Source organism: Myotis nattereri, assembly GCF_964212035.1.
Source record: "Myotis nattereri genome assembly, chromosome: 15".
Lineage (NCBI taxonomy): Eukaryota > Metazoa > Chordata > Mammalia > Chiroptera > Vespertilionidae > Myotis > Myotis nattereri.
Genome location: NC_138090.1, coordinates 18,342,987 through 18,410,440, shown reverse-complemented (window position 1 = coordinate 18,410,440; position 67,454 = coordinate 18,342,987). Strand labels below are relative to the sequence as shown.

The 67,454-nt window shown below is 42.6% G+C and overlaps 2 protein-coding genes across 4 annotated transcripts; both read left to right on the top strand.

Annotated features, from left to right (window-relative positions):
* The first annotated feature begins 9,945 nt into the window (after positions 1–9,945).
* MLKL (mixed lineage kinase domain like pseudokinase) lies at positions 9,946–31,373 on the top strand. Of its 3 annotated transcripts, none has more exons than XM_081108096.1 (11): positions 9,946–10,349; positions 14,713–15,175; positions 20,233–20,301; positions 21,477–21,654; positions 23,701–23,798; positions 24,969–25,104; positions 25,498–25,579; positions 28,376–28,527; positions 28,736–28,785; positions 29,044–29,184; positions 29,986–31,373. In XM_081108096.1, the coding sequence occupies exons 2-11, from the start codon at positions 14,725–14,727 to the stop codon at positions 30,027–30,029; spliced, it is 1,401 nt and encodes a 466-aa protein (XP_080964222.1). In that variant the 5' UTR covers positions 9,946–10,349; positions 14,713–14,724; the 3' UTR covers positions 30,030–31,373. The 3 variants fall into 3 exon arrangements, with proteins under 3 accessions (XP_080964222.1, XP_080964223.1, XP_080964224.1); XM_081108097.1 differs by having other exon boundaries at positions 9,993–10,349; positions 14,723–15,175; XM_081108098.1 differs by lacking the exon at positions 9,946–10,349 and having other exon boundaries at positions 14,507–15,175; positions 20,236–20,301.
* A 4,368-nt stretch (positions 31,374–35,741) lies between these two features.
* Positions 35,742–66,955, top strand: RFWD3 (ring finger and WD repeat domain 3; the record flags this gene model as incomplete). The annotated part of the gene is made up of 13 exons (XM_081108089.1): positions 35,742–35,851; positions 38,800–39,367; positions 44,271–44,473; positions 48,177–48,247; positions 50,204–50,401; positions 50,498–50,589; positions 57,089–57,203; positions 58,211–58,430; positions 60,403–60,553; positions 62,158–62,334; positions 63,944–64,158; positions 65,637–65,848; positions 66,812–66,955. Exons 2-13 carry the CDS (start codon positions 38,802–38,804, stop codon positions 66,953–66,955), a joined length of 2,364 nt encoding a protein of 787 aa, XP_080964215.1. The 5' UTR covers positions 35,742–35,851; positions 38,800–38,801.
* Positions 66,956–67,454: the final 499 nt, after the last annotated feature.

Below are 67,454 nucleotides of genomic sequence, written 5' to 3'. Positions count from 1 at the left end.
GACAGCCTTCCCCCTTACTGCCTGCCCATGGGGTAGGCATTTGGGGCATGGGGGGGGGTGTCACCCCCATCAACCGCCTTGGCACAGCACTGGGGAGACGTCCCTCTGGAACTTATCAGACCCCAGCTGAGATTCGGTTGGCTTTCCTACAACAAAGGAGGAAAACTCTAGCAACCAGCGCCCACCATGGGAGCTAGAACATCAGGCCGGCTCGGTCTAGGTGAAACAGATTCTCAGGATGTCTTCCCAGCCGGCACATCACAGCCACCTGAGGAATCTGTTAGCCTACAGATCCAAGGCTGCCACACTCAGAGTCTGGTTCAGCGGGCCCGGTGGAGGTGGGCTCTGGATTTTCCTCCCCAAGGATGGGGAAGCAGAAGTGGGAGCAGAGGCAGAGGCAGAGGCAGATGTGAACTGATGTTGGCGAAGCTCTGGCAACATGGAGGGAGCCCCCAGCCTCACTGCCTCTCCCTGCTCCAGCAGCCACCTGGTGGCTTTGTCCCTGCAACTCCCAGCCTGGAGATAAAGGCCACGGTCTGAGCCAGCCATCGCTCAAGCTCCTGGAATCTATGCCTGGAACCAGGCTGCTCAAGGAGCAGAAGTCACAACCCCCATTTCCAGGCACTGGAAACCTGACTGTGGAGCATCACACCCAGGGGGAAGGAAGGAGGAAAAGGGAGGAGCAAAGGAAGAGATCCACGAGTTGTAAATATGCAACTCCACCAGAGAAGAGTCTACGTTGAGCAAAAATGTAATTGGGGAAAAAAACTTATTGAAAAAAAACTAGTAACAAATGGCAAAAATGAGCTTGTAAAATGGCATTGAGAAGATTTGGGAGGGGGGAATAGTATGCAACCTCCTACACACACACACACACACACACACACACACACACACACACACCTAAGCCAACCTAAATGAAAAGATCCACTCAGTGCACACTTGGATGGATTCCCCCAGAGCTTCCTGTTGAGCCCACAGTAACTCTCCAGGGGGTTCCACAGGCCTGTGGAAGAGAGTGAACTCCACCTTACAGGAGAGAGGAATATAGGAAGTGCCACAGAGCCCTTCATCTCAAGCCAGTTGGCAGCCATAGTGCGGTCCATACTCTGTGACCATCTGGTAGAGTCAGAGAATTTTATCAGCAAGTGCAAGAGACATAAGAATCAAAGATTAGATGCTAAAGCAAGCATGGGGTATTATTAAAATGCCAACGCATCTAGCATGATGGGAAAGCCTGAAACTTAGGGCACAGGGTTATGTTTATTTCTGTGGTGGGAGAAGACACAAAAACCGTCAAGAAAGTTGAATGCTCCCTAAGGCAAAGGCCATTTAAATTCTGATCGGTGTAAAGTGACTCTCAATGATCCTCAGCAATTTACCTTACCTGACTCGCCAGCAACTACCAGCTGCCCTGGCAGAGGACAGGCCCATCGCCATTGCACACATTTATTTCTGGCATTGTACTTCCAGACATGCTTGCTGTCTTTGAGCATTTCCTGGCTGACCTGAAGAACTGCCCTCTTAACTGGACTTTGTTCCGCTTCTCCATTGGCTCTGGCCTCCGATCTCTGCCTTTGAACTTTGTACGATTTCTTATTGTGCCAGCACCATGCCCAACTTGTAACAGGCGCCAATAAATATTAGTCTTGCCTCTGATCTCTGGCAATTTTACATTATTCGGTCTTTGCTTCTCCACCTGTTCCCTGGCCTCTGCTGCCCTCTGGTGATAGCAGGAGGCTCTGCCCTCCTGTAACTGCCCTCATAGTGACTGTTTGGGGATCAGATGGCTGTGATTGTAAAATTCCAGCACTTTTCCACCTGACCTGTCTCTTGACTTACTGTTTTGTCTCATCTACAGTTTAGGCTTCTGCGAGGTACATGAACTTTCCAGTTCTAACTTTCTATAACAATATGATGGCTGCAAAAGATTGACTGGATCTTCTTTACAGTGAGGTGATAACAGCACCATGAGCAAAATTGATCTATTAAAGATGCTATAGGATGGATGTGAGATTTGGAAAGTGCTAGGACTATCATCTTCACTCCACCTCAGACACCTTATAAGCTGGTACTGGGGAAAAAAAGAAGAAATGGTAAGAAAAAGAAGAAAAGAATCTTGTTTTGGCAAAAGTATAAAGTGGGGATCATGTCTTCATTCAGGTTCCCTAAAAAGCAAAACCTAGAATGGGAACGTGGATGCAGGTAGTTTATTTGGGAGGCAATTGCAGAAATAAGGAGTCTGTGATTGGGAAGGATTAGAAAGGAAAGCAGGGCAGCCATGTAAGAATGAAGATGTCAGTTTCCCCTACAGACTCTGTAGGGGCATCCTGAGAAGCAGACAGAGACCTGCCAGAATGGTCCACCCAAAAGACAAGAGCCTGGAACATCTGTCCACCAGCTTCTCTCCTGTGAGTTGAGGGTTGTCTTCATGGGTGTCAACTGCCGCCTCCCTTACGGGCTGCCCTGGCTTTGACAAAGGTCCTAGAGCAAGAGCAGAAAGATGGATGTGTGCACCTGAAGGGGATGCAGTCAGCACAAGCTCACGTGAGCTTGCTAGGAACCACGCACCAGAACTATGGCTGAAATTAAAGCAGAACCGTCCACCACACCTGAGGTGAAGACCAGAGATGGACAGAAGGGGTATGACAAGGATCATCAGATGTGTCTGCTACACACCCCACAGTTCTATATCCTCAAGGTAAGACCGAACCAGAAATAACCCACCTGCCAGGGCACTGCAAGTAAGATTTCCTGCAGGGAGCAGAGAAAGGCGCTTTTGAGGACATAGAACCACCATAGCCCTCATGGAGGTCTAAGGCCTGAGCTCATGCAAACTGGTTAGTCTGAAACACCTTGAGTCAAAAATTTGCTATAGCCTGGCTGGCATGCCCCAGTGACTAGCTGCTTCCTGCACGCCCCACACTGGAGTTCGAGCCCACAACCCAGGCATGTGCCCTTGACCAGAATCAAACTTGGAATCCTTCAGTCCACAGGTGTCAACTGAGCCAAACCAGCTAGGAATTTTATATATATATATATATATATATATATATATATATATATATATATATATATATTTTAAATTTGGTGTAAGATGTTCCTGGCTGGTAAAGTCACAGGGCTCTCAGAAGAAGCATTTACAAATGTCTGTGGAGAAATGCAACTTCAATCCAGCCCTCAAAATATCCCATGGGTAAGATTCCAAGGGCTATATGCTTACAATAAAAATAAAACAAAACACAAGGATAGAAGGCACCATGAGTAAAAGCTGATGGAAACAACATGCAACAGGAAAGCACCCACAAAGACATCAGATATTGAAATTATGAGATGTGCTAGATATCTTCCATTTGCTCTCCAGATTCATTCTCCATCTTTCCCCATCCCGCTCAGTCCTCTGTGAGGCTGATCTGTGTGTTCTTTGGCTCATTGGCTGCCGGTTCCACACGTACAGGCACTGGTAAGAGATTGGCGGGATGGAAGAGGGTGAGGGGTGTCCAGGTGTTTATTCCCAGAGCTCCTTGATTTCTTTCAGCAATGTTTCCTGTGCAGGTCTTTTCACCTACTTCTATTAATTCCTGAGTGTTTTATTCTTTTGGCTGCTATTGTAAATGGAATTGTTTTCTTAATTTCTTTTTTGTATTTTTCATTGCTGATGTATAGAAACATTACTCGTTTTTGTGTGTTAATCATATATCTTGCAACTCTGCTGAATTCATTTATTAACTACAATAAAAACTTTTATGGTTTATCGCATTTTCTTCATACAAAATTATGGCATTCGCTAACAGATATTTTAATTGCTTATTTAATTTGGATGTCTTTTTTTTTTTTCTTGACTAATTAATTGCTCTGGCTAGAACTTTCAGTAAATGTTGAATAGCAGTGGTGACCATGTGCAAGCATCCCGTCTTGTTCCTGATCTTAGGGGGAAGCTTTTGGTCTTTCACCATTAGGTATGATGTTAGTTGAGGGTGTTTCATAAATGTCCTTTATCATTTGAAGACGTTCCTTTCTATTCCTGGTTTTCTGCATGTTTTCATCATGAAAGGGTGTTGAATTTTGTCAAATGTTTTTTCTACATCAACTGAGATGATTATATGGGTTTTTTCTTTGTTCTATTAATGTGATCTATTACATTGATTTCACATGTTGAGCCACCCTTGCATTCCTGGGGAAAAATGCCATTTGATCACGGTGTATAAACCTTTCATATTTTAGGATTCGGTTTTTTAGTATTTTTTTTTAGGACTTTTGCATCTATATTTGTCACTGATACAGGTTTGTGGTTTTCCTTCTTGTGGCATCTTTGTCTGGCTCTGGTATCAGGGTAATGCTGGCCTGATAAAACGGGTTAGAAAGCTTCTCTCCTTTTCTCTTTTTGGAAGAGTTTGAGAGGAATGGTATCAATTCATTTTAAAATGTTTGGTAAAATTCACCGTGAAGCCATCTGGCCTGGACTTCTCTTTGTTAGGAGGGTTTTGATTACTAGTTCAATGTCTTTACTTGTTATGGGTCTGTTCAGACTTTCTATTTCTTCTTGAGTCGATTAGGTAATTTGTGTCTAGAAATTTGTCTATCTCATTTAGGTTGGCATAAGATTGTTCACTGTATTCTCTTTATAATCCTTTTTATTTCTTTTTTAATTGTGGAAAGAACACTTAACATGAGATCTACCCGCTTGACAAGTCTTTTTTTAAATATATTTTTATTGATTTCAGAGAGGAAGGGAGAGGGAGAGAAAGAAACATCAATGATGAGAGAGAACCATTCATTGGCTGCCTCCTGCACACCCCCTGCTGGGGACTGAGCCCACAACCCGGGCATGTGCCCTTGACTGGAATCGAACCTGGGACCCTTCAGTCTGCAGGCTGATGCTCTTTCCACTGAGCCAAACCAGCTAGGGCCAACTCTTTAAATGTACAGTATATTATTGTTGACTATACATACAATGTTGTACAGCAGATCTCAAGAGCTTATTCATTGTGCTTGGCTTTATGCCCATTGATTAGTAACTTCCTGTTTTCTCCCCATTCCACTTTTCTTCCTGGCAACGCCCATTCCACTTTTAAAAAATATATATATGTATTTTTATTGATTTTAGAGAGGAAGGGAGAGGGATAGAGATAGAAACATCAATGATGAGAGAGAATCATTGATCGGCTGCCTCCCGCACACCCCCTACTGGGGATCAAGCCAGGCACGCGTCCTTGGCTGGAATCGAACCTGGGAGCCTTCAGTCCTCAGGCCGGTGCTCTATCCACTGAGCCAAACCGGCTAGGGCACATTCCACTTTTTGATTCTATGAATTTGACTGTTCTAGATACTTTATATAAGTGGGTCATACAGTATTTTCTTGATTGGTTTATTTTATTTAGCATAATGTCCTCAAGGTTCATCCATGTTATTGCATATTGCAGAATTTCCTTCTTTTTAAAGGCTGAATAGTATTCCATTATATGTATAGGCCACACTTTCTTGATCATTTCATCTGCAATGGATGTTTAGATTGCTTTCACATCTTAGCTATCTTGAACAGCACTATAGTGAAAATGGGATGCCGGGAGCTGGTCCATCCTTGCTGTTTCAAGGGACCTGGCATATATGGCATACTGTTCTTAATATGTTTGCTCACCTTCTTGGCACTATGTGTTTTAACCAAGGTCACCTCTCTGAGAAAGGTTGTTTCCCCAGGCAGGGATTTTCCCCTGAAGTGAGGGAGGGAATAAAACCCCTTAACTAAGTGCCAGGCAGGTAATTAATCACTTTAACTACAAACAATCATGCTTAAGCTACATAATCTTTACTCCCTGGAATGGAGATAAGAAAAGCCCTAACCTTTGGAATAGAGATTGATAGGATTGGAATCAACTGGTATAAATACAGATGTAACAAGACAACAGGATTCAGAACCTAGACACAGAACCTACACAGAACCTAGAGACAGAACCTAGCGAGAGAACATGGCAAAAGATCCTGGACAGAACCTGGCTACAGAACTTGGTTGGAGAACCTAGACAGAACCTGGCTGAAGAACCCGGCTACAGAACCTGGCGACCGAACCTGGCTGGAGAACCTAGCCAGAGAACATGGCTACAGAACCTGGCTGGAGATCCTAGACAGAACTTGGCTGGAGAACTGGCTACAGAACCTGGCTGGAGACCCTGACAAGAGAACCCGGCTATGATGATCACCTGAACGCTGCCTCTGTGTCATTCCTTCTTCACCGACTCCATCCACACCTTTGGAGAGCCCTGGACCTGCTGGGGTTGGACCCCAGCAATGGGAGTGCTAGCTCTTTGAGATCCTAATTTCAATTCTTTTGGATAAATACCCAGTAGAACTACTACATTATAATGTAGTTCTACATTTAATTTTTCAGAGAAACCTCTATACTGTTTTCTACAGTGACTGCACCATTTTGCATTTCCACCAACAGGGTGCAAGGGTTCCAATTTCTACACATCTTCACTAATACTTGCTGTCTTTTGGTTTTGTGGTATGTGGGGTTTTTATAACTGCCATCCTGACAGGTGTGAGATGATATTTCATATACCTGTTGGTCATTTGTATGTCTCCTTGGAAAAGGTGTTTACTCAAGTTCTTTTTTAAAAAATATATTTTATTCATTTTTTTACAGAGAGGAAGGGAGAGGGATAGAGAGTTAGAAACATTGATGAGAGAGAAACATCAATCAGCTGCCTCTTGCACACCCGCTACTGGGGATGTGCCCGCAACCAAGGTACATGCCCTTGACCAGAATCGAACCTGGGACCCTTCAGTCTGCAGACCAACGCTCTATCCACTGAGCCAAACTGGTTAGGACTATTCAAGTTCTTAACCCATTTAAAAAAAATCTGGTTATTAGCTCTAGCTGGTTTGGTTCAGTGGTTAGAATGTCAGCCCTCAGACTAAAGGGTCGTGGGTTCAATTCTGGTCAAGGGCACGTACCTCGGTTGCAGGCTCCAGGCCGGCCCCCAGTTGGGGCACTTGCAGGAGGCAACCAGTCGATGTGTCTCTCTTATGTCGATGTTTCTCTCCCCCAGCCACCTTTCACTCTCACTAAAAAAATAAATGGGAAAAATATCCACAAGTGAGGATTATTTTTAAAAATATGGTTATTAGGTTTTTGATGTGTGTGTGTGTGTGTGTTTTACTGTTGAGTTGTAGGAGCTTCTTATATATTTTGGGGATTAACCCCTAATCAGATATGTAGTTTGAAAATATTTTCTTCCATTTCATAGGTTGCCTTTTCACTCTATTGATTGTTTCTTTCGCTGTGCCAAAGCTTTTTAGTTTGATATAATCCTACTTGTTTTTGTTAGCTGTGCTCTTGGCGCCATATTCATGAGGTCATGGTCCAGACCAGTGTCCCACAGCTTCAAAAGTCTTATAGTTTCAGGTCTCTTGTTTAAGTCTTTAATCCATTTTTAGTTGATTTTATATATATATATATATATATATATATATATATATATATATATATATGTATATATATATTCTATTGATTTCAGAGAGGAAAGGAGATGGAGAGAGAGATAGAAACTCAATGATGAGAGAGAATAATTGACTCGCTGCCTCTTGCACGCCCCACACTGGGGATCGAGCCCACAACCTGGGAATGTGGCCTGACCAGGAATTGAACTGTGACCTCCTGGTTCATAGGTCATGCTCAACCACTGAGCCACGCTGACCAGGCCAATTTAAATTTCTTTTTCTATGTGGATATCCAGTTTACCCAACACAATTTGTTGAAGAGACTATCCTTGCCCCAGTGTGTATTCTTGGCACCCTGGCTGAAGATCAGTTGATCATACAAGTGGGGATTTCTTTGTGAGCTCTCTATTCCATTGGTCTATATGTGGGCCTTTATGGCCAGTGCCATACTGTTTTGATTACTAAGGTTATCTATAATAATAAACGCATAATATGCAAATCGACTGAATGCCTGAACAGCTGAACGACCATCCGGATGGCCATTCGGACGATCACACTGTGACACCCACTGGTGCCAGGCCAGGCAAGGTGGGTGCAATGCGATTGGTCAGGGGCCCGGCCATCGCCCAATGATTGCCCTGCAGATGGAGGCCCAGGCCACTGGCCAACGGGGTGATCAATCAGGGGGCTCCATGATCACCCCAAAGAGGGAGACCCAATGCTGTGGTGGGTGGGCGGGGCCTCCCTCTGCAGGGGCAATCCATCATGGAGCCCCAGCTGGGTGGGCGGGGCCTACCTCTTTGGGGCAATTGATCGTGGGGCTCCCGGACTGTGAGAGGGCACAGGCTGAGCTGAGGGACGCCTCCCCCCAACCAGTGCACAAATTTCTTGCACCGGGCCTCTAGTGTAATATATTTTGAAATCAGAAAGTGTTATACCTCCAGTTTTGTTGTTCTTTTTCAAGAGTGATTTGTCTATTCACACATGGTCTTTTGTGGTTCCATATTTAACTTCAGTATTGTTTTCCTATCTCTGTAAAAAATGACATTGGGATTTTGATAGGGATTGCATCGAATCTCTAGATTGCTTTTGGAAGTATGGACATTTTAACAATATTAAATCTTCTAATCCATGAACAAGGGGTGTCTTTCCATTTGTTTGTGTCTTGTTTAATTTTCTTCATTGATGGTTTGTAGTTTTCAGTGTTCAATTCTTTCACCACCTTAGTTAATTTATTCCTAAGTATTTTATTATTTTTGGTGCTATTGTAAATTGGATTGTTTTCCTGATTTCCTTTTCAGATAGTTTGTTGTTAGTGAATAGAAACATACTGGTTCTTTGTATGTCAATTTTGTATACTGCAACTTCACTGAATTTGTTTATGAGCTCTGTGTGTTTGTTGTTGTTGTTTTTTAATGGAGTCTATATGAAGATCTTGTCACCTATAAACAGACACAACTTTACTCCTCCTTTTTCCACCTGGATATCTTGCCTAATTGCTCTGGCTAGGACTCCCATCACTATGTTGAACAGAAGTTGGGAGGGTGGGTATCCTTGCCTTATTCTTGATTTTGGAGGAAGAGTTTTCAGTTTTTCATCATTGAGTATGACATTAGCTGTGGCCTTGTCATAAAGGTTCTTTATTATGTTTAGACAGTTTCCTCCTGCTCCTAGTTTGTTGAGAGTTTTGTCACAAAGGAGTGTTAAGTCTTGTGAAGTGCTCTTTCTGCATTCTGTGTCCTAGTTACAGTACCTCTCAGGGACACTATATTCCTTCCTGAGTCCCCAGCCCCAGGCAGAGGGCCTGTCACAGTGAGAACAGCAGACCCTCAAATAACAGACTTGTTCAATGTGGTTTTGTTATAACATGGATGTGAAGAAAAGAAAAGAAAAAGGTAACACTTTGCAGCCAGGGCCACTGTCTGTGTGGAGTTTGCACCATCTCCCCAGGTCTGCTGGGCTTTTCTCTGGGCCTCCAGTTTCCTCCCACATCCCAAAGATGTGCCCGTGAGGTGAGTTGGTGAGTCTAGTTGTCCCCGTCTGAGTGAGTGTGGGGTGTGTGTGTGTGTGTGTGTGTGTGTGTGTGTGATGAAGGCACTTCCTGTCCAGGTGGGTCCTACCTTGCGCCCTGAGCTGCGGGGAGAGGCTTCAGCCACCCAGCCCTGAACTGGGATGAGCAGGTTGGAAAATACAATCCTATCTGGTTTTTTTAGTCTTTCTTACACGTACATGGAGTTCACATGTTTTCCAATGTTTACTGTGAGTGTTTGGGGTGTTTATTAGAAGTTTGGTGATGTTTTTGCGACCAGAAATATGCTGTAGAAACTTAACTCTTGTGCATACCATGTAGCCTATGGTCAAATTGGTTTCCTCATATGAGGTTCCCCTCAAAGTCGGTCCAAGAACCTACAGGGAGCCTTAAGTGAGGACTCAGTGTGTTCTAGAACTAGCTGCCGAGTGAATGCAGGAAGGAGGGGGAGGGTGGAAAGCGCAGGAGGAAACTGCCAGGAGGAAGGGAGGAGACTCCGCTCTGAACTTTCTAGAAAGGGGCTCTAGGATCCAGGGCACCTGAGCCGTGGGCTCAGACTTGAAAAGCTCCCGGGCTGGTCAGACTTCACTGTCCACGTGCCAGCCCTGGGGCGGTGGCCTCTGGAGGGCGCAGGACCGAACGGTTCAGGCACAACCCCAACCCCAACGACAGACAGTCCTAGGCGGGAAGAGGGAGCGGGAGCGCAGAGCGGAAGCGCAGAGCGCGGAGCCCCCGAGGGAAGCGGGCACAGGGACTCGGGACTCCCCTGTGGCCTCACGTCCACAGACTTCTCCGCTGGGCATAGGCAGCCTCTGCTTGGCTGGAGCGGGCCTCCTGGACTGTGCACCGGGCAGAGTGGACGCCTTCGGAGGGGACAAGGGTGAGTCTGGTGTGGTCTCCGGGCGCGGTCCGCCTTGCGGGGCCAGGGGGCTGCGGTGGGGTCCCTGGGCCGGGAGGGGAGATGGGGGAGTAGCGGAGGGTGGGGTGGCCCACTGTTCGATTTCTCGGAACTCGGGTCGGGTTAGTTTCACTTCCTGCGCTCTGATGGTGGAGCTGCCCGCGCGCGCGCGCGGGTCTCTGAATGACTCACTGCTTTCTGCCAAAGAAGAGGTGGAATGGATGGGGGTCGGAGGGGCCTGGGAACCCGCTCAGCGGAGCCGTCCAAGAAGCCCTAGTAGACAGAGGAGCTCCAGGCTGTCTGTGGGTAAATTGCCTAAGAAGCCTACTGAGTGATAATGCCCTCATCAGGAAAGGATGTCTGATAGCTCTTTATTTTATTATTTTATTTATTTTGAGGAGAAAAGGAAATGCCATTAGATTACTGATGGATTTATATTGTTATGCCACTTAAAGATTTTTTCACTTTTAAAAATAGTAAATTTTCCCTCTCCTTGTTAGCAGCTTTCCATATTATAAATAGCACTGCAATGAACATCTTAGTATATACCTTTCTATACACATACAAGCTTTTCTACAGCATAAGTTCCTAGAAATTCACATTGTTGAGTCAAAAAATACGTATATATTCCCTCTTATCCTTTTGATATCTTTATCAATGGTTAATAAGCCCTGAGCAGTTTCAGTTATTGCAGTTTTTAATAGATTTGCATCTTATAGATAAGTCCTCTTGTTTTTAAAAATCTCATTATTCCTACCAATTTCCTCTTTGAAATTCACTTTAGGATCATTTTGTTTCAATACCAAAATATACCATTGGGAGTTTTGTTGGAATTGCTTTAAATTGGGTTTAAATTGGGGAAGGATTGTCTGGCTTGTCATTTTTAATCTTCACAGCCAGAGATATAACAATTCTCTCCATTTTTTTAAAGCTTTGTTTTGTGTGATTTTCTTCATACTACATCATCACTTCTGTAAAATGTATTGTTTTAAATTGTCACTTTTATGAGTGGGGTATTTCCCCATTATCTTTTCTGATTAATTGTTGTGGAGATGTAGCTTTTTTATGAAGCTGGTAATAGGATAATTGGAGCTTGAAGCTATGAAACTGAAATCTGCAATATTCCTTGAGCAACACTTTCACATCTGGACCAGAGAAAAGTGTAAAGCTCATTGCCCTCATGGGTGCCAAGAAATGGCTTTGAAGGCATTTGCTTAGCAACTGGGAGTAGCTGGGTAGTATGCAATCCACTGAGTCTTTTTAGACATGCCTTAATACCTGTCACTTCCCTGGCCAGGTCCATATAACTTTAAGGCAAGGAAAACAAAAGTGTACCCACTGGTTGCTCAGTTGGTTTTACTTCCGCTAGTTTTTCACTCATCACTTTAAAGCCAGATTTGGGTGTCAAGCCAATGCAGTTCTCCAAACTGTTATCTGATCTTTAACAAGGTGATAATAGGTGTCCCACCTATTTCATGGAGCTGCTGAGATTAACTGTTTAAAAGTACTTTGGAAACCATTACTATGGTTTTGTACTTCTTTAAATGCAACTTCCTGGCTCAGTGGATAGAGCGTCGGCCTGCGGACTGAAAGGTCCCAGGTTCAATTCCGGTCAAGGGCATGTACCTGGGTTGCGGGCACATCCCCAGTAGGAGATGTGCAGGAGGCAGCTGATCGATGGTTCTCTCTCATCGATGTTTCTCTCTCATCGATGTTTCTAACTCTCTATCTCTCTCCCTTCTTCTCTGTACAAAATCAATAAAATATATTTAAAAAATAAATAAATAAATGCAACTTCCTTGAGCCTAAGTATCTCCAACTATAAAAGTGAACTCATGGTTTCAAAGTTCATAGTATATACTAACTGAATAGGGAGATTTTTGATCATTGTTATTATCATCACTCATTACTGAAACAGGTTGCCTTTAGTTACAAGTACAGCAAGCATGATTCAAACTGGCTTAAATAATAAGAAAGGTCATTGGTTCATGAAACATGTAATTGAGAAATGGGGTAGACTTCAGGGTCAGTTCAAACCTTTGCATTTTCTTTCCTTTGCATTCTGTCATTTGTAGGTTGCTCATCCCAAGGCTTTAGGATTGAGGCTCCATGCTTTCTCACTCATTCACCCATATTCAGATGAAAGAGAGAGGGAGGGGGAGAGAAATTAAGAGTTAGAAGCTGCGGTCAAGGGCATGTACCTTGGTTGCGGGCACATCCCCAGTAAGGGGCGTGCAGGAGGCAGCTGATGGATGTTTCTCTCTCATCGACGTTTCTGGCTCTCTATCCCTCTCCCTTCCTCTCTGTAAAAAATCAATAAAATGTATTAAAAAAAAAAAAAAAAGAGGTAGAAGCTGGCTTCCTGGGCTGTCTTAGGGGATACAGGAATCTCCCCGGCAACCATTCCCCTCCACTCAAGTTAGCCCGCGTGCCCAATTTTGAATCAATCACTGTGAAAGACTATTAGGAATTACCTGATGGCTTAGATCACGTTTTCTCAACCCCAGCACTATTGACCTTTTGGGCTGGATAATTCTTTGCTGTGGAGGGGTTGTCCTATGCATTATAGCACCCTAACATCTACCCACCAGATGTAAGTAGCAATCACATTGCCAGAAGTCCTCTGGAGGCAAAAATCACCTTTGGTTGAGAACCACTGGCTTAGATACATCAGGTTCCACCTCTAGAGCCAGAAGAGGGGCCAGCTCCCTACACACTCATTGCTGAATGGGGGAGGAACAATAGCCACTTAAAATCTGGGCAGTAATAGGAAGTAGGAAAATGGGTGCTGTGAGGGCAACACCGATGTTCACCACGATTCCTTTGTTCCTGGGAAACCCCTGAGTCTTTAGTGCAAATGCCTCTGAGGGAGCGGCACTTACATAATGAAGTCATGGGTGCATAGACAGTGGGTAGGCTATAACAAACGCACAGCTTTCTAAAAACGCAGCAGAGAGAGCTGGGGATGAGCACTAGGGAGACAGGGATGCTCAAGCATTGGGAAAAGAGATAGAAAGCAAAAGCTGAGACTGACAGAAGCCAAGTTCTGTTACAATCCTGAGTATCCTTGGCCAACTGTGGCCAAGGTTGCAAATTGGGGCTTCATGGGCAATATCCAGTTGGCAGACATGTTTTATTTGACCCACACAGTTGGACTGCACATTTTTTTACTTGGTTGCAAGATTTTATATTTTTAAAAGTTGATTTGAAAGAGAGAGAGAGAGAGAGAGAAATATCTATTTGTTGTTCCACTTATTTATGCACTCATTGGTTGCTTCTTGTGTGTGCCCTGCCAGGAGATCGAACCTGCAACTTGATGTATTGGCACGACGCTCTAACCAACTGAGCTACCTGGCCAGGGTTGGTTGCAAGATTTTAAATTGACAGATTTAACATAAAAATCCAGATTTCTGTCTGCTCTTTCTTTTTTTTTTTTCTTTTTTAAAAATATATTTTATTGATTTTTTACAGAGAGGAAGGGAGAGGGATAGAGAGTTAGAAACATCGATGAGAGAGAAACATTGATCAGCTGCCTCCTGCACACCCCTTACTGGGGATGTGCCTGCAACCAAGGTACATGCCCTTGGCCGGAATCAAACCTGGGACCCTTCAGTCCACAGGCCGACGCTCTATCCACTGAGCCAAACCGGTTAGGGCTCTGTCTGGAAGATCTTCCACCACTGGACCATTTATCCTTGCTGTCTAACCCTTGCCTTCTTTAGACAGGGCCTGAGCTTTCCAACCCACCATCCTATCGTCACCCCTATACTTTGGCAGGATATTTTTGTTAGAATAGGCTAAACTGATATAATGACCAGACACCAAAATATAATGGCTCAAACACAATAGAAGTTTATTCCTCATTCACTTAACAGTCCGTGGCAGATGGTCCAGGTCTGTGAGCAGCCCTCCTCCAAATGATGAATCGGGGATCCAGGATTCTTCCTTCTTGAGACTCTACCTTCTTTCTCGGGACTCCAACACCCCTAGGGCTGTGTCATCCTATGCATCCAGCTGATAGTTTGTAGAGAAGACAAACCCACCTCAGCCCAAAGTAGCACATATCATATCCACTCTCACCCCATTGGCGAGAACTAGTCATATGACCACATCAAGCCTCAAGGAAGGCTGGGAGATATAGTCCTAGGTGAGCCGACACTTCCCAGCCACAGCTCTGTTATTATGGAAGGGCAGAACAGATATTGGTGGACGTCAAGCCATCTCTACCTTATATGAAATTGTGGGGAGAATTCTTCAGCCATTTAAATCACAGACACCCCGGAGGTTCCTATAGCCCAGTCGTAAATATGCAGGAGATTTCTGGGACTTGAACAGATTGCATCAGTTTCTTCCAGGTATGGATATATTGAAGAACGTCATCTCCTGGGCCCAGTATGTGTACAAACTATGTGAAAAGATGCAACACTGCGAGGGACAGTACAAACGTCTAAGGAACCGCATCCACGGCCTGCTGCAGCCTCTGCAAGAGCTCCAGACCCGAGGAGAGGAGACTCTGTCCCCTGGGATCATCACTGCCCTGAACAATTTCCAGGCTGCCCTCGAGGAAGCCGAGAAGAAGATAGATAAGTTTAGCAATAAGTCCTTTCTCCATAAGTTTCTAAAATCAGGGAAGAACAAAGAACTCTTTACAGATGTGAACAATAGGCTGAACGATGTCTACCAGGAGCTCTCACTGGCGCTTCAGGTGTATCAGGGGGTGTCTATTTCAAGCATCAGCAAAGAAGCCTGGAAAAAAGAGGATCAGCAGGATGCAGAGGAAGATTGGCAAGCCTTCCAGAGTCTAACTGGTAAGGCTTCTTTTGTCATGGGGAGTAAATGGGGGCATTTTAGTCTCATTTTGATTTACCAGAGAAGCAGGAAGGCTGAAGAGGTTTGAGCAGATGTCACTCATGTGACTCAGAACTCCTAACATCCATGGGCCCAGATATGGCGGGGGCCGGGGGACCTGGTGAAATTTGGGCAAGCCAGAGTAGGAGAGAGGTTGGGGGTGTTGATACTAATGTCTTCTTTGCTTCTTTATTCTCTTTGATGTAATACCTAGAATTCCAGAAGCTAATTCCTTCCAGCCTTACTTTTTCCAGGACCTTCTGTTAATATGTAAATTATCAGGAGGAAGAACTAACTAATTAACTAAGCAAACATGAATTGAGTATAGTCATGTGCCACTCAATGGCAGGGATACATTCAAAGAAATGTGTCATTCGGCGATTTCAGCGATGTGGGAACATCAGAGTGCACTTGCACAAACCTAGATTGTCTAGCCTCCTACACACCTGGGCTATACGTTATAACCTGTTGCTCCTAGGCCACAAGCCTGTACAACATTCGACTGTACAAACCAACAAAAGATTAAGTCAAGAGAATATGATGCAATCAGGAGACATAGTAAACACGAGATATATGAGGTTGCTGCTGGCATAATATTGCATATGGTTTTACAGTAAACGCTTTTTTATAAGTAGAAAGAGTACACTCTAAAATGACAATAAAAAGGATAGTATAGTAAATACATAACCCAGTAACCTAGTCACTTATTATCAAGTACTATGTACTGTACATACAGTGGGGCCTTGACTTACGAGTTTAATTCGTTCCGTGACAGAGCTCGTAACTCAAATTACTCGTATGTCAAATCAAAAAGTGAACGAGTGAGACACGGGATGCTGGGCTGATGTTGTGGCGTTCACTGTGATGTTCGCCGCGCCAACTAGCGGTGGGGTATCTGAAGCTGGCTCGTAACCCGAATTTTAGCTCGCAACTCAAAGCAAAAATCGGCCGAGAGACGGCTTGTATCTCGAAAAACTCGTTAGTTGGGACACTCGTAAGTCAAGGCCTCACTGTAATTGTATGTGCTATACATTTATATGACTAGCAAGGTAGTAGGTTTGCTGAGACCAGCATCACCACAAACACATAAGTAATCACTGTGGGACCTCACTCGGTGATAGGAAATTTTCAGCTCCATTGTAAGCTTATGGCCCACCATCATATATGCAGTCCATCGCTGACCTCAACATTATGAAGCACACAACTGTACCTACTGTATGCCAGCTAGTGTTTTACGTTTCTGAGACATAACACAGAGAAAAACAGACAAAACCTCTGCCCTCTTGAAACATAAAGTCTGCAAATAGAGGGTCTAAGTCATTTTATTTAAAAGCAATGAAAGCCATAAGCAGGGCAATGGAATAGAAAGTGACAGCGGGTGCAGACTGAGTGTTCAGGGAAAGCTTCTCTAGCCGGTGGCATTGGAATGGACGCCTTGAATAATGAGAAGGAGCAAGCCATATGAAGATGAGGGAGAGGAGCATTCCCAGCAGAGAAAACAGGAGATGCAGAGGCCCTGAGATGGGGAATAAATGGAACAACCAGAAGGAACAACCAGAAGGCAGGATGGCTTTGGTGGGGTAGACATGGAAGAGAGAGTAGTATGAGATGGATGTGGAGAAGGAGGCCGGAAGATACAGGAGCAAGGTCATACAGGGCCATGAAGGCATGAAAAGAAATGTAGGTTTTATTCTGAGTCATAGGAGCCAGGAAAGGGAGGTCTTAAACATGGGCCTGTCATGATTTGACTTGTATTAAAGAACATCACTTGGGCTGCCATGTGGCGATGGACTGTAATGATATGTATTAGTCAGTTGCTATACTAATACTGCAATAACAAACCACCCAAAAACTCAGAGGCTTGAAACAATAGTCATTCCTTCTCCTGCTCACAGATCTGTGGGTCCATTTGGGATTCTTCTGATCTCAGGGGCCTTGGCTGGGCTGGGCTCCAGGCAGCATGTCTAATTTGGGTCTGTTTAACATGTCTCATTCTGTAGCCAAGGTTGTAGGAGCAGTGAGTACTTAGAGAATGTTCTTTTGGCAGAATTGCAAGAAGGCAAGCTCCACAGTACCAGCACCTTGTACACTGTACTTTTGTCCACTAATATTCAAAGCCATTGATATAGCCAAGCCCAACATGAAGGGACAGGGAAATATAGTGTGCCCACTATGAAGCTATAGTGGTGTGGATGTATAAGACTATTACATAGGAGTGAAGAATTGGGACCAATCATTCAACATACCCCAGAGGGCAAGAGTGGAAATGTGAGCCTAGTTAAGAGCCGCTTTGAGACTAGGTAAAAGATGATGGTGGGTTGAACTAGAGTGGCCCTTGAACTTGGTGGACTTTAGTGGAGGTCAAGGCCTTAGGGATAAAACATGGGCTAGGTTGGAATAGGGGAGGCAGTGGGGCCAGGGCCACCAGGAGAGGGAACAGAGCAGAAGGATGAAAACAAATGTGGCCTCTTTACCCCTATGCAGATCCTGGTGATAGGAATTCTAAACTCTTCCCTTTTGTAAGGATTGTGGGTGGAGAGAGAGGAAGTGAGGAGAGGGTAAAGGACATTTGAATGAACCTTCTGGGCACTGGAGACCAGCAAAATAACTGTTCTGCCACCTTGATGTGGAAGGTGGTCCATCCCCAATCAGGTCAGCAGGGGACACTCAACCAGGACAAACTGCGCCTAGAAGAGACCTGTGGGCAAAATGGGTTCTTTTCTGGACGAGGGAAAGTGAGACACCTGTAATCCTCCAACCAAACACCCAACAAAGAGAAACAGAATCAGGGGTTGGGGGCCAGGGTAAAGAGGTGTGTACAGGGGCCAACCCAGCTGAAAGACAGGACTGGCCCCCAGCCTTCCTAATCTTCAGTGCTCATTGGCCCACTTCCTGGGAAAGGTGGGGGGCATGTTGGTGTCATCAACTTGGAGGACAGGATTTACTTTCTGCTCTTGCTTTTCAGTTTTGTTTTTTTTTATTGCTTAAAATATTACAAAGAGTAGTACATTTGTCTCCTTTTTTTCCCCCCTTGACTTTCCCCCAGCATCCCCTACCCCCCAGTGTCTTATGTCCATTGGTTATGCTTATATGCATGCATACAAGTCCTTTGGTTGATATCTTACTGCCCCCCCCACCCTCCCCAGCCTTCCTGCTGTACTTTGACAGTCTGTTTAATGCTGCTCTGCCTCTGTATCTATTTTTGTTCATCAGTTTATAATGGTCTTTATTATTCATAAATAAGTGAGGCTTTTCAGTTTTTAAAAATACTTTTATCAAGTAATACATTCACAAGGTACAAAAAGAGCCCAGCATGAGAAGTAAATGTCCTTCTCACCCTTGACCTCAAAGGAACTGTTTCCTTCCCAGACATAATCTTCTTTACCAGTTCATTGAATAGCCTTCCAGATATTTAAGGATATAGATTTTTTTTATCACTGTTACACTATCAATAGCATCCTAAACACACTGTTCTGCTTCTTGCTTTTCTCATTAAATCTTAAATATTCATCCATATTAATTTTCAGAGTTGCCTCGTATTCGTTGATATACATGGGCCAGATTTATTTATTTATTCATTCATTCATTTATTTTAAAATATATTTTATTGATTTTTTTACAGAGAGGAAGGGAGAGGGATAGAGAATTAGAAACATGGATGAGAGAGAAACATCAATCAGCTGCCTCCTGCACACCCCCTACTGGGGATGTTGCCCGCAACCAAGGTATATGCCCTTGACCGGAATCGAACCTGGGACCTTTCAGTACGCAGGCCGACGCTCCACTGAGCCAAACCGATTAGGGCGGGCCAGATATATTTAAACAACTCCCTATTGATGAACATTTGAGTTGTATCCAGTTTTTCACAATTGTAAGTAGTCCTGCCTTAAGCATCTTCGCATATATTTCAGGATATCTTTAGGAACAATTCCTATAAGTGGGTCAAAGAATATGAGCACTTTACTTTTTTTTTTTTCTTACAGTTGTCCCCAGCCTCCTCCCCTCCCCCTGGCACTTAAAATTTTGATAGAGATTGCCAGATTGTCCTCTACAAAGGTTAGATCAATATCATTCCTACCAACTATGTATGAGATTGTGGTTCTCCACACTTTTCTTCATTAGCTTTAGCACTGAAGGTCCTATCAGTTTTTAAATGTATTTCTGACTATATAAATAATGATAGATGAGACTATGCTATGGTGTAAAAAAAACAAACAAACCATACAACAGTGTCTCAAAGAAAGAAAACTTTATTTCTTATTTAGGCAAAGTCCAGGAGACTCCGAGGTAGCAGCTGTCCTCTCCAGGAACTTTCAAGGTTATGGCACTTTCACATTGACACAAACTTCCTTCGCATTTCTTTCACTTCATTTCTTTTTTTTTTTTTTTAATATATTTTATTGATTTTTTACAGAGAGGAAGGGAGAGAGATAGAGAGTTAGAAACATCGATGAGAGAGAAACATCGATCAGCTGCCTCCTGCACATCCCCCACTGGGGATATGCCCGCAACCCAGGTACATGCCCTTGACCGGAATCGAACCTGGGACCTTTCAGTCTGCAGGCCGACGCTCTGTCCACTGAGCCAAACCGGTTTCGGCCACTTCATTTCTTAGTCAAAGCGAGTGACACGGCCATGCTTCAAGGCATTCACTATGTGCTTAGAAGTAGAAAGACAAGCCCTAACCAGTTTGGCTCAGTGGATAGAGCGTCGGCCTGCAGAGTCAAGGGTCCCAGGTTCGATTCTGGTCAAGGGCATGTACCTTGGTTGCAGGCACATCCCTAGTGGGGAGTGTGCAGGAGGCAGCTGATCGATGTTTCTCTCTATCCCTGTCCCTTCCTCTCTGTAAAAAATCAACAAAATGTATTTTTTTTAAAAAAGAAGTAGAAAGATGAATATTTGTGAGCAGTAGTAGTAATCCCTACTGCAATGAATATGATAAGTTAAAGAAAATGGGACCTCGGTGTGCTTTTAATTCGCATTTCTATTTTTGAGTATTTGCTACTCTTTTTTCCAGCAGGAAGTGAAATTATCGAAGCTTTAGTGGAGCAAGTGAAAAATGCAGTGGAAGAAATCATGAGGCGCCGTGAGTTACCTGTGACTTGCTGCTTCTGACTGCCCCCAAACCAAAGTCATTTGTTCAGTAGGAACTCCAGTCTTCCCCCACCCCACCACTGCCCATTTTCTAGGCTGGATGGTTGGAAACAGCCCACAGGTTTGCGGATGTGCTCAGAACTTAGCCCAGGCTTCTGTCCATGGAGTAGCATTTGAAGGGAACTTCTTAACCCCCAAGATACCTTCTAGTACCGGTCTAAGCGCTGACAACTGCCTCTAGATCAGCGGTTCTCAACCTGTGGGTCGCGACCCCTTTGGGGGTCGAACGACCCTTTCACAGGGGTCGCCTAAGACCATTGGAAAACACATATTGTTTTTGTGATTAATCACTAGGCTTTAATTATGTTCAATTTGTAACAATGAAAATACACCCTGCATATCAGATATTTACATTACGATTCATAACAGTAGCAAAATTACAGCTATGAAGTAGCAACGAAAATAATTTTATGGTGGGGGGTCACCACAACATGAGGAACTGTATTAAAGGGTCGCGGCATTAGGAAGGTTGAGAACCACTGCTCTAGACAGTATCGAAGCTTCTTTTGCTGAATTCCCAAGAACAAATGCAAATCAAATTTAAAATACTCATTCATCACTCATTTGACCAATCTGTATCTGCTGTCAGAGCCTTGTACGTAGAGCCAAGTCAGATGCAGAGAAAGACCCTGCCTTAGGGGAGCTCACAGCCACAGGGTAGGAGGGAGGGAGAGGAAAGAGAGTCGTGTGAACCCATACCAGCAGTGGAGTCACTCAGCTTGAACTATGTATCTCACGATTAGAGCTGAAATGACTAAACAAGATGCTAAATGTTCAAGTGCCGAGCTCAAGTGGCAGTAGGAGTAGGAAGGGCTCCCAAACGAGAGAGACGGATTGAGATGGAGGTTTAGGCTGGAGAGACAGGCAGGACTTGAAGAAGAGGGGCAGGAAGTGCATGACACGTTTTTGTTAACCATCCAGCTGTGTCTCTACTGGCCACTCAGAGGCTCTGGAGCCTCTTCCCCAGGCTGAGTGAGTCAGAAGGTCCCGCGAGGGCCAGCTTTGGGGCATGTAAGGCTTCCCACTTACATTGTTTGCAGAGACACCTCTTCCCTTAGGACACCTTCCTCAGCTCATTGACTCTAGTTCCTTCTGTCCTACGGTCAGAATTACAGACATCAATAAAGGCGGTCCTCGCATATAAAATCAAGGAGATTAAGAAGGAGGAGCTTTCTGATTGGATCTCTCTAAAGAAAAATGAGTTCAGCGAAGTTTTTAAAGGAAAATATTACCAATCTCCAGTGGCCATAAAAGTATTCAACAACGTCCAGACCAGAAACCCTGGGTAAGTGCTTTTGTATAGTTACTATCTCATGTATCACTTCACTTCCTCTCTAAAACTCCCCAAGGAGAGAGGCGTATTGTCTCCATTAGGTGGGAGAATGGGGCCCCAAAGGGTGAAATGACTTGCCCTCTACCCTTAAGGAGCAGAGCCTAGACTTTAAGTGCATGTCTTCCAACCTCAATTCTAGAAACTTCTCTCTTTTATTCATACATTTAGTTATTTAAAAATGTGTATTCCCTTCCGTTCCTATTTCTCAGTTCCCCATCCCCTCCACAGGCAATAAAGTGTGTTTTGTTTGTAGGTGTTCTTGTAAAACGTATGTTGTTGTTATATGTGTGTGCATCTTTTATTTTCACAAGCAGTCGTGTTGTATGTCTGTTGCCTACTGTTCTTAGCTTTTCCACTCAGCATCAGGGAACTAGTATTGTACTTGTGGCCCTTTCCTTCTGACTGCTGTCTGCGGTGTAGACCCACATTTTACCTATTTTTCCAATGATGGAACCCAACCTGTTTCCAACGTTCCCCCGCCAAAAATAATGCCACCATAAGTACCCCTTTATGGACCTGTATGGGAATTTCTTTGGGCTGTGTTGCCAGGAGGGGACTCAATGGGTCATGCTGATATGAAATTGACTAAGTACTACCAGAATGGGTTGCAGGTGCCTATAATCTCTCCAGCAATGTGGGAGAGCTCTAGAGTTACATATCTCTACCAACTCTTAGTGTTATCCAGCTTTCTTGTTTTTCTCATGCTTATGGTTATAAAGTAACATCCTATCGCTATTTTGACTTGCATTTCTGTTTACTAATGAATTTGAACATTTATTCATATGGCTTTGAGCTATGTGGGTTTCCACTTCTCTATATTGCCCTTCTTTCTGTCACGGTTGCTGTTTTTGTCACGTCCGTTTGTAGAAGATAAATATGTATATTGTGGCAATTAATCATTTCTAAGTTTGAGATATTGCAAAGGTCTTCTCTCATCATATTGTCTATACTTTAATTTTGCCAGTGGTGTCCAGCAACAGACATCTTAAATTTCGATGTTATTAATTCTACCAAAATGTTACCTTATTATGTATTTGTGCTCTTGAGGTGCCCTTCCACTCCCGTAGGCATTCCAGATTTCTTCTATTAACTGAGTTTTATTTCTCACATTAGGCTTTAATTCTCCTGGAATCCACCTTTGATATTATGAAAGGCCTAGCTTTATTTTTTATCTATACAATGAATCCATTTTCTCTACAGCAGCTATTAAATGTTTTTCCCCATTGACTTGTGGTGCCACATTTGTTGGATGTTAAGTTTCTATTTACACATGGATCTGGCTCTAACCTCTCTATTACATTCCACTGGTCAATTTGTCTTTGCACCAATAACACCGTTTTGTTTTTATGATGACTTTTTAGTAATTCCCAGTATCTAGTAAGGTAACTCCCTCCATCTTGGCTCTTCTTTCTCAGGTTGACTAAGCTACATAAATATCACATTCCTCAACATACACATTGAGATTTTGATAGGGATAGTATTTTTAATAACTTTATTGAAACATCATTTACATACCATAAGATTCACCCATTTAAAGTGTATAACTTAATGGCTTTTAATATATTTACAGAGTTGTACAACCATTGCCATAAAGTGATTTTTAGGACATTTGCATCATCCCACAAGGAAACCCTAGACCCTTTACCAGTCACTCCCCATATACTGCTACCCCCACCTTCTCTAGCCCTAGGCACCTACTAATCTACTTTCTGTCTCTATGGATGTGTGTGTTCTGGATATTGCACACATGGAATGATACGATATATAGCCTTTTGTGTTTGACTCCTTTCACTTAGCATGATCTTTTCAAGGTAAATCTATGTTGTAGCATGTATCGTGCATGCTAATTCTACTGCTAAACACTGCCATCAGTGGCCAAGCTCATCTCACCCCAGGATGCTGACAATCCCCCACACGTGCACAGATGGTCCCTACACTAAATGTTCTCAGAGGGACCCTCCCATCTTGAAATCTTAATTGTCCCTTTCATCCTCATAGAGCAGTGAGGCATGTTTTCAATAATGAGGTCACAACCATGAAGAAATTTGATTCTCCTAACATCCTGCGTATATTTGGGATTTGCATTGATGAAACAGGTAAGGAGTGCTTCTGGGGTTGGTCCTTCTTTTGGTGGTCTGTCATATATCTTATAATGCATTGCATTTTTAAAGAAGAGCTGGAAGGGTGGGATCTACACAGTGTTATTATGATCAGTGTTCGTTTTTCTGCATCCCAAGATGCAGGTTCCCATATCCTTTCAGGAAACAAGGACTTGAATTTGGCTTCATCCTGAGGGCTGATTTACACTAATGTGACCACCTCCTCTTCTCCCAGTCTACTGGGGATCTTGTTCAGATACTGGCCTGAGTGATGGAAGCATCTTGTTGCAATAAATCATGATAAAGCTGACTGATCAGTATAAGGAATCTACCCTGAATGATCATTAGTGTACATCAAATCCAAGACTCAATTAACCTGCCCCTTGACCAAGAACCTCATGCGTCAGATTCTTTTTAATTTTAATTTTTTTAAAAATATATTTTATTGATTTTTTACAGAGAGGAAGGGAGAGAGATAGTTAGAAACATCGATGAGAGAGAAACATCGATCAGCTGCCTCCTGCACATCTCCTACTGGGGATGTGCCCGCAACCCAGGTACATGCCCTTGACCGGAATCGAACCTGGGACCTTTCAGTCCGCAGGCCGACGCTCCATCCACTGAGCCAAACCAGTTTCGGCTAATTTTAATTTTTTAATGTGGCTGCATTTTCCCTCATAGCATGGCCTCTCCTGTGGGTTATGCATTGTTGCTCTTGCTTACAGAGGGGACAGAGCAACCCCTTTAAATGTTTTATTCCCCTTTAGACGTTTCTCTACAGCCTCCCTCAACTAAAGGAAAATTTCCAGTGATATCTGGTCTCCTGGGTGATGGCTGAGGTGACTGACTCATTCTTTGTGTGTCGGTTCTTGCATCTGAGGGTGTGAACAAAACAGAGCCTGCCCTCTGGGATCTGAACTTGAGTAGGGGAGACATTACTCAAATAACTAAGAGAATGTATAATTACGACATGCCAAATACTATGAAGAAGAGGTATGGGAACTCTGTGGGTATTTGACCCATTCAGTGAGGTCAGGATGCAAACTGTGTGAGATGGGGAGAGGGTGGGGGAAAAGCAGTGCAGCGCTGATTTGTGTGTCTGTAGAGATAGGGGGAGATGGGCTGCAGAGCAGGACCTCTGAGTGGGGCTGATCTTCTTTCCATCAGTGACCCCACCTCAGTTCTCCATTGTCATGGAGTACTGTGAGCTCGGGACCCTCCGGGAACTGCTGGATCAGAAAAAGGACCTCACATTGGCTGAACGCATCGTCCTGGCCGTGGGGGCAGCCAGTGGCTTATACAGGTACCATATGGGTTGAAAGGATGCTGAGAAGAACAGAATGAGTCCTCCTTCCCTACTGATATCCCAGAGAGGATGAGAGAACAGGCCAGAAGCCCAAGATAGTCTCCCCTTCCTTAAGTTTTTGTTGTTGTTAATCCTCACCCGAGGATATTTTTCCATTGCTTTTTAGAAAAAGTGGGAGGGGGAGAGACAGAGAGAGAGAAACATCGATGTGAAAGCGACACATCAATTGGTTGCCTCCAGCCCTTGCCCTGACCAGGGATCGAGCCCACAACTGAGTACAAGGGGGAGAGGCACGGTACTGACCAGCCTCCTTGTTCCGGTAATAAGTGTCAAGCCGCCCGGGAAGGTCTTGCGAAGGTCACTAACGCTCCCTGCCTTTGGTCATGTCAGGCTGCACCGGTCCGAAGCCCCTGAGCTCCACAGAAACATCAGCAGCAGGAGCTTCCTAGTAACTAACAACTACCAAGTGAAGGTGAGTGTGGCCTTCCAGGGGGCTCTTTGAGTTCAACCTTGGCGACTGTTTGGTGCCGGGAGAGGGACACCTGTTGCCCAGAAAAGCTGTGCCTGCTTGTTTCTCTGCCTTAACTCTGCCTTAGAACTGAACTCAAAACCCTTTCCCTGCCTGGACAGCTTTCCGGGTGCCCATCATAGGTCAGACTCAATCCTGCCTGTTAGGATGCCTGTCTTCACTCACCACCTGCTTAGCAGGGATGGGCTAAAAGTCATTTCCCTTATTTTTTTAAGAGACTGGGACTAAATAATCTTTAAAATATGTTTTTATTGATTTCAGAGAGAGAGGAAGGGAGAGGGAGAGAGAGAGATAGAAACATTGATGAAAGAGAAACACTGATCGGCTGCCTCCTGCACACCCCCTGTTGGGGATCGAGCCTGAACCTGGGCATGTGTCCTGACCAGGAACTGAACCAGCCACCTCCTGGTGCATAGGAGGAGGCCCAACCAACTGAGCCACACTGGCTGGGCGAGAGTCATTTCCCTTTATATTCCTGGACACCACTTCTACATCCCCCCAATACCCACCAGGGGATCTTCTCAGGCCCAACTAGGCATTCAGACTTACAGGACTGACATAGGCCACACTTGGCATTTGGAGTCACTTAGAAGGGTATCATGCAGGAAACGTAGCTTACCAGCACGGCAGTGTCAAATCTTTCTCTCCAGTGGAGTCCCCACGGCTGTCCCACAGTCACCCAGGAGGTGTTCTCTTTGCCCTGCCCCAGGTGCTAGAGAAAGAGGCTCCCTTTGGGTGGGTGTGGGGTCCTCTAGCCTTAGAAGCCTCATGACCCTCAGAAGTCATATTATAACCACTTCTGAGGCATATCTTCAAGTGTCCCCATGGAGGCATGTCAGTTATAAGATTCACCACCTGCCCTAACCAGTTTGGCTCAGTGGATAGAGCGTCAGCTTGCGGACTGAAAGGTCCCAGGTTCAATTCCGGCCAAGGGCATGTACCTTGGTTGTGGGCACATCTCCAGTAGGAGGTGTGTAGGAGGCAGCTGATCAATGTTCCTCTCTCATTGATGTTTCTAGCTCTCTATCCCTCTCCCTTCCTCTCTGTGAAAAATCAATAAAATGTATTTTTTTAAAAAAAGATTCACCACAAATCCCAGCATCCCTATCAGCTCTTTATAGTCTGCATACCCTGTCAATAAGCTTTACCAATCAGTGATCCTTTTTTGTCATCAACATATTACATAAGAGCATAGGTGACAGTCTGCTTTTATCAGGTTCCCAAGAGAATGGAGCTAAAAAGTCGGATTCTAATAAGGAAGAGAAAGGGTTTAACTCAATGTCCATAATTCCCAAATGCTAACAGAATATTTTGTCATCCATAGATGGCTTTCTTTCTTCCAGCATTATGAGTTTCAGAGACAGCCCCCCAAAAACAGAAGATAGTTCTTTTCTGCCATTCCTTCTTGTCGGTGTTGTATAAGTGCTCCCAAAGCACCATGACTATATCACTCAGGGTCCTCATCCCGCCGGACTGTAACATGTGCTCTTCAGCCTTTCCTCTCTGGTATATAGCATGGTGACAGGTGTTGGAGGATGTTAGTGCTCAGTAAACATGTAATGGAAAGGGGATGAGCCCGGCCAGTGTTGCTCAGTGGTTGAGCGTGGACCCATGAACCAAGAGGTCACTGGTTCGATTCCCAGTCCAGGTACATGCCTGGGTTGCAGGCTCAACCTCCAGTGGGGTGTGTGCAGGAGGCAGCCGATCCATGTTTCTCTGTCATTGATATTTCTACCTCTCTATTCCTCTTCCATCCTCTCTCTCTAAAAAAAGTCAATGAAAACGTATTTTTTAAAAAGGGTGGCGGATAAGCCCTCTACGTGTCTTATCCTTTTCCTCACCTTGCCCCTAGACTTGCATATCTAGCCAAGTTTGGGGGTGGCACACCTCTGCACACTGATGGTACTAATGACAGGTGTACATGGAGAAAGGAGACTATCTGCTCCCATTAATCGTGTTGTGGCTTCTTTAAGAGCATGGCATTGGCCATGCAAGGTCAATGGGGGTAACTCAGAGTGGTCATGTAAAATCCAAAGCAACAGGCTGGCTGTTCTATAGGGTCAGATCAACAGAGTGGGTGCCCTATGTCATTTTTCCAACTGCTTCTGAGAGAAAACAAGCCATATGGTAGCTCTATGCACCTCTTCCACCCTCACTTAGTGGAGTTAAGTCCTCAACTGAGAAAGCACTGCATCTAATACAGTGATACTAGAACAGCTACAACTTACCAAGTCTTACAAGTGCTTTATAACCATTATCTCAGGTAATCCTCACTGCCCCATTTTATAGAGAAGAAACCTTTGTGTTTCTCTTTTTTTTTTTTAATATATATATTTTTTTTTACAGAGAGGAAGGGAGAGAGATAGAGAGTCAGAAACATCGATGAGAGAGAAACATCGATCAGCCGCCTCCTGCACATCCCCCACTGAGGATGTGCCCGCAACCCAGGTACATGCCCTTGACCGGAATCGAACCTGGGACCTTTCAGTCCGCAGGCCGACGCTCCATCCACTGAGCCAAACCGGTTTCGGCTGTGTTTCTCTTGGTCAATACACCATAATAAGTTAAACCCATAATGCCAGCCAGTATGGTAGCCACACAGAGAGAAGACATCACTGGAAATACATTTCAAGGGTAAAAGACTCCCCGACAATCATGTGTAGCACCAAGCCCTTGCCCACTACTCCCAACCCAAGATCGTGTTGTTTCTTTCTATCTCTAATTCACCTCTCTATCTAGCTCTCAGGATTTGAGTTGAGCAAAACACAGACTTCCATCGGCAGAAAAACTAAGAGAAAAAAAGAAGGGACAGTTAATTCCACAGCATATATCTCACCTCAAATACTGGAAAATGTGTACAATAAATATGACATAGCAGCTGAAATATACAGGTATGTTCATGTTCTTGCTCAGACTCTAACTCAGATGAACAGGACAGGAAAGCCCAAGTCAAACTCCACATCCAAACACCATCATACCTCTACTCTGTTGAATGGAATTGGGTGGCAATCAAAAAATTCACTGAAGTTTCTAGAAATGGCTAAGAGGTGTGGGAAAACAGGAACATTCTGATTGTTCAGCTTCTCGGTTTTCTTTCAGCTTTGGAATTGTCCTCTGGGAAATCGTCACTGGGAAGACCCCGTTTGAAGGTAACCAGGGTGAAGGTTGGCTCAGATGGTGCTGGGGTTGGGTCCTTTTCCAGAAGACTAGAAATTCCCCATCAGTGCTGTCCTGGGTGTTTTGTTCTCCAATGTGGGCACTGCCTGGGCTGGTCATTGAAGTCATTGGAAGCTCTTGTTTCTTCAGTACTTAAAGTCCCTAAGTCTGATGCCAGCAATCCTCATCCAGAGAGATGTGTGAGTGCCAGAGCAATATTTCAGCCTCTCATCCTCTTGTTTCCATGCCAGGCTGTGATTCTAGGAAGATCCGCCAGCTGGTAGCTAAAGACAAGCACCAGGAGCCACTGGGTGAAGACTGCCCTTCACAGTTGCAGGAGATCATTGATAGTTGTCGGGCTTACGAGCCCTCCAGGCGGCCCTCTATTAAGGGTAAGGTCCTCTCTGATCCGAACAATGTGAGCCGCATGCGTTAGTTCCCATTTGTGAAAGATTTCCTTTATGGTTCACAAGCAAGGGTGATTTTGCCCCTCGGGGGACATTTGGCAATGTCTAGAGACGTTTTTTGGTTGTTACAACTCAGGGACGATGGGTGGGGTAGATCATACTACTGGCATCTAGTAGATAGATGCTACTCAACATCCTACAATACAGAGGACAGCCTCCTACAACAAAGAATTCTACAGCCCAAATATCAATAGTACAGGACTTCAGAAACTCCGTGTTAAGGGATGGTGTTTAGTCTAAAGTGGGTTGGGGAGGTAGATTATTCCAGCTTATATTCACTATATTCATATTCTCTCATTCTCTATCATTCTCTCTCTCTTCTCTCTTCTCTTCTTTCTCTCTCTCTCTCTCTCTCTCTCTCTCTCTCTCTCTCTCTCTCTCTCTCTCTCTCCTCCCCCTTCCTTCTTTCCTTCTTCCCTCTTCTAGGCTCCCTTGCAACTCAGGGTCAGCCTGGTCTTAGAGAATCTAAGACAGACTAATTCAGACTAAGATGGGAGTTTACCCCTCCTTTGTATTTGAGAAGCTACTTGTATTTGAGAAGTTGACCAAGTAAGAAGGAACATCGTATCACTAGGGCATGAATGCAGGTGGTGGTTTAGGCTTCATCCAGCCAGACCAAAGGGAGTGCAGTTTATGCACTGTTGTGCAGTGTAGAAACATCTTTGTGCTTCTAGCTTGGCTTTCAGCACCCTTTTATTGTCTAACTTTCTGCTCATTCATTCACAGAAATCTCAGAGAAACTGTCTATCTTTTACAAAGCTGTGGATTGAAACAGAAACTAAGGAGTCGCTGGACAAGAAACTGGAAGAGGCGAAAGCTGGGCATCTTTCTCTCTCCTATCCTCAGCATGAAGTTATTTATGGATTCAGGGAAGCAGCACATCTCTGTTACAAAGAGAAAACAGTTCCAGTCATGCAGAGCACATCCCCCTCCAAACGATATTGACAAAAGTATATCTCTGATAGTAACTGTGATAGATGTTTTACAAAAACGTATCTCTCTCTGTATGGACACCTCTTAGCACTGTGACTTTGCAGCTCCTCCCATGGCAAAGTGGAATCTACACATGAAACTAATATATTATTGTATGTCAATTATATTTCAATTGAAAAGAAATACTCTCTCTTACAAACTGAAAGATTTATAGATAATGCAATGATATATCTGGAGTTTAATTTAAAATAATTCAGGGGGAGGGAAAATAATCTTACCTAATAAACATGTAAATTGACTGTTCCTCCGCTATGCTCACAATCAGGAGTGTATGCAAATTAACCCAACAAAGATGGCAGTTAATTTGCATACGTAGGTGCTAAACGGCAGAGTGGGACGGAGCAGCAAAGACTGAAGGCGGCTCCGGCCAGAGTGAAGGCCTGGGTCCCGGGTGCCGGAGAAAAACCGGTGCCAGCAGCCAGGGGAAGGGAAGGCCTATTGCATGAATCTCTTCATGCAACAGGCCTCTAGTTATAAAGAAAAAAGTAAAATAAGATTAGCTATGAGTTGCTAGTTGTTGAATCTGGATGATGGGTACATATGGGTGAATATGCTTAAAACTTTCCACAATAAAATGATTTTTTAAAAGGGGGAAAAAATAAAGCCTACTTCTCCACTCCTTGAATCTAGGCTGGAATTGTGACTGGCTTTGGCCAATAAAATGTGGAAGCGATGGTGTGCCCATTCCAAGCCTAGGCTTCAAGAGGCCTTATACACTTCCACCCCCTCTCTTGGACCCTGATCCAGACATGAACCGGGCTACTATGCTGGACAATGAGAGCTACAGGGAGCAGAGACAACCTAACCCAGCTGGCCCAGTCAACACCAGAAGAGCCACACAGCTGAACCAGACCAAACTGTCCATTCAGCCCTAGCCAGTTTGGCTCAGTGGATAGAGCGTCAGCCTGTGGACTGAAAGGTCCCAGGTTCGATTCCGGTCAAGGGCGCATGCCCGGGTTGCAGGTCCTGGTAGGGGGTGTGCAGAAGGCAGCCAATCTGCTTCTCACCAATGATGTTTCTCTCTCTCCTTTCCTCTCTGAAATCGATAAAAATATTTTGTTTTTAAAAACTGCCCATTCACAAAATTATGATCTAAATAAATTATTGTTGTCTTAAGCCACTAAGTTTTGGGATGATTTGTTACACAATGGTAGTAACTAAGCAAACACTGTTCAGTCTTCCTCTTGGCCATTGAACAAAATACCAACTCCCCATTTGGGTACCCATGGCCTGTATCTCTGACCCTAACCTTACTTCCTATATGAAGTTCCAGAGTTCTTCTACCAGATACTGCAAACTCTAATGCCTATAGTGTCTCAGAGGAAACCCCCATGAGTGTGCTAGCCTGAAGCGGAGTTCGGTGAACAGACGAGCATTGTTCAGGACAGCCGCTGCTCACTTCAGTGTTTCCAGAGCTTTCCAATTTGTCAAAAGAAGCTTAATATTCAGATTTCTCTGTAAGTTGTCATATTTTTAAATGTTGGCATCTCATCAAAAATTATTTTAATGCCATATAGGGCAAACAAAATATGTTAGTCTGGGAACTCCCATATTTTAATCTCTGCTAGATTCAAACCTGTGTCTCCTGAACCTGGTCCTCTTGTTCTGGAATTTTATACTTTTGCTCATGGTGAATGCTTTACAAAGCATACACTAACCCTACCTCTAAATACCTGCCCCCCCGCCCCCCCCCGCCAAAAAAACCCCACAAAACTCATCCCAATTCATTCAACACCAAATGCGTGGGCTGTTGTTCCAATCACTGAGGAAACACAATAAACAAAATAAATTTGGAGCTTATATTCTAGTAATCTCTGGGGGGGGGGGGGAGATATGGCTGATTTCTTTTGTATATTTTACTATTCTTTTAAAACTAGAGCATCTATAATAATAAAAGCATAATATGCTAATTAGACCGGACATCCTTCCAGACAACCTTCTGGACGAAGCCACAGCGGCGGGGGCCGAGGCAGAGGCAGCCGCTGCAGCAGTGGGGGCCAAGCCCCTTGCATGAATTTCGTGCATCAGGCCTCTAGTCCTATATAATAAAAGGCTAATCTGCAAATAGACCGAACAACGGAACAACCGAATAACCAGTTGCTATGACATTCGCTGGCCACCAGGGGGCGCATGTGGACAATGGTGGGCATCGGCCATGGCGGGATGGTAGAGCAGGTGAGTGGGGGCGCCAGACCAAGGTGGGGTGCCAGTTGCTGTCATTGGAGCGAGCCTCTTGTTGTTACTAAAAATTCTTTGCTCCTGCGCCCTGCAGTCCCGCCTGGCACTTGCACCTGCTGCTGGTGCCAGAGACACTGCTCACACCCACTGCTGGTGCCAGACCCACTTGCACCCGCAGCCAGCGCCGGAGCCGCTGCTTGTACCCACTGCTAGCACCTGGAGCCAATCCCAATCGCTTGGCTGCTGGCCCCGATTGCCCCTGAGTGCTTCTCCACCTCCCCCTGCTCCTGAGGGGTGATCAGGGCAGCAGCCATCGCTTGCACCCACTGATGGTGCCAGCCTCACTCACACCCACTGCTGGCACTGGCCCCAATCACTCCACCATCACACGGTTGCGAGCGGGGCCGGCGCCATCAGCATGTGGGAGCGATGACAGCAGGAGCAGGGCTGCCAACAGACAGGGGACCAGGGGCCGCTGCCAGAGGGGCCAGGTGGGGGTGCGTAGGATGGGCCAAGACCCACCCCTATGCCCACCACTGCCTTGCGGCCCACAGTTCCTTTCAAGGGGCACGAATTCGTGCACTGTGCCCCAAGTGATTTTATAAATAAAAAATGTAGAATAAACGTGGGCAGGTTGAGCATTTAAAATTATTCTTTTTTTTTAGAGTTTTTCTTTAGGTTCTATTTTCATCTTTAAAATCCTTTGTTGTCTTTACTGTAGGGCTTACAACGAAAATTCTCCCTTATAGATTAGTTATTTGTACTCTGGCAGACCTACAGGCAGGAGTGGATTTATTGTGAAACTAATAAAGCTTAATCTCCAGGGTCCTTCAATTTGCACAGAATATCTTCCAAGGCCCTGTAATTCATCCTCCCCCCCCCCCCCCCACACACACACCATTTATTTATGAGAATTTTCAAATACACAGAAAAATCAGTATAATTATACTCTGGACAACTATATGCCAACCACCTAAAATCTACAGCTAACGATTTACTATATTTACTTTATCACATACTTATCCATCTATCCGTGACTCTATCCATTAATCCATCCTAGTTTTTTATGCATTTGAAAGAAAATTTCAAATATCAGTACACTTCATTCCAAAACACATCAGCATTTATATTAAACTTAAGTTTAATATTTGTTTACGGGGCTTAGGGGGATAAGCAGTTAACATTTCTATGTTGTGAAATGCACAAATCTTAAATATACCATTCAATGAGTTTTGACAAATGCATACACATGAATAATCCAAACCCCATCAAGATAATGAACATCATAATAATAATAAACCATACACATTTAAAGTGTGCAATTTGCCCTAACCGGTTTGGCTCAGTGGATAGAGCATCAGCCTGCGGACTGAAAAGTCCCAAATTCGATTCCGGTCAAGGGCATGTACCTTGGTTGCGTGCAGGAAGCAGCTGATCGATGTTTCTAACTCTCTCTCCCTTTCTGTAAAAAATCAATAAAATATACGGAAAAAAATAAAGTGTGCAATTTGATAAGTTTTTTATGTAGGTACCACCACAATCAAGATAATGAACATATCCATCAAGTCCTAAAGTTTTCTCATGCTCCTTTATAATCACTCCCTTCCACTCCTGATTGGTCACCATGGAGCAGTTCTGATTGGACAGGGCAGGTCTTAGGCGCTCCCTCACAATCTAGGAAGACTTAGAAAGCAGAGCCTAGTGCCAGCAGCTCTGCTTGGTATACGGAGCACATGAGAAGCCCCTGCCAGCAAACAGTGGCTCAGCTCTTATTATTTGTAAAATGTGGGCCCTTGGTTGATCATGGGAATCCATCTCAGCAGATATATTCCTTCTCGTGATTCACATCCAATGAATCTTCTTAGGTTCCACCAGCCAATAGAAAGGTTGGTATTTTTCACCCATAAAGCTTGGAATTTCACTCCTAAAGGGAACACAGACAACACATTTCTTTCTAACTATATGTAACCTTTGAAAATTGGAGACAAGACTATATATTTCTGGCTTTGTTTGTTCTCTTCCTCTGAACATGGCCATTAGGTGGACATGAATGAATATGCTTTCGGAACCATCTAGTAACATTCTGTAGAGTTTTCACTAAGCAGCCGTTTGTGTTGCACACATTTCTTTAGCCATGCGCTATATTACCTATTCATTTTTTCATTGCTATATTACCTATTCATTTTTTCATTTAAAATCGTTTCAAAGAATATTCAGTATTTGACAATGTGCCTATGTATCCATTAACATGGGAAGTCACTCAGATATATTTTAAGATTAAAACAGAATCCTATCTCTTTCTAAATTTAACCAGATGAAGATTTTAAACAAACTTTATGATGACTTCTCTGGATAGAGTTTTCCTTTTTTTGCCTCTATAATGTTCTAATTAAAAAAAATGTTCTAATTGTTTTACATTGAACAAGCAACTTACATTAACAGTGAGAATGACTCAAAATGTCTTACACTCTACTCTGTAACTTAATGTGTTTGCGAAAGAAAAATCCTTTCTCCTGGAGTAGCCAGGCTAAAAGCTATAGCAAGAAAAGGGGGAAAAGTAAAAAAATGCTAATGCTGGTTTTGCAGGAGAAAAATATTGTAATTATTTGTATTGGCCAAGATTTTCAATTACTTATGCTTTCGTCTGCTACCAATTCCACTGAAAATTGGCAGCCGAGTAAATAAAATTCTGGCAATGTGCAGTCTGTGCCCAGGTTGAGATTTTAGCGAGATTTCATCTTTCAGGGAGATGTTTGAAAAATATTAGCTGTTTAAGTGATGTGACAATAGTTTAGTAGCAGGCAATTTACTGCAGTGATTTGGGATTGAAGAGATCAGGTAAGCAAATCCGCATGCGCTCTCCAAACCCAAGAGAGAATGTATACGAACGGGATGGGGGGGAGGGGAATATTTTGAAATTATTGTTATTAGTTACCAGTCTTTGGATAAAGACAGCTCCTTTACTAAACAGGGAGAAGCAGCAGGAGCCACAGTTTTAATATTGTCATCTTCTCCTCAAAATGTACCGAGAAACTTTTTTCCTACAACTTTTCTTCCGCCAGAAAGTTCAAATAAAGAGCGGCAAGAGCCTTCCTCCGGCGCGTTTGGGGGCTGGACGCGAGGGGACGGGCCATAGCTTTTAACCAATTGGACGAGGCCTCCTCGCGCGCGGTCCCGTCCGTTGGCGAAGGACCAGCCAATGAGAGCGCCGCTCTTTTACCCAGCGGGGACCAAAGGAAGAAGAAGAGAGGGTATTGGTCGACAGCCGGGACTGCTGCCCAATAGGAGAAAGCCCCGCCCACGATTTAGGCGGGCAGCTTGAGCGGCTGAGGCGGGGAGGTTGGAATCGGGAGACGCGAGTTCTGCGGAAGAAACGGACTGCGGCGGGCTCGCGAGGCCGACCGCGTCTTTCCGGCCGCAGGTGAGGAGGGCGCTTACCTCTCCCCGGGCCTTGCGCTTCTGTCTCCGGGATAACATCCGAGCTTGGTCTCTGGGTGCGGAACGTAGGCGCGCCCCAGTGGAACCCCGCGCCCTGAGAAGGTTCGGGCGCTCTCCGCGGTCCCAACCGTCAGGGCCAAGACGCCGGAATCCCGGCTGTTGCGGGGTTTCTGAGAGGCCCTCGGTCGGGGTGGGGGCGGGGAAGACAGGAAGTTCGAGCGGTCCCGGAAGTTACCGAGTTCGGAGGCGAGTTCGCTGCAGGCCGGAGTCTCCTCAGCCCGTCTCCCGGGAGCCGAGCCTGAAACTCTTGGGTTGCAAATAATTGTTCTCGGTTTGAGCGCCGGTTAGTTGCGTCACTTCCGAGGTGACTGAAGAACCTGATTTTTAGTTTTATTTAGCTTAGCCTCACAGCAACACTGCGGCGTACATACTTTTATTATTATTTTACAGGCGAACTAGTGAGGGGAAACCCGCCTAAGGTCCCACCGGTAGGGTAGGTGTCGGAGCAAGGATCTGAGCCAAGGTCGGCCTGCCGGCCTGACTCCCTGGCGCCGCTTCTTGTTTTGTTAATTGGGTGCCATCTCGTCCCAGCTAGTTGTGGACACGGATTGAAATCTGAGTTATAAAGCTTGGTAAAATGACTAGTGGGAGGTTAACATTTTAAACTCCCAACTCTGATGGCAAAAATAAATAGGCTTTTGCTCTAGGCCAGAGGTTTTCAGCTGGTGTGTGTGTGTGTGTCAAGGATTTTTAAAGGATGCAGTACTTGACTATTTAGTCAGGGCACTGGCCTTTTTTCCCCTTAGATTGTCAAATTTATTTTTTCTAAATATATTTTTATTGATTTCAGAGAGGAAGGGAGAGAAACACCAATAAGAGAGGATCATTGATCCGCTGCCTCCTGCACACCCCATACTGGGGAATCGAACCATGACCTCCTGGTTCATAGGTCGATGCTTAACCACTGAGCCATGCCGGCTGGGCTAGATTGTCAAGTTAAAAAAAATGACAATGGCCAACATAACATAGGGGTGTACATATTCTTGAGAATTAGTGTTGTGGGGGTTTTTTTCCTATATATACCCGTAAGTGGAATCCCTGGGTTATAAGGCGGTTCCTTTTTTTTATTTTTTTGAGGAGCCTCCATACTGTTTTCCATAGTGGCTACACTCATCTGCCTCTCATGCTGATTTAAGTCTTTCTGGCTTAAACCTCCCGTTTTCCCACAGCATAGTGTGGAATCAGCTTTCTTCTTGAGGCACATAATCCCCTCTCTTGAGTTTCATCTTTTCAGCCCTACCCCATCACTTTGGGGGAACTGCACTTTTCTAAGTTATCTGTCAGTTCCACATTGCTAAATCTAATGTCCATCTTTTCCCCTTAGTAGCAGTGGGCACACTTGAGCATTATCTCCCTGAAACATTCTTTTAAGAAATGCTATAACTCTTATCCTTTTCATGTTAGCGTCTATAGTTTTAGTCCTTGGCCTGCTTTTCTTCTGTCTCTCTTCCTTCTTAGATCATTTAATCTCTGCCATGTCTCTTCTGAGGATTCTCAAAGCTATCTACTTTTTTGTCAATCCTCACCCAAGGATATTTTTTTCCATTGACTTTTTAGAGAGTGGAAGGGAAGGGGAGAGATAGAGAGAAACATTGATGTGAAAGAGACACATTAGTTGCCTCCCACACACACCCTGACCAGAGCCACCAGGAATCCTTCAGTCCTAGGACTGGCTCCTGGGACTGATGCTCTAACCACTAAGCAAACTGGTTAGGGCTTTTTTTAGAGAGAGAGAAAAACATCGATCCTTGCCTCCTGCATGCCCCCTACTGGGGGCGGGGGGGGGGGGGGGAGGCGCGAGCCCAAAACCTGGGCATGTGCCCTGACTGGGAATGGAATCTTCAACCTCTTGGTGCATGGGATGACGCTCAACCATACTGGCAGGGCAAAGCTGTCCACTCTTGTCCAAGCCTTTGTAACCATTTGTTTACACTCCCATAGTAGCTTATAAACTAGTCACCTGGTTTGCAATCTTGCTTCCCTAAAGCCCATTCCTAACGCAAGAAGTTCTCTAACAAGACCTTCAGCGATAGTGTCCTGCCCCATCAGGCTCATCCCATGTTGTCTGCTCTTCCTTACTGTACTCGTTACACTTGTCTGCCTGGTTTCTCAAATGCACCAAATCCATGCTTGCCAGGGACCTGTGTACTGATTTCCTTCTGATACTTCCTTGGCTCTTATATGGCCAACTTCGTTTAATCCTTTACTCCTCAGCTGAGTTCTATTCTTTGAGAGGCTTTCTCTTACTATTGTGTCTGAAATTATGCTTTTTGTCTCCGACTCTCAAAACCAAATATCACAATGTCTAATTTTCACATTCTCCCATTTTCTAGAATGTAAACTCTGTTATACAGCGTCTTGTCTGTGGGGTGTCTACGTAACAATGCTTAATAAATATTTGTTAAATGGAATTAGAGATGGGAAACAATGAAAAGGATGGAGTAAATAAAGGTTACTTAACCTTTTTGGAGAAATTAAGTAATTTCCACTTAGTAATTGAATTAATTTGGTAAATGTCCATATTCAGGTCATGACAAAGAACCGCAAGATGTCTGGGATATTACTTTCAGACTCAGTAGTTCAATCCCCTTATTTCTATTTAAGAAGATCGGACTATGGTCACATGACTTCATGTTTTCAAAGGATGACCTGGACAACTGGTTGTGCTTGTTACGGGGGGGGGGGGGGGGGGGGGGGGGGAGTGGAGGGGAGTGGATGATTACCAAAACACCTCTGACTTAACTAAAATCTTCTCAGTTTTGCCAAGAATGATCTTAAATAGAATTCTACAAAACTAGATATGATTATATCAACTATATGACATGTTTTATCTATTTTTACTAATACCTTTTACAAATACTGCTTCCTCAGTGATGGCTCAAGAAGTAATGGAATATGATGTTCAGATGCAGTTAGATCATAATGCTCTAGGACAACTTGCTCCAACTGAACTTGTCAGCAGCCTACAGGGACCACCCTTACTTCAGCCTTCTCCTGCTGAAGTGGTCAGCAGCCAAGAGGGACCACATCTGCTGCAGCCTGCTCCTGCTGAAGTGGTCAGCAGCCAAGAGGGACCACGTCTGCTGCAGCCTGCTCCTGCTGATGTGGTCAGCAGCCAAGGGGAACCACACCTGCTGCAGCCTGCTCCACAGGTGTCCATTGACCTGACAGAGGAAGTGGGAGAAGAGAATGTGGAGAACATCAATCCAGGAACTTCAGAGGAGCATAGGCAGGAATCTGATGCTAACCCTACCATCCGAGTGTCTTCATTGGACACAATGAGCAACTTCATTAATGGGCTACAGAGACTTCATGGCATGCTAGAATTCCTGAGACCCTCTTCAGACTACAATGTGGGGCCAGTAAGAGCCAGAAGGAGGAGAGGGACTGCTTCACGCAGAGCGAGAACCGGAGGGTCTCAGAGGACGGACAGTGCCAGGTAAATAATAATGTGTGGACTATGGGATTAGTACCAGATTGGGAATTTTAAACTTGGGCTCTAGTCATAACTCCAGTACTGCTTAAGATAAGATAGGCATTGTGACTTTTGGCAAGTCAGGTAACTTTTCTGAATCCCTATTTTCTCACAGGTCAGATGAAACTAAAAGTGTTTGCTTTATTTACCTAACAAAGTAATTGAGAGGGTATGTTATACTTAATTTTTTTTCTCTTATCTTTTTTTTATCCTTAGCTGAGGACATGATTTTAGAGAGAGGAAAAGGGTGTGGGGGGGAGAAAGAAACATGGGTCAGTTGCCTTTCCAATGTGCCCCAACCGGAGATGGAACCTGCAAGCCCTTTATGTGTCCTGGCCAGGGTTTGAACCAGCGACCTTTTAGTGCACAGGACAGTGTTTAACCAACTGAGCCACTCTGGCCAGGCAAGGGATAAGTTATACTCAAATGCTTTGAAAACTGATGGTAGTTTATTGGCAATTACTTCTGTAGAGGCTGTTTTTTCTTCAGATCATTTGCATCTTGTATATAAATGTGTGTGTGTGGGTGTGTGTGTGTGTGTATTTCTTAATTTGCAAGTTCACTCCACTCACCCAATATCCATTGTTTATTGGCACTCTACATAGTGGTGAAGGCTAGATTTAGAGAATCCTTGTGAAAAGGAGAATGTGAATTAAGAGCTTATCTGACGGAGTGGGAAGCATTCCATTCCTCCTCACCTGACACTATGTTGAAGAGTTGAAAATTTTTTTTTCATAGTTTTTGGTTTGAATTTACCTCTTGAAGGGCTAAGCTGTCAAGTTTTGACAGGATTATTATAAAGAATAACAATTGTTGCCGAACCGGTTTGGCTCAGTGGATAGAGAGCGTCGGCCTGTGGACTGAAGGGTCCCAGGTTCGTTTCCGGTCAAGGGCATGTGCCTTGGTTGTGGGCACATCCCCAGTGGGGAGTGTGCAGGAGGCAGCTGATTGATGTTTCTCTCTCATAGATGTTTCTAACTCTCTATCCCTCTCCCTTCTCTATAAAAAAATCAATAAAATATTGGGGGGAAAAAGAAAAAGGAAAAAAAAAGAATAACAATTGTTTATGTCTTACCTCTTTTTAAAGTCCCCCTGCTTTATTTGAAAGACTTTCTTTCATATTTGGTCTTTTAAATATTTTCATGTTTAAAGAGGTTGAATTCATTTTGTGGAGTCCAAGAATTTTTGTTCAAGGTCTCATAGCTACCACACAGAAGTAGAGCTGGTAATGAACCTGGATTGGACTCATTTTCTACATAGATATAGAGGGAGCTTAATACTTTTGTCTTAACACTATGAGAATAGTGAGATGGTACTAAAAAATAGTGGCTAGGGCCTAGGCCATCTATTTTTACAAATGAGGAAGCTGATGGGATAACTTGTGATTTGTCTGAGGTAACTCTGGAATTGGGATTGTGCCTTCAGGATTCAGCATCCTTTTCCATGGATCCTGCTGATTACTGAAGCAGGGCCTGCTATTAATGTGGTTCCAGTCTCTGTAGGGCCTGGTCACTTCTGGATGTGACCCATCAAAGATGGTGGGTGTCTAGTTCTGTATTAAAGAAGAGTTACAAATGCATCCAACTCTGTTATTTTAAGGTGTCATTCCTTCAGATTATGAAGGCAAAAATAAGACTTCACACAGTTGTGTGACAGGTGACAGTACCTGGTAGTGCAGTTTGGGGCCTCTGCTGAAGTGAGTAAATGGGTTGAGACTTGGGAGTGTTGTCCCCAGGCACTGGCTCACCAAGAGGCCTCTCACAGTATTCTTCAGCCTTGGCTGTTCATACACTCAGTTGAGTGATTGCTCTTGGTCGGGGACACTTGTGTTAACCACCTCACAGAATGACACTTATAAACCAGGTGCCAGTTTACAGAGAGAAATAGAAACTCTACAGAGAATAAATTATCTTGTTGGCATGTTCAGCATGATTCTCCTAGAAGATATTTACACACACAAGTCAAACAATAATTAGAAAATTGCCAACATATGTAGAATCTGTGCTCAGGTTACAGAATTTAGATGCTGAAAGATATTAATCAAACTATTTGACTGACAGTCACATGTTTGTCTCCATAAAGTGGAATAAACCTAAAAGGCCAAGGACTGTGTAGTTCAGTGTAAAGAACATGGATTCTGGAGCCAGATAAATGTGCATTAAAACTTTTTTGCCATTTTGATTAACTATTGTACTGGAGGTTCCAGGTTAGGCAGCGAGAGAGAGACAGACAGACACACACACACACACACACACACACACACACACACACACACTAGATTAGAGAAACAAGGTATTTGTATTAGAAAGAAATGCCCTGGCTGGTTTGGCTCAGTGGATAGACCATCAGCCTGTGGACTGAAGGGACCCGGATTCAATTGTGGTCAAGGGTACATGCCTGGGTTGCGGGATCAATCCCCAGTAGGGGATGTGCAAGAGGCAGCCAATCAATGATTCTCTCTCATCATTGATGTTTCTCTCTCTCCCTCACCCTTCCTCTCTGAAATCAATAAAAATAAGAAAAAAATATTTTTTAAATAAATAATACTATAGCTATTTGCAGATGATATAATCCTTGTATTTATCATCAAGTTGTGAAAAAAGCCAGACCCAAGAGGCCACATATTATATGGTCCTATTCAAGAAAATACAGAATAAGCAAATCCATAGAAACAAAGTTAATTAGTGGTGCCACAGGCTGCGGGGGAAGGAGAAAAGAAAATGACTGCTTATGGGTACACAGTTCATTTTAGAATCTTGTGGTTATGCTAAAAATCACTGGTTCTCAAATTGTGAATCAAAGGCTTCACAATTGCTACTACTCATTTTAATTTATTCACATTTCTTATAAGGGTGAATCTTCTGTCTATGGAATGGGTTACCAAATGTTTATTTTGTTCCATTTAATCATCCATTTTTTAAATAGAAGGCCCTAGTTAGTCATAAATTTTAGCAATCCTATAAGAAATCAAAAGTTTTCTATATGAGCAATCTCCAATAATGGTTCTGGGTAATAATATACCTTAATGCTATAAAAACAGTTATTAAAACTTAAAGTAGGTCACCTTTCACTAATACTTTGTGATTATTAGCTTGGTAGTATGTTCTAAAGTTCAGAACATCTTTTAGGTTTTTAATATCAAATGTCATTATTAATGGGGTGGAGTATGGCTTGCTACCTTGGAAACAAGGAAAACAGTTATAAAAGTGGTTACAGTTAAAACTCAGTCAGCCAGAATGAATTGGAATGTTAAATCTGCTCCCAAACTCTCCTTGAGTTCTTTTTTGATATGTTGTGTTTTTAACCTTAACCAGATAGTAAGCTTGAGAAGAAAAATAATCCTAAAGTATAAAAAGCCAGGGGCCGTCATGACCGAAATAACCAGACGGACAACTGAACAGCAGGCTGCGTGGGGTGACCAGGCCAGCAAGGGGGTTAATGAGGGACGACCAGACGACTGAACAGCAGGTTGCAGGGGCAACCAGGCCGGCAGGGGGGTTAGTGAGGGACAACTGAACAGCAGGCTGCATGGGGCGACCAGGTCAGCAGGCAGAGGCGGTTAGAGGTGATTAGGCTGATGGGGGATGGGGCAGTAAGGGGCAGGCAGGCAGGCAGGTGAGCAGTTAGGAGCCAGCAGTCCCGGATTGTGAGAGGGATATGATCGGACCTAAACTGGCAGACATCCCCTGAGGGGTCCCGGATTGGAGAGGGTGCAGGCTGGGCGGAGGTAACACCTACACACACACACACACACACACACACAGCACGAATTTTGTGCACCGGGCCTCCAGTCCTATATAATAAAAGCCTAATATGCTAAGTGTCTAGTCGTCCGGTTGTCCCTTCAACTAATCAAAGTGTAATATGCTAAGGCTGCTCAACCGCTCGCTATGACATACACTGACCACCAGGGGGCATATAGTGGACTAGTAGGTTAGCTTGCTGCTGGGGTTTGGCCAATCAGGACTGAGCAAGATGGGCCAGACATGCCCTGGAGCCCTCCTGCGGTCCTTCCCCAGCTGGTGAACCTCCTGCATCCCTCCCTGGTCCCCATTGTGCACCAGTGGGGTCCCTCGGCCCCGGCCTGGGCCCTCTTGCAATCCAGGACCCCTCAGGGGATGTCAGCTGGTTTTGGCCCTTTTGCAGAATGATCAGTCACTAAGACACACACTGACCACAAGGGGGCAGACGGTCACTAAGACATACACTGACCACAAGGGGGCAAATGCTCAAGGCAGGAGCTGCCCCCTGATGGTCCCACAGGTGGAGAACCACTCAGCCAGAAGCCTGACTCCATGTCCCCTGAGGGCTCCTGGACTGCGAGAGGGCCCTGGCCAGGCTGAGGGATTGCGCGTGCGCGCGCGCCCCCCCCCCCCCCCCCCCCCCGCACAAATTTCGTGTACTGGGCCTCTAGTGTCTAAAAATAAGAGCTGAAACAATGACTGAAGCCAGACTTCATTCAGTATCCCAAAAGACCTGATCTGCCTAACTGTAGCAGCAGAATCCATGAGACCATATTTGACCAACAGGGCCCTTTTTCTTCATGCCCATTTTCTCTTCCCAACCCCCTAATATTGACAGATTGCTGAGTCATATCCTTTAAAAGGTATTAACACATGGCCAAAGGGGCCAGTAAAGTAGAATTACCTTTTAGTAGAAGAGTCAGGCTCCAGTGTGGGCTAATATAATTAAGTGGAAGAAAGTATACAGACCAGCCATCATCTGCCTAATTCTGCTATTTTGTTCAAAGGCAGCATTTAAGGGCCTGGAGATGGGTTCAAATGACTAGGATTTACCTCCAAATTACATTGGGTTATTTTTATGATGGTGGTCTATTGTACATTCTATTGCCTTTCTTTGTAAATAGGTCCAGAGCACCACCGTTGGATGCTTACTTTCAAGTGAGCAGGAGCCAACCTTCTTTGCCAACTACTTCTCATGATTCAGGGGCTAGCAATCCTGTATCTGAAGACTTGCAGGTACCAAGTAGTTCTGATTCTGACAATGAAAGTTCCATAGAGTATGAAGAGGTGGTTGTGCAGGCAGAACCTGAAGCTGCCATTTTGGAAGGTGAGTGTTTATCCAGGTTTGGATTCACAAGGCTAATATATAGAAAGCTTAGACTCTAGCCCGGGTTGGTGTGGCTAAGTGGTTAGAGCATTGGCCCGTGTACCAAAGGGTCTCCAGTTCAATTCCCAGTTAAGGGCACATACCTGGTTTGCAGTTTGCACCCCTGGCTCTGATCATGGCACCTGTGGGAGGCAAGCGATTGATGTTTCTCTCTGTCTCTCCCCCTCCTTCCTTTCCACACTCTCTAAAAATCAATGGAAAAAATACCCTCCAGTGAGGATTAACAAAAAATGCTCAGTCTTCAAAAGGCTAGAGTCTCTGGATACGTGTTTTGATACTTTTTCTTTTTCCCCGCAAATGCAATAGATTTCTGCTTTATAGTGCAGGTTTCACTGGCCATAATTGTATAGAGAGGATTTGATCTGACTTGCAATTTAATATGATTTGTGACCCAGTGAATCATTTATTTTGTAATCACATTTTATATTCCCTTTCATTTTCTTAGACATCTGAGAAGGAAGTAGATGTTTGTTTGTTTGTAAAGAAAAGCTTTGTAAATTTAGCACCCTATCTAGTCTTCTTCTTTTTAAGTCCTAGTATAACGTTATGTATTGTGCAAGTGGAACTTTGTTTAGCAACTGGTGGGCAGAGACCCCAAGATCATAGGTCTTGCTTACATTTAAACCCTCTGATACCCGAGATTGTGGGCTTTTCCCACTAAATGGAACCAGGGCCTTTTGGAGAAATGGCTTTCCAGGTCTGGGATAGGAATCTCAAATATGAGTCTAGGACAGTGGTTTTCAACCTTCCTAATGCCGTGACCCTTTAATATAGTTCCTTATGTTGTGGTGATGCCCAGCTTCATTGTTACAAATTGAACATAATTAAAGCATAGTGATTAATCATAAAAACAATATGTAATTATATGTGTGTTTTCTGATGATCTTAGGCGACTCCTGTGAAAGGGTCGTTCGACCCCCAAAGGGATCGTGACCCACAGGTTGAGAACCACTGGTCTAGGGCATTTTATTAGGCTAGAAAGCAAGGTGACAATCTAAGTCTCATAGAGATATGTCATAAGAACAACCTAGAAAGGGTTCTTAGTAACCTAAAATAAAATAGGACAGTTTGAGCATCAGAAAGAATAATGAGTGTGTATTTGGATTTAAATAGGTTGAAATGCATTAAATCGATGAAAATATATAAATTCATAATTATGTATTTTTTAAAAATCTCATTTATTACCCTGGACAGGTAGTTAGTTCAGTTGGTTGGAGTGTTGTCCCAATATACCAAGGTTGGCAGTTCCATCCCTGGTCAGGGCACATGCAAGAATCAACCAATGAATGTATAAATAAGTGGGACAACAAATTGATGTTTCTCTCTCTCAAAAAAAAAATCAATAAAAACAAACTCATTTAACAGTCATTTTATTTTAATAAATTATAAGAGCCCTAACTCATTAGTCTGAAAGCTGAAAAATAAAGGAGTAAACATTTATCCTACCTTTCCTTGTGTGAACTGTATTGAGTAAAACCAAATAATTGATGAAGGAAGTTTTAGGGTTGTTGTTTTTAAAGACTTTCTTTTAGAGTAATTTAAAAGAAAGGTTCACAACAAAACAGAGCAAGATACAGAGATTTCTCATATACCCTCTATCTCTGCACATGCATTGCCTGACTCTCCATTATCAGCATCATTCACCAGAATAATGCATTTGTTATACATCATAATTACTTGAAGTCCATAGTTTACTTTAGGGTTCACTTTTGGTGTTATACATTTTATGGGTTTGGACAACCATCATTATAATATACAGAACATTTTCACTGCCCTTAAAACTCTGTCATTTTATCCCTCCCACCCACGCCAAAGAAAGATTTTTAAAATAGAAGAATTACCACTCTAGCTGGTTTGGCTCAGTGGATAGAGCCAACCTGCAGACTGAAAGGTCCCGGGTTTGCCCAGGGTTATGGGCTCGATCCCCAGTAGGGGCGTGCAGGACGCAGCCGATCAATGATTCTCTCTCCTCATTGATGTTTCTCTCTCTCTCTCTCTCCCTGTCCCTTCCTCTCTGAAATCAATTAAGATATATTTATAAATAAATAAATAGGAGAATTATCTAGTAATGGCAGAAATGAAGGGGGTCGGGGGTCATTTTGTGGCTCCTAATAAAACAATGTATTCAGGTAAAGATCATTAGTGGATCCTAAAGTCATTAAGGTGAAAAGTTAATGGAATTCTTTTATAGGGACCAAGCTAAAATCGCCAGAACTAATGTGCCTCTTGATATGCTATAGTCAGAAATATCTACACCACTAAGAAGTATTGTTGCAAAACAAAAAACATGAATTTATTTAAGACTAGATATAATAACTAATTCACACAGTTTACAGAAAGGAGTAGAGGAACAAGGTAAGCAGTATCTCAAAGATGCAGTCATTCAGATCTAAAATGTATGACATTTGGGACATCTACAAAAATATCTAAATGTATATGAAAATCTAGTTTTGAAAAAAAAAAAAAAGGAAATCTAGTTTTGTAAAGGGAAAAATCTCAAATCAGTGGGGATAAGAGACTTAAATTCTTGTTAAAACTGGATATCTAACTGAAAAACAATAAAAGTGGATTCATTCCTTATACTATAAACCAGGATATAGTAAATGGATTGGAGATCTAAGGTAAAAAATGAAATCATTTTGGTATTAGAAGAGTATATGAGTGGTAAAATCCAGGAGTAAGGAGTACTTCAAAATCTAGCAGCAATCCAAGAAAAATTACATGAAAAATGACTAAAAATTAAAAATCACCATTAATGAAGGTGTGAAAGATTGATGAAGACCCTGATAGTTTAGGGGTCGGACTGACAACACCTGTACCCAATTGAGCCTCCTGATGTGCTATAATCAGAGATGCACAACCTAAGAAGTATCTTGCTGCCCTTCCTCTTCCCCAAAAACCAGAATTGAATCTACTGAAGCCTCTGCATCTGTCAGTTTATAGGAAATGTAAGCAGTGCCACAAGAAAACAGTCAAATCCAGGATGTAGCACTTTTTATAAGACAAAATGACCAAATTCCCCCAATATATCAATGACAAGGAGGGGATAAAAATGAGTAAAGGAAAATTGTTATGAAGGAAAAACAAAGACTTAAAGAGACATATAACAATCAAGCTCATTTTGGAAACCTTGTTTAAATCCTGGTTGGAATAAATTCACTGTAGTAAATACGGTTGGGAAATTTTGAATATGAACTGAGTGCCTGGGTATTAAAGGTATTAATGGGTTAGTGTTAATTTTATGAGGTACAATAATAATGTTATGTAAAAGTAAATCCTTACCAGTTAGTGTTACAAAAGTTTTTACAAGTGAAATGATATTTAAGAGTTTGTTATTAAGTATTCCAAAAGAAAATAGGGCTAAGCTGGAAAAAGATTATAAAAATAACTGATTATTTTGAAATGGGGTGATGGGTACCTATGGATAGTTAAGCTGTTCTGTCTATTTTTTATATATGTTAGAAAATATCTAAAATAAGTAGGGGGAAATTCACTGATGCTGCTTGGGAAAATTGTTATCCCTTTTACACTAACACTACCAATTAGAAATGGTGAGTTCAGCCTCTCCTACCGTCTGATACCTTATGACACATGTCTTCTTTTTTTATTACCTATTCTGCTATTTCTGGAAACAACTTGGCAGAACAACCAGGAGGTGTTTCAGCAGAGCAAGAAGTTATATGTAGTGGTGGAAGAGACACATTCCCCAAGCAGGTAATATGAACTTTTTTTGAAATGAAAAGGAGACTGCAGGCTAAAATGAAAAACTTGCAGGCTTTATAGGCAGGAGATGTAGGAGTAGATCTTATCTAAGTTAGTCATTTGTGTGACTTCTTTCTCTTAGTTTTAAAAAAGGGTTAGCGGGTGGGGGGTGAAGATGTGAGGGTAACTTGTCCTGCCTAACTAACAAAGTTAAGTATCAGTTAAAATAATATATAGGAATGTAGTTTATGAACTATCTGGCAGAAGGTGATAACTATGTGATAAGCAATTTTTAATTTAAAAAATAACAAATTATTGTACTTAAGTTATTTACATCAATTGTGGACTTGGCCAATCCCAAAACATCGTTGATCTACTTTTTGCAAATTTGTGTATGGTCTCTGTTTTTATTTCTTCCCTCTAGAAAAAAAATTTTATGTACATGTGAATTTATGTGTAAAAATGTTTTAAATTTACCCAAATAGGATTATATTGTATCTTGTTTTTATTCTTTTTCCCATCAACTACATTTTGGAGAGCTTTCTATTAGCACATAAAGTTAAACCTTATTTTTATTAATCCCATCTAATAAAGAGTTGATATGCAAATTGACCATCACTTCAACACAAGATGGTCGACTGGGAAGGGCACTTGGGGGGGCCAGGCCAGCAGGGGAGGGCAGTTGGGGGTGATCAGGCTGGCAGGGGAGCAGTTAGGCGTCGATCAGGCTGGCAGGGGAGTGGTTAGGGCCAATCAGGCAGGCAGGCGAGCAGTTGGGAGCCAGCAGTCCTGGGTTGTGAGAGGGATGTCCCAGATTGGAGAGGGTGCAGGCTGGACTGAGGGACACACACCTTCCCTTCCCCCCTCCCCCACACACGAATTTTGTGCACCAGACCTCTAGTAACTTAATAATAGTGTTCCATCATATAAATAAAATTTTAGTTAACTCTTCCCTTGTCATGTATACTATGATCATTCCCTTTTCATTCTTTTTTGTTTATTTATATCCTCACTCAAGGATATACATACTGATTTTGAGAGAGGGCAAGCGGAGGTGGGGGTGGTGGGACTTGAGGGGTGACTTTGATGTAGGTGCCCTGACCATGAATCGAACCCAAAACCTTTCAGTATACAGGTTGGTGCCCCAACCAACTGAGCCACACTGGCCAAAGGCTCTTTCTAATATAAATCATGCTGCACTGAACATCCTTGTAGAAATGTGTTGGCAAATTTTATGTCTGTATTCATGACATATATTCCTAGCAGAGAGATTGCTATATGAAAAGAAAAATATGTATTTTAGTTTTAATAGATAATGCCAAATTGCTCTCTGGAAAATTTGTGCCAAGTTTCTACTTGCAGCAATAATATATAAGCATGCCCATTTCTCCCTCATTCTCAACAGTGCTTGGTGTCATCAGACATTAATTTATACCACTTAATAGATTTAAAAATTTGCATTTTTTTTAATTATAAGTGAACAATTATTGACCATTTATAATTTTTTGTAAGCTGTTTGTAGTTTGTTTTTCTGGTATTTCTCTGATTCACAAGAAACAAGTACTTTATAACCACTATAGTTGATTATGAAACCTTATTTTGGAAAAGTAACAAACTTACTGTTTCCTGTTGATTATCTGGGTAACTGGTGTGTGTGTGTGTGTGTGTGTGTGTGTGTGTGTGTGTCTTTCTAAAGATAGCCCTTTTTCTTCATTTGAATGAAAAAAAAAAATCCAAGAATTTCATAAGGTCAAAGGGTACTAATATTTTTGTGCTTTATGTTGGATTTGACTAGATTGCATTCTAAAAAGAATGACAAGTGATTCATAGGTGCTGTAGTTTTTCTGCAATGTTTTCAATTGGGTTTGTATCATTTTTGTGTGGTTTTGTTAATTTGATAGTTGTGCACCCTCTTCAAGACTGATTTTGCATTTTCTCTCATTTGAATGTGTTCTGGTTTTCATCCAGCAGTCTCCCCAGAAGTCCAGTTCGCTGCTCCCTTCAGCTTCTACAGATGAGGAAGAAGAAGGGGACACTTGCACAATATGTTTAGAACAGTGGACAAATGCTGGGGATCACCGGCTTTCTGCTTTACGCTGTGGGCACCTCTTTGGGTTTAGGTGCATTTCTAAATGGCTCAAAGGACCGACACGAAAATGTCCCCAGGTAAGGACTGTAGATAGGGACTGTGCATGTGCACAGTCATGTTAAATCAGGAGGATTCCTGGAACTCGACTAATTGTGTACTGTTGGGCTCTTTAGTGCAACAAGAAAGCCAAGCACAGTGACATTGTTGTCCTTTATGCCCGAACCCTGAGAGCTTTGGACACTAGTGAACATGAGCGCATGAAAAGGTAGGTAAAAAGCACCTGCCTAGCTGGAATGTTCCCTTTTGGTTCCTTGTAGAAATAGGTTGTATGAGTCACTCTTAGTGTGATTCTGATGCTTTACTTGGGTTGTGACTGGGGATCTCTAGGGATTGCTAGCAGTCTGTCTCATATTGTGATTTATAATATACTAGAGACCCGGTGCACAAAAATTTGTGCACTCGGGGGGATCCCTCAGCCCGGCCTGTGCCCTCTTGCAGTCTGGGACCCCTTGGGGAATGTCCACCTGCTGGCTTAGGCCCGCTCCCTGGGGGGGGGGATTGGGCCTAAGCTGGCAGTCAGACATCCCTCTGGCAGCCTGAGAGCCCTCAGGGGATGTCCACTTGCCAGCGGGGAGCAGGCCTAAGCTGCATTCGGACATCCTTAGCACTGCTGAGGCGGGAGAGGCTCCTACCACCACTGCTGTTCTGGTAGCTGTCAGCCTGGTTTGTGGCTGAGCAGAGTTCCCCCTGTGGGAGCACACTGATCACCAGGGAGCAGCTCCTGCATTGAGCATCTGCCCCTGGTGGTCAGTATGTGTCATAGTGACCAGTCATTCCCAGTTGTTCTGCTGTTAGGGTCAATTTGCATATTACCCTTTTATTATATAGGATAGAGGGCCGGCTGGTTTGCCCTGAAGGGTGTCCCGGATCAGGGTGGGGGTCCCGCTGAGGTGCCTGGCCAGCCTGGTTGAGGGGCTGAGGGCCATTTTCAGGCTCCCCACTGCCCTTTCAGGGTCGGGGGGGTCCCGCTGGGGTGATTGGCCAGCCCGGGTGAGGGGCAGAGGGCCATTTTCAGGCTGTCCACGCCCCCCCTGGCAACCCAGGCTCCCAGTCTCCTTTTTTTTCTGGGATTTACTTATCTTCTATAATTGAAACTTTGTAGCCTTGAGCAGAGCCCAGGACTGGTTGGAAGCAGGTATCTGGGATTTATTTATCTTCTATAAATGAAACTTTGTAGCCTTGAGCGGAGCCGAGGGCTGGCCAGGGAAGGCGGGAAGCTTGGTTTCCTCCATCGCCAGGGACAACCCAAGCCTCCTGCTCGCTCCAGCTCCATGGCTGCCACCATCTTAGATGGGTTAATTTGCATTCTCACTCCTGATTGGCTGGTGGGTGTGGCCTGTGGGTATAGTGGAGTGGTTAATTTACATCTTTCTCTTTTATTAGTGTAGATATCTGATCATCTTCTCAAAGAGGTCTGCATTGTTTGCTTTCCATACAGCATTAAAAATGAGGATTGAGGTGACAAATAATTGTGGTTTCAGCTATACCTGAATTAGACTCCAATGAACTTTCAGTTATACAAGTCAATTACATTGGTTTTTAATTTTAGTTTGCCAATTTAAAAAAGCTTCTATTTGCTCTGACCGGTTTGGCTCGGTGGATAGAGCATCAGCCTGCAGACTCAAGGGTCCCAGGTTCAATTCCAGTCAAGGGCATGTGCCTTGGTTGTGGGCACATACCCAGTGGGGAGTGTGCAGGAGGCAGCTGATCGATGTTTCTCTCTCATTGATGTTTCTAACTCTCTATCCCTCTCCCTTCCTCTCTAAAAAATCAATAAAATATATATATATTTTTAAAAAGCTTCTAGTAATATACGGAGTACTAATCAGTGTTGCAAAGAGACATGAAAGGGCAGCAGGGAGAAGACTCTACCACTACTATGTGCTTGGCACCTCTTCTAAGCCTCTGCTTTCAGAGCCTGAGTGTTGTGTGTTAATTGGAACAGGTAGGTTCAGAAGGAATGAAGTAACTGTTCCTTCTGCAGGAGCACTTAGGTATTCCCATGAAATTGGAATCAACTCTAAGACTTCAGCCTTTGGTAAATATAACCTGTGGAGATCAAGACCATGGTGTCTTAAGCCCTCTTGAAATGAAAAGCCAGAGAGAAACATACAACTCTATAATACCTTATACCTGGCTTGGGCAGCAGATCCAAGCAGAAAGATGTTCTGGTTTTGGTAGCCTGTCCAGATTCTAACCTAAGGATTAGATTTACTGCCCATCTCTGTTGCCATTTTTTGCTTATGGTATTCCTAAAACCTCCTACAGCAGCACCCTATACAGAAGACTCAAAAGTGAAGCTTTATACTGTAGTGCAATGAAAGAAATTGTTCTTGGAAGCCCAAGAACAGTCGCTAATAACACTTTAAAATATGCTTCAAGAATATTAAAGAATAAAAATACCACTGAGAGTTCAGGGACATGGGTTCTCGTTCACACTACCAGTAAGTAAGTACACAGGCACAACCATTTAGAGAAGCCCTTGCCAGTGTGCTTCAACAGTATGCTTTAAAAGTAATTCTACTTCAGGCATTTATTCTAAAACAATTAAGGATGTGTGGAAAGATTTACTTAATGAGTTTTTTCATTTAGCATTGTTACTCCAAGCCAAGAGAATTAGTTGAGTAAGCGCTGGCATATCTATGTGTTAGAATGCCATACCTTCATTGAAACTGCTATTGAAGTGCATATAATATGTTGTCATGTGAAAGTTCATTTTTTTTTTTTGTGAGCTAGAAAAATACTACAGATAGTCATTTGAGGAGTGGGACTACGGACGATTTTAATTTTCTTTGTTTTTTTTCTTCTCATTCACTCGAACAAAAACTTATTTACAGCATTTTAAAATGGCAGTTGTATTACAGATACAATAAAAGCTTACTTGTGAATTAAGTTCTCCTTAATTCCATCCTTTCACCCAGAGGATGGATGGATGGATGTGTGTGTGTGTGTGTGTGTGTGTATATGACTTAGGATGTTTTTACACTTTATGCATATGCTACTGGGTTATAATTTTCTATCTGTAGCTTTTTTTTTTCTTAATGTTTGATACATGCAACTCTAGTTTATTCATTTCGATTTCTGTATAGTATTTAGTTAGAATTTACTTAATGTGTCTTTTGTGCTGGTGGATAATTAAGGTGTTTTCCAGTTCTTGTTAATAAAAGCTATGCTATAGAGCAGTGATGGCGAACCTATGACATGCGTGTCAGAGGTGACATGCGAACTCATTTTTTTGGTTGATTTTTCTTTGTTAAATGGCATTTAAATATATAAAATAAATATCAAAAATATAAGTCTTTGTTTTACTATGGTTGCAAATATCAAAAAATTTCTATATGTGACACGGCACCAGAGTTAAGTTAGGGTTTTTCAAAATGCTGACACGCCGAGCTCAAAAGGTTCTCCATCACTGCTATAGAGAGATGCTCAAGAGCAGGGGTCCTCAAACTTTTTAAACGGGGCCAGTTCACTGTCCCTCAGACCGTTGGAGGGCTGGACTATAGTTTAAAAAAAAAACTATGAAACAAATTCCTATGCACACTGCACATACCTTATTTTGAAGTAAAAAAACAAAACGGGAACAAATACAATATTTGTATTTGCATGTGGCCCACGGGCTGTAGTTTGAGGACCCCTGCTCAAGAGTTTGAGTCTAGAAATGGAATTGCATAGGTTACATGTAATTTCAACTTTACTAGATACTGTCAAATTGCTCTTCTAAGAAGCTGTTACCAGTCTATACTTACACCAGCAACAGTATAAGATAGTTTTCATTATTTTCATGCCCCTACCTACTTTATATTATCAGACTTAATTTTTTTAAAAGTATATTTTTATTGATTTCAGAGAGGAAGGTAGAGGGAGAGAGAGAGAGAAACATCAATGATGAGGGAGTATTATTGATCAGCTGCCTCCTGCACACCCCTTACTGGGAATCAAACTTAAGTTGCATTTCCTCAGTTACTAATGAACATACTCTTTGTGAATTGTGTTCATATCTTTTGCTCATTTCTTTTGAGCAAAACATTGTTTCTTACTGATTTACTAGAGGCCCGGTGCACGAAATTTGTGCAGAAGGGGAGGGTCCCCTCAGCCCAGCCTGTACCCTCTCCAATCCGGGACCCCTTGGAGGATGTCCAACTGCCAGTAGTTGGACATCCCTCTCACAGTCCTGGACTGCTGGCTCCTAATCGCTCACCTGCCTGCCTGGTCGCCCCTAACTGCCCCCTCACCCTCGTGCCAGCCTGATCGCCCCTCACTGCCTCTGCATGCCGGCCTGATCACCCCTAACTGCTCCCCCTGCTGCCAGCCTGGTCACCCCTCACTGCCCCCCCTGCCAGCCTAATCGCTCCCAACTGCCCCCCCTCTGCCGGCCTGGTTGCCCCAACTGTGCCCCTCCCCACCCTTGCTGGCCTGGTTACCCCTACTGAGGATTGAGTCGAAAACGCAGGCATGTGCCCTGACCGGGAATCAACCCGTGATTTCCTGGTTCATAGGTCAACAGTCAACCACTGAGCCACACCAGTTGGACTATACTAATTTTTTGTTATTTGTATACATTGCAAATCTCCAATGCGTGTCTTGTCTCTATAACTTGTTTATGGAATCTTTTCTTGAACATGAGCTTTTAATTTTAATGCGATTATCAGTCTCGTGCTTTTTTTTGTCTTTACTGCTTCAAGGTCATAAAGATAGAATATCTCCTAAGGGTCTATAAAAGTGTTAATATTTTATATAGACTTTTAATCTGTTTAAAATCTAGTATTTGGATAACCACTTGTGACAGCATGATATATTAATAAAAGCGTCATATGCTAATTAGGCCAGACATCCTTCTGGATGACCTTCCCAGCAAAGCCGGGGCTGCAAGGGAAGCACAAGTCTCAAGTGCCAGAGGGAAGCCCATGCCGGCAGCTGGGGGAAGAAAGGCCTACTCTTGCACGAATTTTATGCATCAGGCCTCTAGTTATTAAATAATATGTTCTTTCTTATCAACTCTATCTTAAATTAAGTTTCTGTGTATGAATGGACTACTCTTTTGTTCTGTGATCTGATTGTTTTTTCTCCAATATATAATTTACAGTAGCTTTAAAATATGTTCTTCTACTTTGTTCCTTAAAATTGACTTTGCTGCCTACCTGGTATGCCTCAGTGGTTGAGCATTGACCCATGAACCAGGAGGTCATGGTTCGATTCCTGGTCAGGACACATGCTGGGGTTCTGGGCTCAATCCTCAGTAGGGGGCATGTTAGGAAGCAGCAGAACAATGATTCTATCTCATCATTGATGTTTCTATCTCTCTTTCTCCCTCTACCTTCCTCTCTCTGAAATCAATAAAAACATATTTTTAAAATTGATTTTGCTATTTTTTTTAATATATTTTATTGATTTTTTACAGAGAGGAAGGGAGAGGGATAGAGAGTTAGAAACATCGATGAGGGAGAAGCATCGATCAGCTGCCTCCTGCACACCCCCTACTGGGGACGAGCCTGCAACCAAGGTACATGCCCTTGACCGGAATTGAACCTGGGACCCTTCAGTCCCCAGGCCAACACTCTATCCAGTGAGCCAAACCAGCCAGGGCGATTTTGTTATCCTTGGCACTTTGCTCTTCCATATTAATTTTACAATTAGTTTGCTAAGTTCCAGGAAAAGCCCTTTGATATCTTGATTAAAGTTGCATTAAATTTTTAGAGTAACTTGAGAAATACCATCGTCATAATTTGAAGTCTTTCCAGCCCTGATCATTACTATATAATATCTTTCCAATTACTCACTGTTTTCTTGTGTCTTTTACAAGTGTACTTTGCTTCATAAAGTTCTTACATACCCTTTAACTTTATTCCTAGGTTGCTATTGTTAAAATTGCTGTTGTGAAAGAATTTTTTTATTATTGTTAATTTACCATTCAGTTATATGGTATATGGGAAATGTGATTGATCTCCTTTTCTTGATATTGATTCTAGCACCTTACTGGACTCTTGATAGTTTGTAGGTTCTCCTGAATTTTGCATGAAATAAACAGAGCAGCTTTATTCCTTTCTTTCCAGTTTTCATCTTTTTTTCTATCCTGTGTCATTGAAGTGGAAATTTTTCCCTTTTTTTGTATTTCATATTTTCAAATTGTCTTTAGGTACATGAAAATTTATGATTTTTATTTTTGGTGAATGTGCCTTTCATTATGCATTGTTTATCTTTATGCTTATTCATGCTTTTTAATTCTAATTGGTCTTTTGTTAGCATTTTTCCTATTACATGCATCCTATGTTTTTTACTTCAGCCTCTTTTTTGTAGTATTATTTGAGTATCTAATCTTGTAGCTTGTTTTTTCTTTTACTCCAACAGTTAACCTTAGTCTTTTAACATGTCATTTTACACTTTCATAATTGGCTCTAATCAAGCAGTGAGCTTAATTCTGATCCCTCATTTTGCATTTATAGTCCTCATTGCTTAAGGAGCCAAAACTCCTGGTCATCACTGCCTACTTTAACACCAAACCTAGCAGGCTCATTAGTTTAGCTGTGCATGCTACATTTCTGTATTTTTTCTGGATTTGAGATTTTTCTCTTTTTATATTTTATTCATTCATGACGTATTTACAGCAAAGTGTTTGTATCATAGCATGAACTTACTATGCTACCTTGATGGGAAGTCTTCAGTAGCTTCCTAATTTCTACCTCTTGCTGGCTTTCCCCCTCTAGTACCTTACTGCAGGAGCAGATGTTAAGGAAGCAGGCAGAGTTAGAAACAGCGCAGTGCCGGCTCCGACTTCAAGTCCTCACTGAGGAATGCACTAAGCTTCATAATCGTGTCAAGGTAAGTTTGCCCTTTCTAATCCAAATAACTTTTAGTATAGGAATTGAAAGGGAATCTAATTACTAAGGTTCATCTCAGATATAAATATGATTTATCAAAATTTTCAGCAAGTAAACATGACCAACTTTAGTTTTGATTAAAGCATTTGTCCAAAGCTTACGTGCTTTATCTTCCAAGATCAGACGAGATCAGGCGCATTCAGGGTGGTATGTATGGCTGTAGACCAAAGCTTACATGCTTTATGATTAATTCTACTGCAATCTGAATTTTTAAAAAGATTAAACCAGATAATGCAAAACGTAAGTCCTTTCATCTTCCTGCATCTACCATTAAAATGATCTTTTAAACAAAAACAATTTTCAACCCTATTGTTTATGATTCTGTGCTCTCATTTTTTTCATTTGCTTGTTGTAATACTGCAAAAACTACAGCAATTCTCTAGGATTTGTGTTAACATTTTCATATAATGAATAAGAAACCTTCTTATGCCGGTCTGGTGTTGCTCAGTGGTTGAATGTAAACCCAGGAACTATAAGAGTCATCAGTTCCATTCCTGGTCAGGGCACATGCCCAGGTGGTGGGCTCACTCCCCAGTGGGGAGCTTGCAGGAGGCAGCCAATTGATAATGTTCCTCATCAATGTTTCTATCTCTATCCCTCTTTCTTCCTCTCTCTCTCTAAAATTCAATAAGAACATATTTTAAAAAAATTAAAAAGAAACCTCCTTGTATTAGATCAAGGAATTTTGCATAAGGGGAATAACAATCAAAAAAGCTACACGTGGCTCTGGCCAGTTACCTCAGTTGTTTGGAGCATCATCCCAACACACCAAGGTTGTGGATTTGATCCCTTGTCAGGGCACATACTAGAATCAACAAATGAGTGCATGAATAAGAAGTGGAACAACAAATTGATCTATCTCTCTCATCAATAAAGATTAAAAATTTTTTTAAACAAAACAATACTAAACAAAAAAGCTTCATATTTATAAAATCTTTTTCATTTTAGGACTTGCAAAAACTTATTCTGCAACATCGGGATCAGATCTTACTGAGCTCCCAAGGACAATTCCTAAGCGGCTCGCCCTCCAAACTGCCCGAGCACAAGTACTATTTCCAGAAGACCTTCACAGTGTCTGAGAGTGGAAACTGCCGAATTATGACCTACTGTGATGCTCTGAACTGCCTGGTGGTGTCACAACCTTCTCCTCAAGCTACCTTTGTTCCAGGTGAACAATCTAGAACAGTGGTTCTCAACCTTCTGGCCCTTTAAATACAGTTCCTCATGTATTTAAAATTATTTTCATTGCTACTTCATAACTGTAATGTTGCTACTGTTATGAATCATAATGTAAATATCTGATATGCAGGGTGGTCTTTAGGCGACCCCTGTGAAAGGGTTGTTCGACCGCCAAAGGGTCTGAACCCACAGTTGAGAACCGCTGGTCTAGAACAAGCATGTCAAACTTGAGGCCCACAACAAATACTCATTAACAATTACTCATTTATTTCAGCCCTTTGTATTCAGTGTGTCTCTATTGAAATAAACCCACGTTTCTATAAAAATTGAAGCTTTTGGTTTTTTGCAGCCCACATAAACTTAAACCTTGTTTATTTGGCCCGTGTTAGCCTTTGAGTTTGACATGCTTAGTCTAGAACAGGGGTGGGCAAACTTTTTGACTCGAGGGCCACAGTGGGTTCTTAAACTGGACCGGAGGGCCGGAACAAAAGCATGGATGGAGTGTTTGTGTGAACTCATATAAATTCAAAGTAAACATCATTACATAAAAGGGTACGGTCTTTTATTTCAATAGTTTTATTCATTTCAAACGGGCCGGATCTGGCCTGTGGGCCGTAGTTTGCCCACGGCTGCTCTAGAACCTCAGTTTTCATGTACATTATTGAACTCCATTTATTTCTCTTCTCTCTTTTTGGAGTAGCCAGTGTTCTTGTATCCAGAACACTGTCCACAGCCGACCAAATCAGCTTTTCTTAGTCAGTTTCCTGCTAATGTAGATACGTCAGGGTGCTGCAAAAATGTCTTTACTGTGTGTCAACTTCCTTCTGTAAATTAATTCCCCAAGAGAGCAGAAATACTGAAAATCCATGATAAAGTAAAGAGAAAATGAGATACTTGGAAATGTGCATTTTTGGTACAGTCCAAGAAGTACTATATGTCCCACCGAAGTTATAGGTGCATTTTAGATTGGAAATATTTGGAAAAAAACAAAACACTACCCTGAGGACTAATTCAAATTAAAACAAGATTTAATACTTATTTTTAGGATTATTCAAATTGACAGATTCCTGTCTGGCTGGTGTGGCTCGGTAAATGAGAGTCAGCCTGTGAACTAGAAGGTCACCGTTCGATTCCTGGTCAGGGCACATGCCTGGGTTGTGGGCTCAATCAATGATTCTCTCTTTCTTCACTGATACTTCTATCTCTCTCTCCCTTCCTCTCTGTAACCAATAAAAAATGTATATATATATCTATATCACTCCAAAAGTTTCCTCATGCTTTTATGTAATCTATCTTCCACCTGTCCCTTTCGAGGCATTCCCAGGCAACCACCGATTGACTTTCTGTCACTGTAGATTAGTATTCGTGTTCCCTTGTTGATTTAGTGCACATGTTCTAGAATTTTATATAAATAGTCATAAATAGTATTGCTCTTTACTTTTTTGGTCTGGCTTCAGCATAACATTTTTGAGGTTAATTTGTATTATGTGTGTATTTCGTTTATTCCTTGTTATTGCTGGGTAATATGCCATTTGTTTGTGTGTGTGTGTGTATATATATATATATATATATATATATATATATATATATATATATAAAATGATGTATCATTTACCTGTTGATGGATATTTGAAATGGAATATCCCTTTTTAAAAATTTTTTTATTGCTTTCTGAGAGGAAGGGTTGAGTCCACAACCTGGCCCTATGCCCTGACCAGAATTGAACCTTGACCGCTTGGTTCATAGGCCGATAACTCAACCACTGACCCACACTGGCTGGGCTGGAATATATTTTTTATAATAAATTAAAACCACAGGAAATTTTTATTTTCTTTGTTTGACTAGCTTTTCCCCAGCAACTTACATGCCAAGAAAGGTAGACAAAGGAGCTTCTTGAAAAAGTTTGCTTTGCCCAAAGTTGACTATCAGTGACGTATCTCACTCTCCTTTGTCTTTGACAGGCTTTGGTGTTAAGATGTTCAGTACTGCCAACATGAAAAGCAATCAGTACATTCCCATGCATAGCAAACAGATCCGAGGACTGGCTTTTGGCAATCAGTCCAAAGGCTTACTTCTCTCTGCTTCCCTAGATAACACTGTTAAACTGACCAGGTGAGTGCTTTGGGGAGGAAGATAGGACCTGGGCTGTTGAATGTTGAATAGCATGGAAATTAATATTTGTGTTATGGTGACCTTAGCTTAGGGTTTTTGTTTTTATTTTGGTCTAAAGCATTGTCTTTTGAGACCTATTTAATTCAAACTGTATTGCTTTTAAAAGTGGACACAGCATGTAAAAAACAATATATGTAATGTTCCATTTCTTTAAAATTATATGTTACAAAATACATCTTAAGCCATGAAGATAAGAATAACATCCTTGAGATGATGAAATGACAATATGGAGGCAGCCTTAATACCTGACACCATTGAGTTATCATACCAGCTTAAGACTGCTTATTGCTGGATCATTTTACCTAACAGGAATACTGGGAGCTCGCTCTCCTTGGGTGCCATGATGACTTCTCTAATTGGTAACCCTCAGTTACTGCATTTTACTTTTTTTTATTTCAGAGAAGAAGGAAGCGGGTGAGAGATAGAAATATCAATGATGAGAATCATTAATCAGCTGCCTCCTGCACACTCCCTACTGGGGATCGAGCCCACAACCTTGGCATGAGCCCTGACTGGGAATTGAACCGTCACCTCCTGGCTCATGGTTCATGGTTCATGGATCAATGCTCAACCACTGAGCAACACAGGCCAGGCTCAGTTACTGCATTTTATATTTTACATGTTTTGTGAGTGCTGTGAACCAAATCTGAGAATGATCTGTGCCTTTATCTTTTAGAAATTAGTTCTGATTAGAGATCTGATAGTTGGCTTCCTGTTTAATTTCTGCACCTAAATCTGAGAAACATCGTGATAGTGCTTTTCAAAAATGCTTCTGCTTAATTTTGCTCCAGAAATGAATGTATTATGTTTTGCATATGTATGTGCTGTGGTTTTTCTAGTAGTGTTCTAAAATTAGGATGGGGAGGGGTTAAATACCAAACTGTTATTAAATGACTCTCTCTAGATCAGCGGTTCTCAATCTGTGGGTCACGACCTCTTTGGGGGTTGAACGACCCTTTCACAGGGGTCACCAAAGACCATCGGAAAACACATATATAATTACATATTGTTTTTGTGATTAATCACTATGCTTTAATTATGTTCAATTTGTAACAATTAAAATACATCCTGCGTATCAGATATTTACATTACGATTCATAACAGTAGCAAAATTACAGTTAGGAAGTAACAATGAAAATAATTTTATGGTTGAGGGTCACCACAGCATGAGGAACTGTATTAAAGGGTCGCGGCATTAGGAAGGTTGAGAACCACTGCTATAGATGATATTTTCAACATGGAATATGATCACCTGTGTAATAAACAGGTAACTCTGGAGAAGGTAATGGAAATAAGATGGGAATGTACTTTGTCTATGTCTCTTTAATTTACTTTTACTTCGTTACAGCTCAAGAGGAACACGTGTGTTCCCCCACCCCCCCAAAAAAATATTTTGGAAGTAGGAGTTATCTGGGCATTCCTTAGAGGAAATTGGAAATTCAAATAGTCTTAAATGTTTAGCATTGAGATGATGATCTTTACATCTTAGTTATATTTTCTATTTTTTTAATGCATAATTGTAAGAGTCTCTCATAACTTCACAGCCTGGAGACAAATACAGTGGTCCAGACTTATAATGCTGGACGTGCTGTCTGGAGCTGCTGCTGGTGTCTTGATGAAAACAATTACATCTACGCTGGACTGGTCAATGGTTCAGTTCTGGTATATGACCTTCGAAACACGAGTTGTTATGTCCAGGAATTAGTACCTCAAAAAGCCAGGTAGGGAGCCATTCACTTTTTTCCTGTGGGTAACTTCTTTCTCTTGGACAGTTATTGTATTAATTCTCCCTTTCCAAGAGTGTTTCACAGTTGATCACAATTCCTTACAGAGGGCAGTTCTCTCTGAGTCCACTGATTTATTCTCACTTAAATATCAGTAAGATCCTTAAAGTTTGTATTCATGATATTTCACATGGTAGAAAGCTCTGGTGCCAAGTATAACCAGCTTCATGGAATTACTCATTATCCAACATGGCAAAATGAAGTCAGATCTATGTTCAACGCCCGGGTCCACTACAGATGAGTGATCTCATTTAGCCTGTTGTGTTCTTCATCTATAAATTATGCTTAGCAAACACTTGCTTTTATAGCCACATGTCTAACACACGAAGAAAACAGGAAAAAGGTAGCTCAATAAAAAGTGATTTAAAACTTCCCTAATGCACAATTAAACCAACTTGTTCTAAGGATACCATATTACTATGACTTATCATTTGTAATCCAATTGCAGAGTTGGGAGGTTTGTGAGGTCAGCTCAAGTTCTGAGGGTGGGTGGCCATCAGCATCACTGTGGTTTTTCAGAATGTGTTGAGTACCATTTGGGCACAATACTCCTGGACACAAAGTTTTCAAACAGAGTGGTGTTTATGACCTGGGCCAAAATGAGAAGTGTCTTAAGAAAGAATTTCCATTTCCAATTTGAATATATATTAAAAGAGGGCCATAGGATCTAAATATAAAGATAGCACTACAATAATTATTATTTACTGAAACCTAGGTACAACACTTTGGGGTTTTCTTTTCATTTGGATGGGGTAGAATCATGCTTCAGTAGTGTGGTCTGTGGTCCTGAAGATGATTGATGTAAACTTACACAATTGTCAACCCCAGGCAAACAAGGTAACTGCCATTGATGTAGAGGACTACATGGAGTAGACAATAAAATACAGCAAATGGCAAGGAAATAATATTTGTAAATATTGTTAATTTCTGTTTGAGTTTGCTTTGGTTAGCTTCATTGTAACAGGGAAATGAATTAAGGCAGGCAAAGTGATCATTTTGGCAACGTGAACAGAAACAAGTTCATAAAACAATCTATAGGCTTATATTTCTGAGAGAATTCTTAACATAGTCCTGGATATATGCTTGCAAAAAGAGATTTAGAAAATCTATAAAGAAATAATTGTTTGAATTGACATTAGTTGCTTTAAGCTATATTTTAATCGAGAGGTCTGTCGGCTACAGCTTGGAAGCTTTATTTTATTTAGATGTATGAGCTGTGTTTCTTTTCTAACTTTATGTATGTGGCTAACTCTCTTTTCTTGTAATTGTGATCTTGTACTATTTAATTTCTTTATCCATTTGTCTTCATTGCATTTAGAGCATGTGGTGTCTCTTCTGAAATTGGATATAGACTATTGTATGGATGGCCTTTTATTTCTATGGAGTGAGTTGGTCATGTTTATCAGATGTCAGAGGATAGTGACTAAGATGATTTTTAACCTATTTTATAGAGGTAGAAATGTGCTCAAGGAAAGGCTCCTGATAGTAGGGTCTGGAATAGTCCAAGTATAAGAATGTGAGGCATGGCTTCCTTTTTTCCCTTCAGATGCCCACTGGTTTCCCTGTCATACATACCCAGAGCTGCCTCGGCTGTATTTCCATATGGTGGAGTGTTGGCTGGAACCTTGGAGAATGCTACCTTCTGGGAGCGAAAAACGGGCTCTTCTCATCAGCCTCACGTGCTGCCCATAGAGCCAGGGGGCTGCATAGACTTTCAGACAGAAAGCAGCACCCGACACTGTCTTGTGACCTACAGGCCTGGTGAGTTTTACGTCTTCTGCCTGCTCCTCACTTCACTTAAGAGAAAGGCCCCAGTGAAGGCAGCCATGTAGGGCTCTGACTAGGGCCTTAGCTGTTCCTTATTTGGGGCCAACAAAGTTAAATGGAAAATAGACGAACACCCCTGGCTGGTCTGGCTCAGTGGATAGAGCGTTGGCCTGTGGACTGAAGGGTCCCAGGTTTGATTCTGGCCAAGGGCACATGCCTGGGTTGCAGGCTCGATCCCCAGTGGAGGGTGTGCAGGAGGCAGCCAATCAATGATTCTCTCTCATCATTGATGTTTGTATCTCTCTATCCCTCTCCCTTCCTCTCTGTAAAAAAATCAATAAAATATATTTTTTTTTAAAAAAGAAAGAAAATAGACGAACAACCATTGTTGTGTGGGCCTAGCTAACTCAACTGACTGCCTCCAGAACCAAGTTGGAACCCCTGACAACCAACTCTACTTAAATTCATAGGTTCTTTTTAGCCTGAAAAGTATGAATCTACATTTTGATGAGCTACACTGATGGTTAGGCAGATGTTTCATCAGATATAGTCATTACGGTGCTATACTTCTGCTATTAGTGGCTATGTAGTCATTTACAATTTTGTTGGAGCTGTAGAGTTGCTTCAGCAGAGTCTTCTGGATCTTTTTGTTCTTAGTCATCTCATAGTCTCTGTCTCCAAGAAAACTTTGGGGCTCTATTTTGTTCTCTAGTTTTCATTTGCCTCCCAGCAGAACCGTAGATATATGTTTCCCCTTCTATAGTAACACATTTATAAAAATGTACACTTCTGGGGCTAATAGAGTCCTCACCTGGGAAAGGGAAGAAAAATGTAGTCAGAACTGTTAAGGAAGATGAAAACCCAAGCCGAGGTCTGCAGGATACAGTGATAGTACTAAAAAGGATAGATAGTCCATTCTCAAATTGTTTCCCTCATAGGCAAAACCTATGTAGATAACCTGCTTCATCCTAGGCTAGGGTTCTGAATTTCATTTGTGCTATATTATTTTTGTTGTTACTATGTGTTTGTTTTTTAACAACAGACTATTTCTGTATGTGTGTGTGTGTGTGTTGTGTTGTTGGTTTTTGTTGTTGTTAATACCAGAAGATTTTTTTCCCCCATTGATTTTTAGAGAGAGTGGAAGGGAGGGGGAGAGACAGAGGGAGAAAAACATCAATGTGAGAGCGACACATCAATTGGTTGCCTCCTGCACGTGCCCTGACCAGGGCCAGTGATCAAACCTGCAACCGAGGTAAGTGCCCTTGACCAGAATGCAACCCTTCAGTCCGCTGGCCAGAGCGCTAATCACTGATAAACCCACCTAGAGCTTATTGTTATGTTTGCTTTGTTAGCTATGCTTGATAGTTTAATAAATTGAGGCCTTTCCACTCAACTAAGTTGTAAGTGTTTGAGGTGCTTGGTTAATTTATTTGGACCATCTTCATGGAGCAATACGTTTTTCTATCCCGTAGATAAAAATCACAACACCTTACGAAGTGTTCTGATGGAGATGGCCTACACGCTGGATGACGCTGGAGAGCCAGTCTGCTCCTGCCACCCTGTACAGACATTCCTTGGGGGGCGCACTTGCAAACTACTGACCAAAAATGCTCTTTTCCAAAACCCAGAGAAGAGTGGCAGCATCCTGGTGTGTATTGGGGATGAAGCATCATATTCTGCCCTGGTGAGCCTTTTATATTTTTATAGAGAAATGTATAAAGCAAAAAGCCAAAGTTCTCCTTCATGATTATATACATCTGCATATGTGTGAGTGAGTATGTATGTTTGCTTAGTTTATTTTTCTTATAAGTCACACTTTACTACTGCTTTCTATGGTTTGCTCTTTTTTACTTCCTGTCTTGGCTCTTTTCATTTCAATATCTGTAGACTCACTTCATTCTTTTTACATAAGCTAAAGTGTTCCTTGGGCTGTACTTTGAATCTAAATTTTAAAAAAACACTGCTGAAACCCCTATAAAATAATGATTCAGGCATCAGCTATATCAATAGATGAAAGGTTAGTGGGAAATTTCATAATGGGGGAAGGGGTCGGCCTGTTACCACCTGAACATATCGATCAACCTTAGGTGGGTGAGCTTACCAGATAATGTCCCTCTTGATGTAAAGCAATATGAAGCAGAGGGCGCCTTCTGTGAGATGTTTTTGAACTTGAATCCAAGCCTTACCTAAGAATTAAAGGGATAAAAGGACATGAAATCAGAAAAAAAAAAAAATAGGATCGATGAAGCAGATACAGTAAAAGCTTAATCAGCTGTGTAATGGGTTTTAATACTTTAAATTTTTTATTTCACAATAAAAAGTATTTAAAAGAAAAATAAAGCATCAATTAGAAGATGATAGGTTCCATGAAGACAGGAACAAGGATTTTGTCATATTGTTCCTATATTCCTAAAAGACTGCCAGCACATAGATTCAAGGGATGAATGCTAGCAAGGCTAATTGCGGATTATAGTAGGTGATCATACTGCATCATGTCAGGTGTGCTGATTTTATGCATCCTGATGAGGGGTAGGGAATTTGCTACCCAGGCAGTGCTCTCTTTGCATCTCTTTCAAAGTGGATGAGAAAGAGTCCCCTCGCTTAATTGAGTGAGTTTTTACCTTTTATCTTTTTTTGTCTTCTATAGGTATGGGATGCTAGCAGCGGCTCCTTGCTGCAGGGTCTGCCGACTGATCAGCCTGTCTTGGACATCTGTCCATTTGAGGTGAACCATAGCAGCCACGTGGCTACCTTAACAGAGAAGATGGTTCAAATCTATAAGTGGGAGTGACCATGGTCTTGAAACTTACATTGCATTGCCACTGGTTAATGTTCAATGTTGTTTGCTAGCATCTAACAGCCTTGAGCAAGATCCCTCCTTATTGTCTGGCCTTGAACGTTTGGGAACATGATTCCTTTGGTTTAGTATGATTGTAAGACTCCAGGTTACTAAAACTACAGATTGTGTATTATGTCCATCAAAAGTGTAAGTGACTGTTATTGTCTACATTGTCCATTTCTTGGGTTAAAAGCCTTCATGAATCTTTGTGGAGAATCGATACTTTCATTCAGACTGTTTGCTGGACCGCAGAGAGTAGCTTCCCAGCAGTCATTTAGGATGTGATTGTGCACCAACCATGTTCTAGGCCCTGTTTGAGTGGTCTTGTCACATGGGCTATTTGGTTTGGGAATGCTTGTGTTCCTAAAGGGACTAACCATTTGATGCTGCTTGGATGCAAGTGGATGCAGAATTTTTCAGTTGAACACAAGAGGGCATTATAGAACCTTGT

Bases quoted from the DNA above. Each gene is read 5' to 3' on its own strand.
- MLKL (XM_081108096.1), top strand. From the start codon at position 14,725: ATGGATATATTGAAGAACGTCATCTCCTGGGCCCAGTATGTGTACAAA. The intron at 25,105-25,497 runs GTACCATATGGG...TGGTCATGTCAG, and splicing joins GCAGCCAGTGGCTTATACAG to GCTGCACCGGTCCGAAGCCC. The intron at 28,528-28,735 runs GTATGTTCATGT...GTTTTCTTTCAG, and splicing joins ATAGCAGCTGAAATATACAG to CTTTGGAATTGTCCTCTGGG.